Source organism: Epinephelus moara, chromosome 7 (genome assembly GCF_006386435.1).
Source record: "Epinephelus moara isolate mb chromosome 7, YSFRI_EMoa_1.0, whole genome shotgun sequence".
Taxonomy (NCBI): domain Eukaryota; kingdom Metazoa; phylum Chordata; class Actinopteri; order Perciformes; family Serranidae; genus Epinephelus; species Epinephelus moara.
This window is the reverse complement of record NC_065512.1, coordinates 37,101,342-37,173,430: the sequence shown is the minus strand read 5'-3', so window position 1 is coordinate 37,173,430 and position 72,089 is coordinate 37,101,342. Positions and strand designations below refer to the sequence as shown.

General features: G+C 40.3%; 3 protein-coding genes across 38 annotated transcripts in view; all 3 read right to left on the bottom strand.

The window, feature by feature from the left end:
- Positions 1-13,929: 13,929 nt before the first annotated feature.
- LOC126392726 (sterile alpha motif domain-containing protein 9-like) lies at positions 13,930-30,864 on the bottom strand. 2 transcript variants are annotated; one of them, XM_050048314.1, is made up of 4 exons: positions 30,653-30,864; positions 20,114-20,176; positions 19,960-20,025; positions 13,930-19,675 (listed from the first exon to the last, which is right to left on the bottom strand). In XM_050048314.1, the coding sequence occupies exons 3-4, from the start codon at positions 19,981-19,983 to the stop codon at positions 15,167-15,169; spliced, it is 4,533 nt and encodes a 1,510-aa protein (XP_049904271.1). In that variant the 5' UTR covers positions 19,984-20,025; positions 20,114-20,176; positions 30,653-30,864; the 3' UTR covers positions 13,930-15,166. The 2 variants fall into 2 exon arrangements, with proteins under 2 accessions (XP_049904271.1, XP_049904272.1); XM_050048315.1 differs by having other exon boundaries at positions 13,930-19,669.
- A 1,562-nt stretch (positions 30,865-32,426) lies between these two features.
- tfcp2l1 (transcription factor CP2-like 1) lies at positions 32,427-54,135 on the bottom strand. The gene is made up of 15 exons (XM_050048332.1): positions 53,959-54,135; positions 53,287-53,435; positions 50,168-50,241; positions 46,594-46,699; positions 44,662-44,768; positions 44,426-44,578; positions 41,219-41,329; positions 39,068-39,180; positions 38,530-38,581; positions 38,309-38,402; positions 38,054-38,144; positions 36,668-36,750; positions 35,228-35,370; positions 33,223-33,274; positions 32,427-33,097 (listed from the first exon to the last, which is right to left on the bottom strand). The coding sequence occupies exons 1-15, from the start codon at positions 54,015-54,017 to the stop codon at positions 33,060-33,062; spliced, it is 1,425 nt and encodes a 474-aa protein (XP_049904289.1). The 5' UTR covers positions 54,018-54,135; the 3' UTR covers positions 32,427-33,059.
- A 2,481-nt stretch (positions 54,136-56,616) lies between these two features.
- The window catches only part of clasp1a (cytoplasmic linker associated protein 1a), a 129,521-nt gene continuing 114,048 nt past the window's right edge, over positions 56,617-72,089 (bottom strand). For 26 of the 35 annotated variants that reach the window (XM_050049859.1, XM_050049872.1, XM_050049862.1 and 23 more), the window contains 10 exons: positions 71,765-71,914; positions 71,466-71,572; positions 68,938-69,085; positions 67,332-67,578; positions 65,763-65,819; positions 64,423-64,616; positions 64,073-64,201; positions 61,884-62,090; positions 61,311-61,427; positions 56,617-59,477 (listed from right to left, as the gene is read on the bottom strand). In XM_050049859.1, the coding sequence (XP_049905816.1) occupies positions 59,391-59,477; positions 61,311-61,427; positions 61,884-62,090; positions 64,073-64,201; positions 64,423-64,616; positions 65,763-65,819; positions 67,332-67,578; positions 68,938-69,085; positions 71,466-71,572; positions 71,765-71,914 (1,443 nt within the window). In that variant the 3' untranslated portion in view covers positions 56,617-59,390. The remainder of the gene's footprint in view (positions 59,478-61,310; positions 61,428-61,883; positions 62,091-64,072; positions 64,202-64,422; positions 64,617-65,762; positions 65,820-67,331; positions 67,579-68,937; positions 69,086-71,465; positions 71,573-71,764; positions 71,915-72,089) is intronic. The other 9 variants (XM_050049867.1, XM_050049891.1, XM_050049890.1 and 6 more) reach the window with 2 other exon arrangements.

Sequence of the window (72,089 nt, the reverse complement as noted above, 5' to 3'; positions counted from 1 at the left end):
TCAGAGGGACGTGACCCGTGTCGGAGTCAGGGTTACCTACTGCTCCAATAGAGCTTTGGCTCCGCTGCCGCTGCTGGCCTGAGGGCAGAACGTGCCCCTCTAAACTCTGGAAGTGTAAGAAGTATGATCAACCCGCACAGAGCCTAGGGGATGTCTGTGATGAAGGCCAGCATTGTGGCCTTCCTTGGGGGTGTAAGAGTCCAGGGTAAGTCCCTAACCCAGATCATGACCTCTCCTAGGTTATTCTCTATTGCCATCCAGATTGGAGGTCAGATGCTCCTTCGTGAGTAGGCCGTTGAGGAATTCCATCGTTTGATTGAAGTCAGGGGGATCTTCTGATTAAAGGCTTATGTGAGTGAGAGTGAGTGGATGACCTCGTCTCAGCTCTTGGTCAGCAGCGTTTAGAGCTTCTATTTTATGCTTTTTAGACGTTTCCTTTTCCTGTTGTAACTGGCACAAAGAATGTACACCCACTCATCTCCCTCACCCGCTGCACTCTCCCTTTGAAATGAATGGTGTAACACTACTCGCAAGTCACATTCTGATTGTTGAAGCATAATTCACTTTTTGTCCGGAGTAAAACCTAAAAAGAATTCTTCAATGTTCCTTCATGCATTAAAAAAAATAAAGATAGACCTGTTATTGTGGCAAAGAAAAATGTACTGGATAAAGACCACAGGCAGTATGGGCCACAGTTTTTGCTAATGTTCCTTTGGTTTGGCTCACTCACATATTTTCTGGGCCACATTGACCGAAGCACCTCCCCAACACTGTGAAAGCCTCTCATCGTAGCATTTTTGCCTCTTCTGCAGCAAACACACTAATAGGCCAAAGGAGGTTTCCCACCCTAAACCTGAACCCTTGACCTTGTTTAAGGGTTGGGAGACCTGGGCTGTAGCTAATGTTGCTACATAAAAGCCGTTGTGGATGGACTAGTATTTTAACATCCACAACACTATAATTATGTTGTGGGAATGCCAACTAGAACTACAGTTTGAATAGCTGAGCACAGCTGAGACATGGTGGAATGACTGGGCTTTAAAATGCCTTTGACAGTAGAATTTACCCTCACAGCCTTGCAAACAGACATTTAAGCGTGTTTGTTTTCCTTAATCATACATGCAAGGAATCCCTTAAAAGACTTCAGCACTGAGATAATCTTCATACCACCAATAATTGACGGAAAACAAAGTGCCATAAGGCATTTTAAAGAAACCAGTATGTAAGGCCCTTGGGTCAGTTACCTTTAATGGCTGCAAAAGTCCCAGCTGGTCACTTGAGTTTAACATGAGGCATCTCACAAGTATCATATATTCACCCCTCTTTTCCCCAGGGCTGGAGGCAGGAAAGGGGGTCTGATGCAGCAAAAAACACATCAGCACAGACAGAACACAGATTGTTTCCTTCTATACAATGCACAATGGTCGACTTGCCAATAAAGTTCCTCTTTTAGCACACACAGCAGGTCTGTGTAGAATGGTAAACCACTGTGGTGCTGTAGAGGGAAGGAACAAGTGTTGCATATATCCTGGACATAATGCCAGCACGTGGGATGTTGGCTATTTCAAGGGATCACTGCTTTCCTCTTCCATTCTCTGTCATCTTCTTGTATCATTTCAAACCACTAGAATTTGGCCAAAGTACATCTAAAAATGCATAGGAAGCAGCTCGTCACTGTCTGCTCAAAGGTCTTTAACTACTGCCTGATAGATGGTTCAGGATGATCTAATTTTACTTGGTTGGTAAACAAAGTCAAAGGCTCTCACTCACTAAGGATGGACATGTGCCAAATGTCTCTTTGAGTGCGTATTTCATGTCAGCTGATTAAAAACAGGTGTTTTTACATCACGTTTTAATATCAAAAACTAATTAAGATTTAATTTCTCATCAGGTGATGCAAACACCTTAAATATCCCATGTCACCACCAGGTCTTTCATCTAGTCAATGAACTGTGTTGATGTGTTTGTAGATAAGGCTGGCAATATTCTATATTTTTCTTTATGTAAAAAATCCAGTGGAAAGATGAAAACCCACAATAGATTGACCAACTAACAAGTATTGTGTGTATATCATCTGCCTGAAATATCTTATTCCCCTGTGCCATACAGCTCTACTGTCCAAAAACTATTGAAAATACACCAACAAGTGAAAGAATCAGTTCCTCTGTACCAGTTTGGTCTCCACCAACTCCCGAGCACCCCAGTGTCCAAAGGAAAATGTTGGCATTGTACATTTCTGCAAACCATGGATACCTTACATTTGTACATTGCATATGTATCATATTAGTCTCGCTCACAAGACCTTTCTCCAGAAAAGAAAGGTCTGGCTGGGCCGACTCTCACTGTGAGATTGGAGAAAAAAACGCCCCGGCTGCTTGTACTTCTTTCAACCAATCACAATCGTTCTGGGCGGTGCCACAGCAACGGTGTGCTTGCAAAAATATTGCCGGGGGGAAACAGGTTTTGGTGTAACACGCCCACAAAAATATCACCTACAGGACGCGAACCATGGAAGAAAAATGGCTACATCCCCGCAAGATCTAACACCGCAAAAGTTAGTAAAGGACGTGTTGAAAACGGTTGAAAACTGCTACACAACCGGAGGTGGTAGGGCGGGACTTCAGCGGGTGGCTCATTCCGCCCAATGAGAGGCTGATCTCTGCAGAAAACTTCCGCCCACTCAGACTAGTATCATATCAACTAACTTTGTCCCAAGGAGGTGGAGGAGATGGCGGATGGCATGTCACCTAAGCAAGACACCTGCCAAGCCACAGACCACTTTGTCAGACCAGTTAGTCATCAAACTTGGGTGATTTTTAGCAAACTGTTGCTGCATTTCCTGCTGGGAGAGTGCCACAAAGTATTTGGTTTTTTAACCAAGAAATCACAGCATTTCTGCTGGGATAGTGCCACGAAAAGCAGCTGTGTTTTACAAACACCATGCTGCATTTCCAGCTGTGATACTCTGCCCTGTTGGGCCTGACCTGACTTGCCAGGTTGGGCCCAGGCTGGCCTGTAATTTCTTAATATTTCCCCAGGCTTGAATTGTGTAGGGGTCTCGGCAGTTTCCCCGTTTTGTTTTGTTTTGTTTTGTTTTGTTTTGTTTTGTTTTTTAACTGGCAGCTCTCCTGTGTAAATGGCAGGACTTTCAATTGATGGAATCAAGAGGGAAAGAGAGGAAGGGGGGAGTGGGTTGGAACTGCCATGGATCACCATGTGCACATGAAGCACCAAGGGGCGCAGCCCGCTCTGCACCGTTGCACAAGACACAACAGACTTTTGAAATAACAGTAGAAAGAGAAGAGGTGGTGTTGGCAAACAAGTTAGCCCTTTGCTTGGTATAAATGTTTTAATATAAAATATATATATTATAATATATAAAATACAAGATTATTTCACAGTAGTATTTCTGGTTTTTATTTGGGTTCAGGTCAGGCTTAGACAGAAACTGTGTGGCTTCATATAGGGTCGGGCCTGATGTTTTTTGGGCCTGGTTAGAGCCCCAGCTGCAATTGTGCCCCCAAAACTGGGTATTTTAAGTCAAAATGATCTTTTCCTAATCATAACCACGTGTTTTCTCTGCCTAAATCTAAACGCACATTAACCCTGGCCTTGTTAAAACCTTAAGATTTGACGTATCTGCAACATAATAACTTAAATGTAACAGATCCGTGGTTTGCAGAAACGTACAAGACCATCATTTATTCTGGCAACTGTGTTGTCCGTAGAGAAAAATCTGTCTTTTTAGGTACTCAGTGCTCCACTATGTTCACCAGCTAGCCGCTGACTGTGTCTGTCTGCTGTTTGGTGATTGGCAGGTAGTGCACTGTGTGTTTATCAGAGTTTTCCAAACAAGAAAAGTAAAACAATCAGCCTCAAGATGCTTAAACACTCAGAGGAGCTGAGTTAGGTTCTAACTTTCTTTCAGTTCATCAGTGCAGGTGACCCCTTTCACACTGATGATAGAAACATACTGATGATTGCAGCTTTGCTTTTACGTCTTCAGGAAAAACCAATAGAGTTGGAGCTGAAAGCCACAGAGAGGACAAGAAGTCAGGAAGCATCAAGAGAGACACATATTGGTTTTGGTCTTTTTGTTAACTTTGTTGACAACAACAAAAAAGTCAGACTTTTTAACATATTGAAAGAATATTAAGCTCCTGATGATCCTATGGACAGTACCTGGGTCACTTGGAGGATTTTTCCTTCTGTCCCATTTTTGACATCGCCTTTGACAGTAATCCAGTTTTGTTCACATATTGACATCAATACAGTAGTTGGTCTATATGCAACAGATTGACATCTTAATCCTTTTGTCTTCTGCTGCAGTGGATCACTCACATTTTTGAAAGTCTCCTTCTTTTGTAGTCAACATTGCATGTGAAAATATTCTATTTGATAAAAATGTTACTGTCTGTCAAAGACGTAGCTAAACATCAGTGCCGCTGGGATTTGCACTTATTAAAAATGTCCATTGCTTCATGTGTCTTGAACACATCTCAGCTGATTATGATGAACAATGTAAACAAGATCACATGCTTAGCAGTTCTCAGTTTACACTGTTTTACAGATATGTAGCCATAGAAGTGTAAAAGACACACACACACATACACACACACACACACACACACACACACACACACACACACACACACAGGTAATGAAAAGTGCATCAGTAAACCTTGCTTATTGTGATACAGGGAGTTTGCATCTCTGGCATCATGTGCCCATTGGATACAGCGAAGCTTTACCAAATATTTGAAAAATTTAAGCTCCTGCTGCAATATGATGCTCTTGCATTATCTATGCATTATCTCTCTCCTCATGGCGACCAATGTAAAAAATGAAGTAAATATTTGGTGTGAAGAAATGCTTAATAAATAAAATAAAATAAAATAAAAACAAAATAAAGAAACAAATGTGTGTAATGAGTGTGATCAGACTGTGAGGAAAGGAAATGAATAGAGACCAATGGCTTCCTGGAGCTGTTCAGATTAGTATTGTTCTTAATCTGAAATTATTTATATTAATTTGATTGTGTGAGGAATGGTATGTAGAGTAACACCTTATTGTATATGTGACAATACATTTGAATATTTATAATAGTCGACTTACAATATAGCAGGTAACTTCAGCAACCTGCTGCTGTAATTCTGTTCTTTGAAAATATTGTACTGTGATGCCTTGCTGACTCTAATTATTACATCCATGCCCATACAGCTAACAGCATGGCAACATTGTTTGGGCCACCCCCTGTACAAACGTGGGTATCATGTGTAGTTAATTCTGTATGCATGGTTATTATGCACATAATGCAAAAGAGCATTTTTTTTTTATTTCCTCAGCTATTCACTCATTATATCAAATAAGAAAGCTGCTGTAGGATCTAGTCCTTTATAGACGAGTACCATACACATGTATTTTGTTTCTAGTTGCATCCTTGCCAAATGACTAAAGGAAAACCACTCACTACTTGGCTTTTAGTGTAACTCAGGTACAGTGCTAAAGTCCTCACTGATATCTTTGCTTTTAGCACTCTGAAGTGTCAAAACGTCCCATTTTAGGTGACAATGCATTATCACACATCTAATCTCTGGCTACATGGGTGGGGGTGACTAAGAGCATCATTTTGACTGACAACAGGATACTGCTAAATGCTCAAATACCAACACACAGCTGCATAGCTATTCATTACTAGTAATAGACTTGGATGTAGCTCTTAAGTAGAAATCATTTATGCAAATGTGTTAAGTCATCTTTTATAGTAAAGTCATCATGATCATTCTGCACATGCATATTCATAATATGTCCAGGAAACCAGCCATTGTATTCTGTGACAATTCAGGTCCCAACAGGTAATTTTGGTTGTGAAGTACAGTCGCCTGCTCCTTACTCTCTGGATTTATGATAATCAGTTGTAATCACTGTCCCACAAAATACTGTAGTCCTTAAAGTGTCAGCTGTGTGGAACACTTTTCTTCACTATTATAAACTGTATGCTTATTGCCATACTGACCATTGTTTTACCTAAAGTGTCTCAACATGAGTGAAAGACTGATTTTCAAATAACAATGTTTTGACAAGTGCATTTCCCACCCTGGCCTCACTACCTTCTTTCTGCTGTATGTGTCAGCACATACTGTATGTAGCATTTCACATCCCACCAGCCACAAGGAAGCTTTCACTTTTGTTAAAAAATAAGATTCAGACTTTGAATGAAACTTGGAGCCAAGACTTCAGGAGATGGTAGCAAACTATTTAATAATATTGGTTTCCATTTTTAAGCTGGGTGCCTTTTCTGCTATAAAGAAATTGTCCAATACTTTGGTTTATGGCTAAAAACCTGCAAAACTAATAATATTCCCATCAGCCCAAGGCACGGATATTCTTTATTATCCTGGGTCCAAACACAACACGCTTCCCGTGATCCTGTGGACACCACCATTGTTGTTGTTGCTTACCGGCTGGCATGTCAGTGTTGCCAGATCTTGGGAGAGAAACAAGCAACCAGGGCTATGGAAACAAGCCCAAAAGTAGAGACTGCAGTCCGACATACTATCATGCGTTTAAATAACTTATCATGCACGACTAACTGCACCACCACGCTTATAGCATGTGCTCTTGTACTATTTGCAAGCATTTAATTAGGTAATATATATACATTTGGAGCAAAATTCCACCCTGCAGTATAATCCATAAAGTGCTAGTAGCCACGCGCAGCTGAACTGAAATTATTAGTGTCTTTAGAGAGTTTGTGGTGACTAAGTTTACGATATTGTAACCCTAGCTCTCTTAGCACAGGTAGAGCCCCCTACTGGACTCTTGTGTAATACTACTCCTAAAATCCTATAGCCAGCAAATTAAGATTTGCCAAACTGAATATGCGCTGACCCCACAGCCAGCCACCATCCTACACCCTCTTCAGCGAGCAACATTGGAGTGACAGGGCCCCTGGGTAAAGGGCTCCACCTGTGCTAACACAACTAGCGTACAATATCATAACCTTTGTTTTATCTCACACAGTCTCTGCCCTCTAATGGGCTCTTTGGATACAATGGGTGGAGCCCAATGAGTGAATGCCCTTTCGAAACATAACATCGACTCAGCCACACTGATACTGACCGGCTAAAGGTTAGTGTGAAAATCACCATCGCTGAAGGGAAAAGGATGGCGGCCAGCTATGATGGGCCTCTTTATATACTGTGGGGTCCACACGTATTCAGGTAAGCAGGTCCTGACTGGCGGGTTCTTTAAGCAGACCTCAGTGTGTTCAGAATTAAAGGAGTAATATTATGCAAAAGAGTCCAGTAGAAGGCGGGGCTTGTATGAGATAGAACTGAAACGACAGACAGTAGAAAGAATACTAAATACAGTCTCTCTCTGTCATGTTTAGGTTCTTTGCCTGCAGTTTTGAGGAATGTCTCTGCACCTTGTCAGTCGGGATCTGTAGCTTGCAGTGTAAAAGTTTCAGTTTTCTTTTTCTCTCTGCCATTGTTCTGCCTACTGTGTTCTAAGGCAACATTCATACTTTGCCACATGGATAATTGCACTCATCTGCAAAACTTTACGGGCATGTTTGCACTGTAATATCATTGGCACAATATTTTTTATGAATCAAACCTCGAAACGGGGCAGATAGTGGTTGCAAGTGATGTGCAATTCATGGTGGTATCATCAGCTGCAATTCATTCTGTGTGAATTTGGGCCTAAATGCGACCTCATCTTGTTTTACAGCCACAAAAAAAGCCTCATGAGTGACAGGCAGATCTTGGTTTGACCCTTTTCCTCTAAGTACACTGTTTGACCAAAGTCTCAAAGGAGAGGAGGCTTTTGGTCCTAAGACAGTTATCCAGGGAAAAAATGCACAGGGGCTTAAAAAGGATGACAGTCGGGGCGGCTGTGGCTCAGAGGTAGAGCGGGTTGTCCACCAATCGAGATCAGCGGTTCGATCCCGGGCTCCTCCAGGCTGCATGTCGAAGTATCCTTGAGCAAGATGCTGAACACCAAATTGCTCCCGATGGCTGTTCCATCGGTGTGTGAGTGTGTTAAAACTGAGTAGCAGGTGGCACCTTGTATGGTAGCCTCGGTCACCAGTGTATGAATGTGTGTGTGAATGGGTGAATGTGACTCGTAGTGTAAAAAGCGCTTTGAGTGGTCACTAGATGACTACAAAGGCACTATACAAATGCAGGTCCATTTACCATTTTAGTGCATAAGAATGTAATGACTGTTATACACACACAAAACACAATATCTTTGTAAGGATATTTCTAGAAAATCGTGTGTAATTTCAAGAGGAATTTAACCAGATGTCTCACTTCCATGTAATGACCAACCTAAAAAAACACTTTGCATTCTTCTTATTTATCTGATTCTTTACCAAAAAAGAAAACAATCCTAACCAATAATCACCTTAATGAGTGTATTTTCCTCTGTCAGATTAGCCTTGTTTATAAATCCATGCTGCCACCAGGGTATGAAAGCCACTGACTGACAGTCTTGATGGAGACGTCATGTGAGCTGGCACCAGTACAGGGCCCCTGAGTGTAAAAGCTGTTCCCTGTGTTCAGAGTGAAAAAACCTGCTTTGTGCTGAATCAAAAAGCCCTCCCTGGTTTTCCTATTCTCCTCTGGCTGCATATCTCTGTGACAGCGGTTCCAGGAGCCAGACCCTCACCACCGCACTTTCCAACTCCAACCTCCCCCCCCACTTCACCCTCTCATTTCTGTCCATTAGCAATCCAGAGGGGGAGGTTTTGCTGAAAACAAACAACAACAAACAAAAGACCAAAGTGGGGCGAGGAGAGCGGAAGGGGGTGCAGAGGGAGAACTTCTGTGTAAAATAATTGCGAGGAACAATTTCAAACAGATGTCTGTTTGGACTTGGCCCTGGGCTTGTGTCCCCGTTAAATATAGTGATTTGATTGGAAAACAAGCAGTGTGAGATGGGCTGGCAGCCAGCCGGACCATTCGGGGGCTCTCTAATGACCCCCGAGGGTCGAGGGGTCGTCGGAGTAAAAGCAGATCAGAGAGGATGTGGGGCCGGCAGCCAGGACAGGGCCCATAAATCTAGCCCATTCTCAGAGGAAGCTATCTTTTTTCACTTCGCCATCAGAATTAAAATACAATCACAATCGTCACATTGTGCTCCCGCCAGTGTGCAAAGGTTATAATTCAAAGTTAGCAGACAGAGCTGGGAGGTTGGGTTGGGTGGTAGTGGACTTTTGGGAGGAAGGTCAACAGGGTCATGTATTTTAGGCTCTATGAGAACCACTGCTTAGGGGGTTGTGGGAAATTGTCCTACAGATCCATATATTAAATGCTTTGATGACTATGACCTAGCTGAAAAGCATAACATCCACAGAAACAAGTGTAACAGTGAAATTAATTTATACCAACAAGTCAGTGAAATGTTTATTCCAATTCTCTAAATCACAGTAATAGCAAAAAATATATCATGAATGGGACGCATTATTACAGTGGAACAACATTTGAGAAGGTGAAATCTCTGATGGCATAGCTGACCGTGAGTTTTTCTTCCAATTTTCAGCCGGCTCAGCTTTTCACAGATGTGTTAATGTGGGGTGGACAGCTGCACTTTATGGCAGAATGGCGCAAGATGATCAGGATCATTTTCATCCCCACTGAGCCCTGAAGGAACACACGTGCTTTTCAGTTTGTCAAAACTAAAAACTTCATCGGGCTGCCAAAGAAAGAGAGAGAGAGAGAGAGAGAGAGAGAGAGAGAGAGAGAGAGAGAGAGAGAGAAAATCATCATCATTTTTATTTCTTTCCCGCAACAAAGGGCTTAGTCAGACCTTACTGTGAGCTGAGATCTGTGTTACACAGCTCTGATACACTCTCTATAGAGGAAGTAGTGTGTCAAAATCACTCTGACACACACACACACACACACACACACACACACACACACACACACACACACACACACAGGCCACTTTTTTTTTTTTACAGCGTCTTCATGTGAAACTTTGAAGTATAACAAATATCTTGACTGAACATTCTCCCAAGTCAATGCTTGAACTCAAAGCACTTTCTAAAAGTATATATTAATAATAATAGTGCCACAAGCAGATTATGTAACATATTTAGATATTCAATTCAATACTTAACAGTACTGTTTTATGATAAATACCTCAACACGAAAATCAGCCAATATAAAAATAATGCATGAGAATGTGACAATTCTTTCACGTAAATGTAAGGCTGGCTTTTGTCAAAAATCCCAGAAGGTGACCTCGTTGAGTGTGCACTCCACATAGGCTGAGTCCTTGGCAGCCTAGGTTTGAATTCGACCCGCAGCCCTTTCCTGTGTGTCATCCCTTCTCTGTCTCTCCCCGCTTTCCTGTCACTCTCCAGCTGTTCTCTTATACAGGTAATAAAAAGACCTAAAAATATATTTAAAGAAATCCCACAGGTGAAATCAAAACCATCAATGTGTAATGTGTCTCTCAATACTTTACAACTTTCTTATTCAACTCCATTTCTTCCTAAAGTTGACAAACTGTAGTTTTTTGCAAACGCTACACAAACAGGAGGAAATAGTGCATTTGTTGGGGACTATTTTCAATGGTGGATTAATACACTTTTAGTGAGCTATGTGTTACTTATGGAACCAGGACCATGAATGTGGGATTAATTTAAAGTAAACCAGTGCCTGTGTTCATGGTAGTAGTAATAATAATAATAATAATAATAATAATGTGTTTTGATAGTTTGTGGACAACGATGGAGCTCTGCCGCTCTATCGGATACACACACAATACTTGTTAATATGATCTCTAAATTATTAACAACTGATTACTTTGAAAAAGTGAATCTAGTTGCATTGTGGGTAATGTAGGCTCAAGGCTTTGACAAGAAAAAAAAATGCATGGAAAAATGACAGTATCTCTGGTTCTGCTGCATTTATTTCTATCTTTTTTTTCCAAACTGTTCATCATGACTTTGATTAAGCTATGGGAGCGCAACGCTAAATCCTTTTTACTTTACTGTAATTTTTAAACTGACTGGATTTAATATTCCCAATCCTTTCACTTTTGTCGTACCTTTACCATGTTCTCCATTGAAGAGGTACCTTCTGAAGAGGCACAGCAGGATGACACAGTAACATGCTTGCTTTCACTCTCCAGCCCTTATATTATAAAGATGTAGAGGCTCAGTTCAGACAGGAATAAGTAGGCGTATAATGTTACACTCACTCACTTGGTCCTTGTTGACCCCTTGTGCTAAAGGTGCAGGTTTCACTTTTGTGTGGGTGGCAGCAAATCACAGTGACCCACTGTTTACTGAGCAAAGTCAATCACTAAATATCTCACAGTGAACAGTAACAGAAAGTAACAATTCAGTACACCTATGAGCATTTTAGGTGGCCATGCTACATCAAGGACACACTTATCACCAGAATGACCTTTGACTCCCAAAAGATGATCTTCTGTAGATTGCTTTCAGCCATGTGTTACTTAGGGCTAACATCTGACTCAGTCCATCTTGACTGACACGGGGAAGGGGCAATAACACTGTATACTAATGACCTATTAGCTTCGCCATTTTGTAAATCTGTTAAACTAAGGCTTACCAAGGCCTTCACAGATGAAACAGATACTTTTGATACTACTGCCTTAAAATACAGTCCTGTGATGTATATTATGGCATTCAATGTGACAAAGATATTAAAACTGAGCAAATGCTTTTTGAGTTGAGTTTTTGGAGTCGATAAGCTGTCTCTCCCCAAATGTAGACATCCAATCTCTTACAGATGTTTGTCACTTGTTGAGCCATCTGCCGCTTTGACATAGCGTGACACAGACTAGATCTGTCTCTTGAGGCTGGGGACCTGCGCTCAGAAGGGCTAGAAAGCAACATACATATTCAGCAACAGGCTTCACACCTCACTTATCATCATGACCCACATTGTAACGCAGCATCTGCAGCACCCTGCAGGAGATTGTGTATGCAAGTCTATACACAATAGAAATGGTGAAGTGAGATAGAGAAAAATGCTCTGTTGATTATTCAAATCTCACATGACTCCACAAGTCAGACTGCTCATCATCCAGGGAGGTGGGAGTTCAGCTGTTTGGTGACCCTGCGCCACAGGGAAGTACTGCCCTCCACCCCGAGTTCAATTCTAACCATTTATTGTCATTATGCACCATAAATGAGGAAATTCTGAAATTTACCAGCACCCTGTGACCAGCTTTTTCACATTTCAGCCTTCACCCTGTGCATAAATTTTGATTTTCCGTGCAACAAACTGTAACACTTGGGCTAGTTATCATTTGAAAAATTATGAGACCAGTACCAATACCAACACCCTTAAAGTGATACCTACTCCATAGAGTACTTCATTCAACACCTATCATACGTGATTAAAAGCATTCACTTATGTAAAATGCCACAGGCGTATAGCACAGCCATACCTTTAAAAGTTTTGGGGGCATCTTGGCACGCTGAACTGCCAACTCTGTCAGACACACCCGTCTCAACTTCACCACACCACAGATTGTATGGATTTTAACTGCTGCAGTAGTGGGCCAATCATATCACATTAAATCTATGAACTCTTGCAGTGACTGGCTGCAAGGAAAACCATACAAATACTCATTTTGGTCTAGATCTGAGTACAAAAAGGATCAAATGAAGGTATTGTTTGACTGGAGAAGTTACTATACGCCTTGGTACTGGGTTGTTTTGGTCAGTGCCTTAAAGGTACCAAGTGCTGATAACTAGTCCTATATAACACTCATATAATGATCATGTGCCATTTGTTTAAATAAGTCGCATAAAAAAATCTGTTTTCCTATTTTATTCACTTTAATGTAGTGATTCAGTTCATATTATCATTTCTGAGCTTGTTTTATCATTTCTGAGCTTGTGGCGCCCCCCTGTGTATGATACAGGAAAGGACAACCTTACCTGGACAAAATAGCTCAAAACATTGAAGCACTGTACTTATTGCAGATACAATTAATGTGCGTAAGTTTATTCTTTTTATAACTACATTAGTAACTCAGGCATGTAGATAGACTAAAACAGCTAAGTACAGTACACTACAATGCACCCAGGATACTGAGTTTTAGTAAAGTGATGTGGGGGGTGTTAAAGTGTTTGTCTACACTGTAAAACCCCAAGTTGTTTACTCAACATAAAGCCTTTTGAAAACATCTTGGACTCAAAACTTTTAGTTTACTACACTACAGTAACATGACAGTTTTGAGTACACCAGACACAAGATAAATGCATTACATGACCTTCATCTGACAGGAATTATATGTTGGCTAAATAACACTTTATTTGTTGTTTGAGCATTTAACTCTATGTACTATGAACATATACACATTGAGGACACATTTGACAACAACCTTGTATGAGTCGGTCAATCACCACACAGGCCGGAGGTCACTAACTGTGTATACAACTTAACTCACGGTGATAAAAGGCCTTTAAACAAAATATTAACTGTAACCCATTAGAACCACTGAGAAATACATAAACATCAGTCACTGTGTTATGGGTAACATGAGTGATTTATAACACATGTAAACACAGACTTCTTTGCTTATGGCCTTAAACACAGTGTCTCATGGCATGCTGGGAAACTCCACCCACTTAGCCCCAACATGCCACAATATGTTAAGCGCACAATGATTGGCCTTAAACTAATTAGGTGAATCTGCTTAATATATTTTGATCAAATTAACTCAAAACTCAAAGATTGTTGACTCAACATAAAAAAATATGTCAAGTTCACAAGGGATTAGTGTTTGTGTCAAGTGAACATGAAGTTTTTTCATCAGTTTGACAATCTGGGTCATTTGTTTACACTTTACATTAAAATCTTGTGTCATGGATGAGTTGGGGTTTACAGCATAGACAGTGATAGCTTGTGCACATGGTGCAGTAAATTATGAATAAACTCATACATGGTAATGTCAATGCATCTTTATTAGACAGGTATTGCAAAATTCAATGTTTGTCATTGATTTTTATGGAATGCAAAACAAGCTGTTACATAATCATCATATATCACATGGCAAAAGATAAAAACTATTGTATTTCAAACATGAAATCAGTTTATGGATAAAGACACAAAATTCAAAACAAACAAACAAACAAACAAAACAAAATCAGCATTACAATGTTCAGAATTTTTACACAAAATATTGGTTAAATGTAAGGGATCTTGTTATGTAAAACATTGCTCAAAGGTTATGCAAGGCAAATTAGGTACATCAGTAATAGAACATGCATAGTTAAAGATAATTACTGTAAAACATTGCAAATCCTTACATAGTTGCTTAAGTACACAATTTCTATTCAAAAGCAAATATCCTGATGCAGATTATTTCACATCATGGACATATTTACTCAGCTGATGCAGAACATGACAAAATGTAATAGTTGTATTCCTTTTTCAGATGTCAGATCATTTCATAATGTAAAAAAATTAATTTCCATAAAAAAGACTCATATTTACAATGACTTGTGAGCTACAGTAGACTTTTCAACATAAGACATTTTAAAGAGTTTGATTTTAAGGTTGACAAATGTTTTCCTTTACAAAACATTAATAATGTGAGGCACATAGCCAGGGATACACAAAAATGCAACAAAGCAAATTCATTAGTTATATAACTAAATCACTTTTCAAAGTATATCAGGGTATGTAACACAGATTAATCCACTATGATTAGCTAAAAGCTACAAAAAATTCCCAGCTCCAGGCATCAATATGATGTCAGAAAGATGTCTGACTCTTAGTCTGATGTATTTTGGTTAAAATGAAAATCAGGTTGACGATAATTTAAATGTCTAACAAGAATTAGAATTAGATGTTAACATCATGATGTTTCGCAGATGTTGGGTTTTGTTCTTCATTCCTCATAACTAAATGTTGGTACTCTACGTCAAAGATGATGTTGGCATGGGACATTTGTAAGACTGTGGATTTTGGTTACTTAACACAACTTTAAACTAACAAAATATCAATGTCATCTGTTTTCAGTATTCTATGTCAAATTGATGTTGGCATTAGACATTGCCCTGTCATTGAGTTTTGGTCACCTGACGTCACAAAGTTCAACCAAATATCAAGGTCTAACAATGCTGGTGGGCAGCTGGGTTAGAACAGACTGCTTTCAAAGTTTAGGTAACATCAAGCGCAAGAGGGCCTTTCATTGAGAAACCAATAAAGAACGACACATTTGACCCCTGGGCCAGCCCACTGAGCTGACTTCGAAACATTGGGGTGACTTCGAGCCTCAGGCCTGGGATACAAGTATCTGCCAGTATCAACTTATTCTTCACCTCGCCAGTGACTCTGCAAAGCTTCTCCCCCACCTTCTTGTCTTTCCATATTTTGCCATTTTCCCACATGGAGGCAAAATCTTTCTGTCCAGCCGTGCAGCACTTTTTGATTTCCCCTAAGTGTACCAGTCGTTCATAGCCCTGCTTCTTCCCCAGGAAGAAATGGACAATGGGTCTCTTGCCATTGCAAACTTCCTTCATCACTATGTGATAAGAGGCCCTCATCTGTGAGATATACCCCCCTAGCCTGCGATCTGCTGGACTGTTCTGCTGCGGCCACAACAGCACAACTGCAATGAAGTGCAGTGGCAAATTCTCACCCAATGGGATTTGCTCCTGCAGAACTCGGCAAAGGAGATTAATTAAGTCCTGGTACGGCTCAATGCAGGTTGATGCCAGTTTGATACAACTAAGCACAACATTGAAGTAGATGAAGTTGATCCTCTCCCTCATACTCGGCATATGTTCACAAACAAAAGCATACTGTTTGGCAATCTTCTCCATTATTTCAGGCTGGATGTCATTTGAGAGACAGTTCAGAATCCCAGAGTAGGTATCAGCTTTTTTCAGCTCCAGGAATTGTCTTGCCTCGTGTAGTTTCAGCATGTTGTACATGGTTTTATTCCTCAGAAGAGCTGCAGAGTCTGTCTTGCAGAAAAGCTTTACATACTGTTTGAAACATCTGAAAAGCTCATTTTGGGCAACCTGCTCACGACTGTCTTTCAATCCAGACCTGGAGCCCAAGTTCACATAAAAACTGTCAAGGAAGTCAAAGTTCACCTTCATCCTATATCTGAGGTTGTAAAGTACATCCTCATACTGTCTGAGAATTTTGTAGTAGTTTGTGTGTTTGTTGTGCCGTTTATCATTTCTCTGTACATCTTGAAGTTTCATTTCTCCAGAGAGAACCCCACTCATAATGTCATGGCGGACATTTTCAGAAGAAAATATGGGGGTCTTTGCCAGCACATCAATGACAAGAACTCCGACTTGAATTTCTCCCAGGCACCCTGCTGTATTAAAAGGGCAGTTGTCTGTTTTGTTTTGCAATCGCTGAATGGACTCCTTCTTTGCAAGGTTCTGTGTTTCCTTGAATGCATCTATTGCTGACTGAGACATTTTCAGAAACATGTCCAATTTTTCAGGACTAAGAGGTTCTTCTTTGTAGGTTGCAACTGCATTCTTCAGCTCATGCTTGATAACTTGTGCTGATGTGTCTGCAAAGTATGAGTTGTCTTTGGAAAGATCTCTTGCTCTCGTGGCCCAAACTCCTGCCTCTGAGAAATCCTTCTTTTTCAGGTAATAGTACCTGGCAAGTAACTGAGAGACAACTGCATCTTTCTCAAATCTTTTTGATGCATTTTGTAGCACCATTTCTTCCAGTCCTGGGGTGTCACTTGCAATGTCTTGAATTAGTGGAGAGAACTGAGATTCCTCCACTGAGTGATGTCTCTTCACCAAAATGTGGCGAACATCTTGTAGGAGTTTGTCTTTGCCTTGTGTGCTCTCATAAAGCTTGTCTGTGGTCAGCAGGCGATCAGTGATATCAGCTTTGCTCACATTGTGTGTTGTTGTAAGTTCCTGCAAACAGTGCCTTGCAATACTTGAATGGATCATTTTCACACCTTTGAAAACTACTTTACCCTCAACTGAGCAGGTGGTAACTAAAGTGGAAAATTTCCCAAATCCTTCTTCGACTTTGATGGTTCCACAAACTGGTTTTGGTTGAAGACCAAGAAATTCCTCACACAGAGAGACAGAGAGAGAGGCACCCTTGCAGTATACATTCAACAGAGCTAAAACAGCCAGGAGTTGTGCATGTTTCTGATTTATGTTGAAGCTCTTAAGGGTGTTGCGGGCTACACCCTGAACATACTCTGGCTTGAAGTTCTTCTTCATGATCATGAACCCGTAGAACGTGTCCGCATTCTTATGCGTTTTCTCTATTTCTACAAGTTTTTCCTCAAACAGTTTCTGCTCCATCTCAGACAGATCATTTCCAATGAATACTGTCTCCTCAGTTGATTCAGTCTGTTCAGAGGACTCTGACCTCATACAGTTCAGGAGAATGACCTGTGCAGATTTAGACCAAATCTCTTTCTTTGCACATTCTTTCTCAATGAGCTGCTGCAAGTCAAACACTTTTTCTTTATCGTCAAAGTCATCTATCATCAACAAAACAGGGACACTTGGTAATTGCTCTTCGTGGTCATACATTAAAAGTTTGACCACCTGGTCAGCAACTTCAGCAAAGTCAGCGTTACTGTCTTTGAGGACAGCACAACGGAATCTGTCCCGATGAGCCCATAAAGTATGCATGGCCAAAGTTGTCCCACCACATCCAGGTACATGCATGAGGTTGAACAACACGCAGGCTTTTCCCAGGGAACGCAAATCTGGTAGGACTGTGTTCATAATGAAGTCAAACTTGTCTCGTTTGATAAATGGTGTGGATCCAGGCTGCTCTGAGAAGTAGAAATTCCACCATGACACTTTTCCTCCTTTGTAGAAGTTCTCCTCTATGGCAATTTTGTCCTCGTTTCCTCCTTCGCATTGGTTCACACACAGGACCTCTAAGGTATTCAGGCTACGCTCCACCTTCTTCTCAAGAAGCACTTTGCTTCCCCCACCACAGGGCAGGAAACGGCTGGATCTACGGTTTTTTGACAGAAGACTAAGGACAGTGCCATTGACTTCAGCAAAACTGAGCTCATATATGCACCTATGAGAGATGTTGATTCCACACCGAGCCTCAATCAGGCCCATCCAGGAGGTAAATGCTTTTTCACTGTCGCATATACAAAGGATTTGCTCGATGCCTCTGAGCTCCTGGAAGAATGTGCTGAAAGTCTCAACAAGAGGGTCCATCTTCTCACTCACTGTTGACAAAAGTAAGAAAATGACAAGAAATCTCTTGTTTGGAAGCACATCTTTCCGACACAAGAAAGAAATCACGTCTCGAACGGAGGCTCCCTTGTCCATCAACCACTCGTCTATGTCTGAGGGTGCCTCATCCTCAATACCTCCATTGCACAACACCCAGCTGGTGTTGCGGGTTAATTTCAGTTTGTTTGCAATGTCCTCAACTCCCTCTGTGATTTTATACTTTGCTGGTAAATGTACACTCACTGTACTCTGCTGTTCAAAGTGATGCTGTAATCCATGTTTAGATGATTCTGGATCAAAGTCCAAAACTGCTGTTGGGTTGAGCTCTACAAGAAATCCCAGTGATTCAAACTGGGTTGAATGTGATTTGTTAGTTACTATCACATACGACTCAAAATGTGACTTATCTAATGAGAGGGTTCCACCAGTTATCATCTGACTTAATCTGGAGCCTTGGGTACTGCTTTTTATCACATTGAGGTGCTTCTCTTCAGCTTCTTTGCGGAGTTGTGATCGCTGTGCCATACTGCCAACAAACTGGTTGTACTCTTCCATAGGTTTGGCAAATGTGGTTGGTGCAAGGAGATTCCTGCTGCTACCACCATCTCTGACAAAGAATTGTTTTGATAGTTTTGCTTCCATTGTGACTGTTTCTTTACCCTTTGTTTTTTTCTTGGCTTTTTTTGTGTCCATGTTGAAAGTGTGGTAGATGTTTTCTTCACACATTGTAGAGTCAGGGACTATGTCCACTTCTATCACATATTTGTCCGATGAGGTCATATTCTTATTGAGAACGCCAACAAATCGTGGAGGTTTGATGCAATTTTGAGCAGTCTGCTTGTGTTTATACTCAAAATAACCATCAATGGCAGATTTTAGTTCCTTTGCATAAGCCTCTCTGTCCTTAACAACCACTCCCAACACCTGACCATGCTTGAATTCTGGCTCATCTCCTATTCCAAAATGAATGGTGCCATTGGTGCGGCTGTTCATGCAGGCAGCTGCAAAGCGAATAGTCTCTTCTGTGAACTTGATCATTTCAGTTTCATCTGTTGTATTGATGAAAGCTTTATACTCGTGACAGGGTTCAATTAAATCTGACGGACCCGATTCTGTAATATCAAGAATACTGCTCTCCATGTATCTATAGGTATCATGGTACCTACAAAATGGATAAGGTTTGCATGGTCTTCCAGGCTGATTTGTAGAGCTTGCTGGCTCCTCTTTCTTTAATTTTACTACCTCATCTCTGGCATGAATGATAAGTTTTGCTGGTCCAAAAGTCACACCTATTTGTTTTAAGTCTTCTTTATCTAAAAGCAAAAGACTGGCTCCATTAATGTCTTGCTGAAACAGTGTCTCTGCAACTCCGTCATCCACATCATCCAACTTGAGAGCCCATTCTCTCACTTGATGTTTACTCCAATTCTTGATGTCAGGTGACAGATCCTCCTCCTGACTCTAAAATAAAAAGTGCTGTTATTTTTTCCTCATTTTCAACTCAAATTACTGAACATATTTTTATTGATCATATGTGGCTTTAAAGAATGAGGTGTAATAATGCACAATGACTTGAGGTGGTTTAATATGTAAGAAGTGAACAAATTTTACAAAACTGTGTTGGTTTGATAACTTAATGCATGTGAATCTAATGTAAATAATTTTTCATTGTAGTTGGCAGTTTGATGGATTATGGTACAGGAGCACCTTCTTCTGAAATGCAGATTGTTTCAACTGCGATTTACCTTCATTTCTCCTTCCTCTGCCATGGTCTGCCTTGCTTCCTTCTTCACACACGTAGATCACTCATGCTACAAAAATAATTCAAACAGAGCATTTTTGTGATGGAGCACTAGACAATGTACTGGAAGCACAAAATGTTATAAATTTCAGCCTTACCTTTGTTTGGTCCTGATCATCCATGATAGCAGGCTCACTTTTCACAAATCTTGACAACTAATGCTGCAAAATAAAGTATAAAGATGAATATACTGATTGTTTAAGCATATTTAGGACTAGGTATTAAACCTCAATTCTTTGATCAACCAAACTGTAGGTCTGAGTACCAAAAACTCAGCATATCGCTACAGACCTCCATGGTGGTAAAAACTTTGCACAGTCAGTAACTAACATTAATCGTTACTCTATTCCAGGGGTCTTCAGTGTTTTTCGGGCCAAGGACCCCTTAGCTGAAAGAAAGACAGAGCATGGATCCCATATCATACATAATCTATAAAATCAAGTTGCATATTAAACTTGGCCTACAATAACATGTAGAGCAGCCTACAGTGTCATGTATAAACATCCCTCTTCATGGTGCACACAATACTAAGCTATTAAAATAATAATTATTAGCAGATTCATAGATTTAAACATCATGTTTGTTTCTTGAACGGTATTTCAGTCTCTTGCTTGAAAAGCAAAACAACCCATTGTGCCTCACAAGAATGTCTATATTTGATATACCCCTATAACCTAATAGTATGTCACTGTTAGCTATCTAGTTCCCTGCACTATTATGGACAGAAGCTGTATGTGAATTTGCTTTCCCTAAGGTGGCATGACCCACCCTACTTTACCTCTGACAGGCTAGAGTCCATTGCCTTTCTTGGTTGGATTGGTTACATTTAGGCATGAGGGGTGAGATTGGTAAGGGTTAGGGTAAGAATATCAGGGTAAGCCAATCAGAGGCAGAGTAAGGGAGAGTAGCGTGGGTCATGCCTTGCTATCCTGTGAAAAGCAAATTTGTGTGCAGCACAGTGATTTAGTATTAACTAGCTAACATGAATGCACAAGGATTCACAGGTAAGAGTCAGCTTATTATCATTGTTGCATACTGTCAACTAAATGTTTTTGGGGTTTTTTTACAAATAGGCCAATTTATCTATGCTAATAATATGTTAGATTCATGTCAGTGTCTATTTTTAATGAAAACTATGTTAGTTTTAATCTTTGAAAAAATAAAAATGTGTGCGAGTTTAAGGGGCCTGCTCCACAAAGCACCTTAAGTTTGGTCCTTAAGTGTGACACTTGAGGTTTAGTTTTTCCTTAGCTGAGGAAATTACTTAACTGTGTTGCACAGAATCTCTTCAAAGGTTTCCTTAGTCAAGGAAAGACGTTAAGGCATTTACTGTACTAGAAAAGCATTTACAGCAGAAAATTTCTACTGTTCCCTTGGAGACCATTTGTTTGCTTAAATGTGTGCTTGTGATAGCCCAGGCTACCTGTTGTCACACCTAAGTATTGTGTTTCACAAAGTGATTGTAAAAAAAAAAAAAAAAAAAAAAAAAAAAAAGCAGAAGATAAGAAGACAAAAACCAAACTGGTCAGAGGAAGTAAAAATCATACTTCTGTAGGAAGTCAATAAAAGAAAGAACATACTGAAAAGTAAATTTGATCCAAAATAACAGCAAACACGAAGCAACGAATGTGGGAGGAAAGTCCTGTGAGGAGGTCTGTCCAAGAAATACAAAAAAATATGACAATTTGTCTGTTCTGGCCAAAAAGGAGATCACTAATTACAGGGCGGAATCCAACAAAACTGGTAAGAATTATATTTGAGTTAAAGTTAACTTACAGCTTATCTGAAGTAAGATTAACCATTGGTTAGACTAAGTGCTATATGGCTGATGGTTAAAGAAGTCTCCGTACAGAAGTCGTTCATAAGAAAGATGACATCCTCTTCTAACATGTCTAGCCTATTTAACTATTGTTGTTTTTAATACATTAAGATATTGAAGCTACAGATATAAAATAGATTATAATGGTAATGTTATATCCCTGATAGCCAACATGAAGCAGGTTAATGAGCTCTCATTAAAGACTGTACCATTAATGTGCTATAGAACAAAATATAATTTTTCTAGGTGGGGGTCCACCTCCAAAACCTCTTTCAAATGAGGCAGTGATGGTAGCGGACATCATCGGTCGCAACTCACCTACTGTGCTGTGGTCATTTGGAAAGGTAACACTCATCAGTTTAAGCCTAATTTATGACACTAGGCCTACTCTTCATAAAATTACTGTATAGTTAACCACCAAACCTTCTCCAATGAGCCAGATGAGCAAATGAGGGATGAGAGTGATGTGTGGCAAGCACATCAACTGTCAGACTTCACAGCCCACTGAACCCTCCAAGGACAACAAAAGTGTCAAAGTAAGGGGTTATTGTTATTTTTTCCTCTCAATTAAATTTCCACATAATCTCAATGCTGTAAAATAAAGATTAATTTTTACTCGATTGAAGTATTCAATTAAATCTGTTATTGTCATGCAGTAAAAGTTCACATTTTTTTTAAAACTTTTCTAATTCTATCTTGTGTGACCATTTTGTATGCCACAAAAAATGCATTATTACTTTGTCTCCTCTTTGTTCATTACAGAGACAACAAAGATGCATCAGTTCTGGCAATTTTAAAGGAAGTTTTGCTTCTCCAAAAGAAGTTACAACTTCAAATTGAGAACTTGGCAGTAGAAAAAAAACAACAATTTGGAATAGAATATTTTATAACAATATAAAATAACCTAGTTTTCTACAGAAACAAGAGCCTTGCTACTGATCATGCTGACTTGCCGACAGAGCTTCCTGTATCACAAAGTTTTTTTGTTTAATTTTTGTTTGCATGGGCTGGGCAATATATTGATATTATATCAATATCGTGATATGAGACTAGATATTCTGTTATAAAGCTAGCCCTAAAGCCCAAAAAAGCCATTTTGCATATGTAATGGTACATCTAGGAGGTTTAGGGGTAAACCTTACATTTTAAAACACATAATTAAAACACACACCATCTGCTTCAACACCTGGACTCCCCCCGCAACTACACCAGACTACTACTCGTTGATTTCAGTTCTGCCTTTAATACAATACAGCGCCACCAGATGATCCAGAAACTACAGTGCCTCCACGTTCCATCTCCACTAATACACTGGATCCACAGCTTCCTCTCCAACAGACCCCAGGCAGTGAGGGTCGGCCAGTCCCTGTCCTCCACCATCACGCTCAATACTGGTGCTCCGCAGGGGTGCGTGCTCAGCCCGTTCCTCTACACCCTCTACACGAATGACTGTCAGAGTCCATCCCCCACCACACTAAATTTAAATATGCAGATGACACGGCCATTCTTGCATTGCTGAACAATAACGACTCCTTGGCTGCCTACCAACATTCCATTTCCCATTTCAGCACATGGTGCAACAATAACTATCTCCACCTCAACATCTCCAAAACCAAAGAACTGATTATCAGCCCTCCCAAAACCCTGACCCCCCTCCCCAGTCTCTTCATCAACGGGGAGAAGGTGGAGTCTTCCAAATATCTCGGCATCATACTGGACAAAAACCTCAGCTTCAATCAGCACACCACAGACATTTACAAATGCTGCCAACAGAGACTCACAGCTATACGTAAACTCCGACACCTGTCTGTTCAACCCCAACTCCTCCTCCTTCTGCATTGTTGAGCCGGTTCTGTTGTATGGTGCCATCTGCTTCTTCCCCATGCTCACGGTTGTTAATAGAAACAAACTCTTGAAAGTAAGCCATCTGGCAAGCAAAATCATTGGCTTAACTACTCCTAACCTATCTGACAGTGTCACCTCATCTCTGACCCGTAAAGCCCTTAGAATCACACAGGACCCTGACCATCCACTCCACCAATACTTCATTCCCTCCCCTCCGGCCATAGGTACAGGCTACCTCTGTGCAAAAAAGCCAAGTTCAATAAGAGTTTCATTCCTGCAGCTATACGTGCCCTAAATGTATGAATAACATCTGTCTGACAACTGGACTGACTCAACCCTTTCTTTGAGTCTTTTAAGACATGTGAATGAAATGAACTTGACTGTACTTTCATCTGCATGAATCACTACCAGTCTTGTCTCTTGACAATTATGAATTCCAAATTATCACAAATGCATGCATTAGCTTTCTTCTTTTGTCCTTCCCGCAAGATGACCAATAACATATGTGACAAAAGAACATTTTCAGCATCTCTTTTTTACCCTTTTCTGTGACAGTCACTTCATTTAAAACAGTTTCGGAACAGAACTCTGCCACTTAACACAGTTTATTATTTAACTACTTCACATACTCTCCATATCTGTCTGGTGGCTTCATAAGTCTGCCAATGGAGGTCATGCATGCCAGAATCACCGGCACAGTAGCTGGAGGTGGATCAGGCAGTGGATCAGGTATCCCTCTTTCTCAGGTGTGGCTGACGCACTGAGCAGGGGGGCTCAGGTGATCACGGTTCCATCTGAGCATCCCTCCGTCTGTCTGGACCAAAGACGACCTCGGTGAGTCACACTGTTTAAGGACAGTAGCTAACTTTGTCCATCCTCTCTCGCAGTCCAGCTTCACAGCAGCACTGAGTCCAGGCTGGAGTTCTGGTAGGGGTCTGACATCATGCATGTTGTAGGCACTCCTGTAGCCTTGTTTTGCTCTTTCATCAGTCTGTCTCACATGCTACACATCTGGCCATACAGGCTGAAGCTTGGTCTCTAAGTTTAGAACTGTGGTGCAGATCTGCTTACCGAGCATGAGCTGTACTGGGCTCACATCTGTAGCGGGGTTGCTCGGTAGATCATGAGGGCTAAAAAGGGATCATCCTGTCTCAGGATCCATTTGGCTGTTTGCACAGCTCTCTCTGCCTCTCCATTGGCTTGAGGATGGTGGGGGCTGGTGGTAATATGCCTGAAATCATACTCCTGAGAAAATGGAGTGAAAGCTTTCCCAGAGCACTGGGGACCACTATATATGATCAGTTCATTTGGGCAACCCCATCTGGCAAAGATATTTTTCAATTTAGCTCTCATGGTCTCACCTGACACATCTTTGAGGTAGGCTATCTCGATGTAACATGATAAATAGTGTACAACTTCCAATTAGTTCTGTTTTTTTCAGTTCGCATATGTCAGCTGCTGATCTGCTACTTTCCCCTGGGCGATTGGGTGGTAGAGTACAAATCAGGGGTTCTCTTTTCTGAGTGGGTTTGAACTATTGGCAGTTTACAAGTGCTGTTTCCTGAATGTCTCTGCTTATTCTTGGCAACCATACACTACACATAGCTCTTTCTCTGTACTTCACAATGCCTTGGTGCCCGTCATGAATGAGTTGCAAAATCTCAGGCCTCATCTATTGTGGCACTGAGCCCACTATTCAGTCATTGTGCAACACTGACAATGTGAAAGAATGTCTTAAAGTGTAGTAGGCTTTTACCTTGTCTGGCACCTTAACTGCATATTTGGGCCATCCTGACAGCACACGGTGTCAAACCATCTGCAGTCCTGCACCCTGTAGAGTCTGTTGCTTGACCAAGCCTAGTTTGGTGGGTGAGATGGGCCATGACCTGTGAACTGCTTCATAATAGGCATCTATTTAACTTGTTAGTTCCATGATTTCTTGTGTCATAGCTGGCTGGGGATTTCTCGAAAGGATGTCTGCTTTACAAGCCATGGCACATACAGCTGTGGGGTTGTAGATATTTGGGGAATTTTTCACAAGCCCAGACTGCTGCGAAACACTCCTTCTCAAGTTGAGCATACTGTTGTTTGGCATCTGTGAGTGTTCTGGAACAAAAGCTAACAGGTTTTGGCTGACCATTGTGGTTCTGTAGCAGGACTCCACCTTAACCATAACTACTAGTGTCTGTACTTACAATGGTTGGCTTATTCCCATCATAGAATGCTAGTATGGGAGACTTTGTGATGAGTGGTTTCACCATATTGAAGGCTTCCTCCTGAGCTACAGTCCAAGTCCATGTTACATCATTTTTAAGTAGGTTGTTGAGGGGTTTAGTATTGTCAGACAGGTGTGGCTGATATCTGCGTAAGTAATGGATCATTCCAAAGATCCTTCTCAGGTCGGCTACATGGCTCAACCTCAGTGACGGCTTTGACCATAGCCTCATCTGGTCAGAGGCCATGTTCATCAATGCAATGTCCAAGATAGTTTAGCTGTTGCTGATGTAGGGAACATTTTTCGTGGTTTAACTGTAAACCCATTTTCTTGAGAGTGTCTAAGGTTCTCTGAAGTCTCACTTGATGCTCCTCTGGTGTGTCAGAGTAGATGAGAATATCATCCATGTAAATAGCTACACCTTTATGGTCGTTCAGAAGCTCTGTCATTTCATGCTGAAAGATTTCAGGGGCACTTGTGAATCCAAATGGCAGTCTATTAAAGTAGTACCTACAAAAGGGAGTTATGAATGTTGTTAGTTTGGCGCTCTCATTGTCTAGCAGTATCTGCCAGAAACCACTGGCTGCGTCTTAAAGGGAAAACACCTTGGCGTCGGCGAGTTTGGGCAGGATGTCATCAATAGTGGGCAGGACATATATTTCCATTTTCACAGCTTTGTTCAACATTTTTATATCAATACATACTCGTGGTTGGTGTTTGTTTTTCTTAAGTAGAGGGACAATAGGAGCAAATTACTCCGTCGGCTCTTCAGTTGGCTGTATCACAACAGTGTTCACCATGCGGTCCAACTCCTTTTTCACTTTTGGGTGCATGGGCACTGACACACAGGTTTCTACCGTTTTTTTTCCCCATTAAAGGTTTTTTTTGGGGGAGTTTTTCCTTATCCGCTGCGAGGGTCATAAGGACAGAGGGATGTCGTATGCTGTAAAGCCCTGTGAGGCAAATTGTGATTTGTGATATTGGGCTTTATAAATAAAATTGATTGATTGATTGATTGACATGCCTGGTGGCTGACACACTGTAAGGAACTGCATCCTCTTCAAGAGTCATTTTGATGGCCTTTATTTTCAGCTTGCCAACTTTAGCAAGGCAGGAGTCTTTCAGCTGTACAATAGTTTTAATCCCCTCTATGCGGTACCGAATCCTTTTCTGTTTACCTTATTGTAGTAGCTACAAAGTGGCCAATACAGTTAAGTTTACCACCTGGGCTGTCTAGTTTGTTCACTGTTTTCCTTAGTTTCTAACGCGGTGGCACGTGTACGCAGGTTAACTCGTATCACAGCTACCCCTGATGGTGTGTCGTGGTTGTGCCACTGCTCTGGTCCTGCCAGATGCCTCCTCCTACTGCTGCTGTTATCATTAGTCATACTTCTACTGTTATTATACACATATGACTATTGTCACATACATATACTATCATATATTTATATATGCTTGCAACTAGGGGTGTGCGATATGGACAAAATTAATATCTCGATATTTTGAGGGATTTTGAAGATAACGATAGACGATATTCTTTTAAATATGTGTTTTTAACAGCCTGAGTTATAGCTCATTAATTGTTTCTCATGGATGATATTAATGGAAAAATGTTCTTAACATTTCTTACTGCTTTTTTACCTGCTCGCTCTGTTTGACTCTGGTGACGGCCTTTTGTAGCGTCAATTCCGGGTCCATTTGCAACTGTTCAGATAGGTGTTTGTCCCGCAGACTCACCACAAGCCTGTCCCTCACCATCTCATCATGTAGAGCCCCGTAACCGCAGTGCTCCGCCAGGCAGTGCAGCGCCATAATGAAACTGTCGGCCGTCTCGCCCGTTTCTTGATGCCGCTGATTAAACTTTGCTCTCTCAAAGATCACATTCCTGCGATTCTCTTCTGATTGCGTCTCCAATCCAGAAGCAATGTGGAATCTGTCGAAGTGTTTAATCCATTTAGGCCAGTCTTCAGCCTTGAAGGTGAACTTTTCCGGCGGAGAGTCTTGAAACTGTGCCATGTTGCCGCTTCGCTCAGCTAACTGTGGCTAGGCTAGGTAGCTCCGTAGACGGTCTTCCGGTACTGCAAACTTTCCCGACCAAAAACTAGACACTTTCGTGTGTCACTATATGCAGACTAAGTCACTAGTACTGTCGCTTTTCCGACTTTACTTCTGACACCATGTTCAGTTATTTATTTGTATACCCGCAAACCACTCATGAATCACGCAGGCTTCAGGTACTTGAGCAACCCTTTAATTTTTCCCCTGCAGCACAATACAGCGTGACCTTAGTTCCCACCTAACAGGCTGGGACCTATCACTACGGTTGACCCACGTCTTCCGAAGCTGCTGGAGCATCCGTGGGCGGTGTTGCCATGTTGTCTCGCTAATGTTTGTTTAGCAGCAGGCTAACCTGCCCGGAAGGTGCCAGTGAGAGATCATGTGACCACCTAGGTGTACTGCGGCATGCTGCTGCATGCAAGTTACGTAACTCTTGTTCAGTGAACGTGTGGGGTTTCAACCTGGTTTCAACGTGTGTTTTCAGTTGTTTTTGTTAAGTCATTTGCATACTCGATAACGTAAATTTGCATATCGTTAAAACAACAATGACGATATTATCGTTAACGATATATATCGCCCACCCCTGGCGCCACTCTGGGAATTATTCTGGCCATGAGAATTCGAAACCTTCAGGAGGTGGGAACATCGCCATCTTCAGACAACTTCTGACATCATGAAGTGTTATGTAGAAATATATTCAGGAGGCGACGACTGTCTTCTGTTAACTTTATTAAAACAACTCATACATAGCACTGGACTGACTTGACTAGGCTGCACATGCATTAAACCTGGAGCATACACGGCAACAACAGGCCAGCCAAAAAACCCTCACTCCCTGCAATGGTGTCACTTACGTATCCTTAGGCCTTAGACTTAGACTGCATGAAATACAACCATTACATTACAGGACTCACCTCTCAATGCCCTGGCCTGCTATCCTCAAACTGTCCACAAGATGTCCTCATACTTTGTTGCCAGAACTTGACAGACTTGTTTGACCTGTTACCATCAACAATAAACCGATATGTAACTTTTCTGAACTACCCGTCTGCCCCGACTGCCTGTGTTTGGGTCCTGTTCCAATTGTTCCACTCACTCAAGCCATGTCAGCACACCTGGAACACTTAAGTGAAACAAAACCACGTCTACTATTAGTTACAACTACGCTCTGCTTGTTATCACAAGTCATACGCCAAGGCAGAGGCCTACCGTCTCCCAGTATATAGTGCTGACATTTAACCCGACTGGAACTATAAATAATAGAATATATAAAAACCCAACCCAACCCTGAACAAGTCTGGAATTAATCAGCATTATGTAATCATAAACAGGTGTGGAAGGACCGGTTTGGTCTAGTGTTTTGTGTTTTGTTTTATAACTCCTGTGCCGACAGTGTTTGTGATATGAGCCCTAGTGTCCAAGAGATATAAGACTGACTCCACTACCTTTACTCTAAGCGTTGTTGAATGCAATAATTACACTACAGTAATGAATAACAAACTGTTTCACATCAACTCTAATCCACAAACTGCATTTTTCTATTTTTAATTAATTCCCTATTTAATCTGGTTTCTTTATAATATATTTCTAATGTGTAACAGTGCAGTGAGATGCACCCAGTGTTGGGGCGTAACTAGTTACATGTAGTGAAATTACAAAATAAATGTAATTGTAATCAGTTACAGGGCAAAACATATGTAATAAATTACAATTACTAATCATAATGTTGGTGATTACAAATACATAACAAATACATTTGTTTTTGTAAAGAAGTTAAAATGCAAAATATATGATTTTGTTACTTTGAATTTTTTCGCTGTGCAGTAATGCCTTCTTTCAGCATAGGCTATTTCCATACATCTTTCAGCTTTATAGCCGTTTAAAACAGAAAAGAAAAGTAATCAAAAAGTAATCAAAGTTACATTACTTTGATAAAGTAATACATTTTTTATTACTTTTTAACAGGCTCACTACTAATCTGTAACCTATTATATTTCAAAACTAACCTTCCCAACACTAGATGAACCCTTGGGTTACATTACATGACAAAATGATGATTTCATCACTGCTCTCTGTTGCCAAGTGTGGTTAGAACAAAACCAGGAAGAAGCTGCAATTACAAAACTGCATATTTCACAATTACATGGCCTTTTTTAGCCAACATAGTTATCAGAATATAGTTTTACACAGTGGTGTAGTGGAGGGTGTACTCAGGTATACGGGGTATACCCACGTCTTTTTCTATCCAGTTACAGTATATCCACCCATCAGCTCAAGAGCCAGAGAGTATGAGAGTAGGAGATTATGCCCACTTCCTCATCAGTAACCTACCTAGCTGTACACCAACCTCATCAATTACCCCTACAGCACTGGTTTTATAATTGATAGGGGCTGTTTTTATGGGTGTGACAGGAATCAATGCAATGTCAAATTGGAAACAAGATGTTATATTCTACTATTCGACAGCACATAAACACAACCTGCAAGTCGAATGCAGGAACTAGACATCCACCCACCTGGGTTAACATAATCTACATCACAAAGCGGAGAAAGTAATTTTTTCCCCATTGAATAATTAATTTGATTATTAGCCTAATTAATAATTTAATTAATCAAATATATTTGAAAATAATTTACTTAGAGCCTGTCAGACTACATCTTCACACGGCCCACAGAAATGGAAGAATACAGACAACTTACCATTCAAATTCAAAGTAGACTCTCCATCGTCTGCTGTCCTCGCCTTTAGTTTTCAGATAGGGGTCGAACAGGGGCAGGTTCACGGTCAGAGAGCCGAGACATGAGAGCCGACTGATGCGGAAGACTGTCAGGCTTTGCTGGTCGGTCAGTTCGGAGGAAACGAAACCCAAGCTGCAACCCTGCCAGTCCTGCCGCTGCACCCTCCCACTGCGTAACGGACTAGATACTTTTCATAGTAATAGGGTGCACTTCATCACGCTAACGTATCTCCTCGCCTACTTCCTCGCATCTTAGTCCCGCCCCCGGAGATGACAGCGGAGGGAGCGAGCTGCCAATAGAGAAATCCGGTTCCACAGCATCCTTCGTTAGCATGTGCTGCACAGCTGAACTATTAATAACTACTACAAAGATGAACTATGTTTCATAGATAGATAAGAACATCTCTTATTAGCATATAAGAGTTTTACATATAAAAGACCCTTTTAAATAAATAGTTCAACATAGCTGAGTATTTGTATTATTAATTTAGTTGTTGATTTTAGTCATCATTAATATTCCTTTTAAATCTTCTGATTTATGTAGGGATCAGTGTTATCTGTTTAGGCTGATTATTTACTTGCATTTCGGTTATCTGATCATCAATAGACCACAAAGCTGTGTAAGAGTGTGTCCTATTTTCTAAAGTGTTAGATTTATCACACACAAGGTGATGGTGCATGATATTGCATTCATGTAACTGTGTTCTGTCATATCATATGTAGATCCCTTCATGACACTTCAACAAACATGACGCTGTGACTCTTGGAGAGCCACTTGATCAGAGACTTTCATGTGGGATACACCCGTGTTTCCTTGCTCTAAGAGCATCCAGGACGTCCTTGCTGCTCGTCTCCTTTAGGTGTATTTAAGGAATTGAAAGGTCCTTCATGATGGCAGGGGGGGAAACAATTTCCAGGTAACAAGAGGACAGAACTGCTATAAGGAAGCGCATCTACTCATAATTCAGAAGCTTGTGCCTGTGACAGCGCGAAATGTAAACATAAATGCCATCCTCTTTGGCAAAGCTGTAACATCAGCTCTCTCAGTGGTGCTAGGTGTGCTAACATGCAAACTTCCTGCACAGTGATACAGTTGGTGGGTGTAGTTCAGTGGAAGGAAAATAGTTCCTACATGAAACTGCTCACAACAAGGTCTGTGGATTATCTTGAGTAACCTGGTCATGATTTCTGGAAAGAGACATTACTGTTGAGTTTTTCAGATGTAATTTGTTGGTGCTTTGAGCACCACAAGCTGAGGGGCATCTAGTTCCATACTGGAGAAAAGCCCGACATTTCTACAGCCAATATCTCAAACACTCGGCAACTCACACCAATACAATCTAGACTGATAAATAACACAAAGGGTAAGAGGATAAATATCTATTTGTTTTATTTTGGGTTGAACTGTCCCTTTAAATATACTGCAATGCAGCACCTTTTGTTGCTTTGTAGATGTTTGTGCAAAATCACAAGCACAAATGCCAGCAGATCATCAGTAGCTCAAGGGAAGTTAAAATTACATTTATAACAGGCCTCAGCTCATGCTCTCTAAACTTAACTTGACTTTTAAATATTACTTTATGATTCTGGGGTGGAGTATCCGAGATAAACATGCTTTATATCAGCTTTTACATAAAGCAATATAAAATTTGATTAGGCCATATTTGTTCGAAGTTTGACTCTCTGTCTTACCAGTCAGTTTCATATACCTGAACAAAATCAGTGGAACAACAGAAAATAGTGCAAAATACTTTATTTTGAGTGAACTACACTTGTCATAGAGCCATGACAGTCAAAATCATCCTCCAAACTGCAACACAGAGTCTCTGTTTAAACATACAGTAGCCTATGTGCACACACCTCACTTTTACCAAATTTCAAATTAAAACTCGTCAAGAATATGGATTGTATAGCATATTCAACAGACTACATGACAGCACTTCATGTTTGGAACAAGTAGGGGCATTGCATTACATTAAAACAACAGTTTTGTTCATTTGTGTTTTCTATTTGACAGCATGATGATGAATGGCATTATTCTGCTTTATGATTATAAGTCATTTACTTGCATTAACAGGTGTTTAAGCCAAAGATGTACACACACATATGCAGGAGTAATAAAGCAGTGTTAACCTGTAATTACAAGGTATATCAAGTATGAATCAGTAACTTCACAACAATACAAATAAAACAGGAAAATTAAAGAAAACTAAACAGGACCACAAACTCAACAGTAAACTGAAAGTTTAACAGCCTTTTACTGTACTGTAAATCTTGGTTACATATTGTAATCTAGGAGGACTTATATACAAGGTGTACTATGCCACTGATTCTCAGAGGAAACACTGAACCTCCTGAGTACCGGCTGATCATTTCAACACAACGTGGTAGCCATCTGTGTTTTCGTCTGGGTAACAGAAAACAATCAAGTGAAAGATCAGTCAAAAATACCAATTACCAAGCTAAACAGGATGGATAGTGAATTTTTAATAGTGACTTGTGAAATTAAAGGTTAACTATAAAAATAAATACCTCTTATAGTGCTGAGGATGAAACTTGTTTCCTCCCCAAAGTTCTGCACCATCTGAAATGAGCAGATTGACTGATGTAAACACAGATCATTTGCATTTCCAAAACGCTGCATATCAAAATAAGAAATCTCCAACTGGCGGTTATTATAATGTATAATTACCAAATCCTCGCTAATAAGCATGCTTTTACAGGTGTCAGAATTGGTATTTGCTAGTCTAGAAATTGCAGTGGTAAATAGTCAGCTCTAAAGAGAAGCTTTCTCACTGTAGATTGCACTTGATTTTGTTCCTGTATTTCTAGTTCAGTGATTCTCCATGCTATTGTTTCGGTGAGCTTTGACTGCTTTTGTTTTCTCCTATAGGTTTCTGATCCTGGTATAGACTGTTGAGAGTGAAGACAACATGGACAAAGTTCAAGAAAGGCTCAGTAGTCTGGGCCCAGTTGTTCAGAAGTAACCTGATCACATTTTGGCTGTCAGTTGGATCAGATGTTAAAAATGGATTGTTGAAAAGAAGAAAAGGATTCTGAAATGAGATTCGATTACATAATTCAGTGTTGGTTTTGATCTGGATCAAAGCTTCAGTATGTGTTCAAATGTTTTTACATTCGCGATATGTTTAATGAAAAAAAATCAGGATTATCCTGATCCCAGAAGACAGTTGGATTCAGGCTGGATTTCAGGAGCAAAATGTAAAAAAAACTTGGACTCAAATTTGTTAAATATATATACATTTATTTATATTTTGCTTCTGATTTGTTTAATATTTACTTTGATTGAATAGATTAGGTTGATATTAGGCTACCTATTAAGCCTTTCAGTACAGTAAAGTAGAATAAAAAGATGCTGTCCCTATAAAATAATCTCCCAAATAGCTGTCAATATCAAACCAAAAGTATTTAAAGTTACAATCTTGAAGATCTCCATTTCTGTGTCTTTGACGGAACCTATGGCAATAAGTGGTAATTGCAGTGTGTTTGTTGGCAGACTGCCCACATTGTGATGTGTGGTCCCATTTAGAGCAGTGGTTATTCAGATTTGGTAATCCTAAAAAGTCTGTAGCTGGATCAGGGAGACCTAATCCAATGTTGCTTTGAAAAACCAGTACAAAAGTAAGATGGATTAGCTGATCCTGGAAACAGCAAAACATGAGACTTCCAAATCAGGATTATTCTGATCCAGATTTTTGCACCAGATGCTGCTTTTCAGTACAATGGCCAAGCACCAGTCTCAAATCAGTAATTAGCCCAAGTGAGACGGAAGCTACCTGGATGTAATGCCACTTATATAAGTATGTGTATCTACATTACAGTGTGAGTAAAGCGTGTAAACACAGTTACTTCTGTATGAATAAAGAGTTTAAACACAGTTACCATGGGGAATATAACTAATGGGGTTCTATGTGAAATTCAGAGTGTACCAGTTTTCTGGACATGGTTCTTAATTTTGTGGTGGCTAGAAGCTAATGTTACTAACTCCATAAACAGCGCTAAATAACAGCAACAGTGCTGACAGAGCCAGAGGTGTTAACCAGAGGGAACCAAAGGGGGAAACCAACGTATAAGAGCAGTGCAGAGAGGTGGTGATGAGCTAGCATGTGAGGCAAGACCAGTTTACCACAACAAACCACAGAGAAGCTTGGATTACACCACACACAGAGGGAACGTGACTTAATTCTCTGCTCAAGATGCCATTACTTCACTTTATCTTTACATAGCAAATAGTGGTTTGCAGCTATATTAATGCTCTGAATGTCACATACAGAACCTTTTACGGACAATTTAACCACATCAGGTATAACACATATGTCAAGTGAATGGGTGAAATACAACTTGAACTATAAATTAAAGCCTACACCATAAGTAACAGCACAGTCATCAGCCCCTTGTGTCAACTATAAATCCAGGTTAGCAGCACTCACCACGCCTGAGCTCTTAAATAGTTCTCAATGGTAAATGGTTCAAAGGCATGAAGAGTTAATGGTTGATAGAGAAGATGTAAGGATACCTCATCAGAGACTAAGATGTGGATCCCTGTGGGTTTTTGTCTGTAGATGTGTGTAATTTGCTGTGGACTGATGCTGTAGAGCAGAGCGATCTTCTCAGAGAGGTCCAACAGTGTCAGCTCCTCCAGGTACAGAGCATGGTAAACTGACGGGAAGACAAAGAAGACAGGACGGAACGCATGAACAAGCTTCATGTACAATTCCATGACTACATTATTCATTTTCAAAAGGTTTTCCACCTAAATTTTATTGATATTCAAAAAAATATTTTAAGATATAATAATAAGACATTTCCTGTTTCTTTTATAAAAATAATGAGCCAAATCTGCTGAAACTGTCACTACATCCATACAGTAGAACATGAGACAGATAATCTGTGAAAAAATATCATGTTCCTCGTCGCCCTCATGGTGCCTCTATTGACATTTGCTGGAATCTACAGTGACTGAAGAGAAACAACCAATCAGAGCTGAGGAGTTTCTGTCAAACTGTCACAGTAGGCAGGGCTGATCAAATATAAATCAAGATTCTGTTACTGCACTGCCTGTTTCTCACCTAGATGTTTTCAGAAACATATTTTAGTGTACTGTTTAGCTATAAATTGAGAAAGTTTGTGACCTTGCCCCACACTGAAAACAGTATAGCTAAAACTAGGTGTTGGATAATAAACTGGACGACTTCCACCCCGCATCTGTTTCTAACAGGATATCAGAAACTGTAACATCCTTTAATTCACCAAAACTTGGCTAAATCCTGGACAGCACCATTCAACCTGGTGACTCTTTTTCTATATGTCCACCTGACAGAGCAGAGGACTCTGGCCAGAGACTTAGAGGAGGCACTTGTTTTACAGTGAATAAGGACTGGTGTGTCTGTCGGAATGTGAGGTGCTGTCCCATTTCTGCTGTGGATCACTGCTATACACTGGTGAGAGGCAGCTGCAGAGTGGCACTGGCATTGTTCGGGAGGAGCGACCGTGCAGCCCTCTTGTTGGGTCGGGATGTGTGGGCAGTTTAATCACTCCACAACCAGAAATCATGGACTTTTATGGACAACTGGACAATTACAAAGCAGCAGCCAACAATGCATGAAGATCAAAAAGGACTAAACTACAGTGCACAATTTAAGGAGCTCATGGGATCACATGTCACTGAAGTTGTACCTTGTATTGTTCTATATGACAGAGAATTGATTGATTGATTGGTTGATTGGTTGATTGATTGATTGATTGATTGATTGATTGATTGATTGATTGATTGATTGATTGATTATTCTGGTTGTTTCTGTTTCCTTGTGGTAGATTCTTGCAAATGCCGTTAGAAGCATTACAAGGAGGAAATAAGACAAAGTTATTTTCATAAAAGTTACCAACTACAGCTTTAAAGACCATTCAATTATATTCAACATAAGAATATAAGAATCATATTACAAAATGTACTTACTGTCTCCACCCCCTGGCTTGATGAGAGGTTGATGTCTGGCCTGCTGCTGACACACATAGATGGTAAGACGCGGCTGTACACACCTGGAAAAATGTGAGCAGAAACTGTATCACTACTACTACATAGAACATGACATAGTGGAAAAATGACCCTCTTGACTACCTAAAATCGGAATTGTGGGACTTAAATAAAGTGTTGGGAAGGTTTTGTCAAAGTTGTCATACACAAATCTGTAATTTTTTTATTTTTTTTTTCTTGTCTGTAACCTTAGTTTTTTTGTGGGGAAGAAAGGGTAATTTCACCTCTGATAACATTAAATGACATAAAAACATATGAGAAGTGTACACAGAAAATGTTCCTTGAGTAGACATTACTTTTTTTGTAAATCGTTTTAAGAGCGTATTAACTGTAGATTTAAAAATATATTACCGAAAAAAAAGCAATCCCCCTAACACTGCTTACAGACCTGACAACCTTGACCATAGAGTGTTTCAGGGATGACGTTTTTTGTAGGCAAATGCGGAGGTTAGCGTCACCCTGGTCTCCTCGTCAAAAATCCCATGAGATTTTTCCTTTGGATTTTGGGTTATTGCAGAAAATAAGCTCTGTGTCAAACCAACATTTATGATAATTACGCATTTTGTTTAGCAAGATAATCACATTTTAATGTGATTTTAATCACACATTAAACATTAGGCTATAAACAAGCCACACTATGGTCACGCAACACATGTAACATCAATACCTGATGCCTGAAGTATTTGTGATATTGTTTGTGGTACCAAATTATTACAGAATTAACCCAATACACAAACAGATGGCTTCGATCTGACAACAGTAGTGGTCATGAAAAATAAACATGTATATTTGCACAATACTTCACGGTAGTCAGCTAACAATTCACAAGTTTGAAATGTGTTAATGGTCGTGCCCCTCCGCTTTAGAGGCAACATTGTGACCAGAGAGAGAGATGTTGAACTTTTCAAATGATCATTAGTAAGTTTGTGCTCATAAATCACTCCTTAAACCTGTCAAACACTGCTGGAAAAATGACAGTTTTTAAGTGTGCAGAAATTATTTGTAGTTGTAGAAAAAAAATTGACTGAATAAAATTTCATCCAACCTATCACCTTGATTCTAATTGCTGATACATGAATTAGCCTAACTGAATTAGTTTAAAGATTAAAAAACACATAGAAAACATAATGACTAGAAGTTGACTGAAATCTCATTTGAATTTTTGTTGACTTAAACTGTGTAGCTTTAAGATCACTGAATCGTGACTAAAACTAATAAGCATTTTCTTCTTAAGAATAAGACTACGACTAAATCTAGAATAGCTTTCAGAATTATTGCTGGTGCTCAGAGCATATTTTAATGTCTCACCTTCCTTTCATTGTGTTAAAAAGTCGAATACCATCTGCTGGACCGCAGATCTGGATCAGATCCTCCCTGCTCATCCTCAACAGATCAGCACCTGCAACAACAACAGCAGATATGTTCTGCTTCCTTCCTGCTCAAAAATGTTCAGTGAATTCCTCCATTTTTTAACTACAATTGAGTCAGTCAGCTGTGTGTCTGCTCTCTCCTGCTTTATAACTGTTCCATGAATCAAAATGTGCTGTGATATTTTTCTGTTACCTGAGAAGCTGCAGAAGAGCCTTGAGAAAGGTGAGAACCTGTGTCGGTGCAGCCACTGCTGAGTGTCCTGTGGCGTGGACGATGGCAGAAGGTGCTACATGTCAAAAAGAAGAAGAGCCCTTGAAATGAGTATAGCAGCACAGCATCCACTGTCTCCAAATAATGGCCTAAAGGAAATAAAAGAGCAACATTAACACACAACACTGCTCTCTGTTACTTACATCAGAGCAGCCGGGTATGAGCAGCTCCCCTTGCTGGTTTGGAGAACAGTTGCTATAGAAACGTCCACATGAGGAAGAAAGAACAACCTGGGGTGATCAGTTGAGTGTTTTGTTTGTACTGCTCTGAAACACATCTGCCCATTTACTAATAAATAAACTAATAATAAACTGTCTATTTTTACTTATTATAGAGCACAGTTTGTTGAAGTTCAGGAGTTTGTAGAAGTTGATCCTGGTGAGCACCCATAGAGGGAGCTATTACTACTGTTTATATTGCACCACTGCTACAGTGTTTATCGCCAGGCCTTGAAAGAGAATTTCGTTTTCACTGCACTTTAATCTCTGAATTTGCAAACAAAGGTACTGAAACCCAGTCAAAGTAAATAATACATTTTTACAATGTAGTCTTAAGGTATCACACCAAAAATCAACACAACATTGTCCACCTTGACAATGATGTCAAATTTTCCTACATAGCTCTACTAAACACAATAAGTTAGGTCAATGCAAATAGAAAAAAAAGTGACATCTGACTCACCCATCTGTGAAACTACAGGAAGTTGGTGGGCTGTGGTAAACTGGTGATGGAATGCTGCTACTGCTGCTGCTGCTGTGGTTGGTGAGATTCAGGGCATCAGGCCAAGGGGAACACTTGAGAGAGAGAGAAAGAAAGAGAAGATGAAAGATGTTCTCTGATTATTATACCTGGCATGATAAATATATCTCAGCAAAAAAAGACCACAGAAGTAAAACATTTCTAAAAATAAATGGTAAAAAGTGGCACTCACTGTCTTTTTACAAAAAAGGGCTGTCTATGCAGTAAAGACAGAAATACTTTTGAAATAGGTCCTAAATGACCACAGAAAACAGAGGAAAAGAGCTGTGGCATTAACTTCTACTCAAGAGGTAGAAAACATACAACTACCAGAATGCACTGCACCACACCACACCAATGCTGCGTTTCGTTTACCTCAGAATCAGAGCTGGGAATGATGTCAAACAAAGTCAAGTTCATTCCAGTACCACTACCAAGATGTTAGCAATCCCAGTTCAAGGCAGGTTAGCGATTGTTAGCATTACCAGTTGATAACAATGTATAATGATATATTTTGTGCATACAAAAACCGTAGCAACTTGTCCACACATAAAGTTGGACAGTACTGTGTGTATGACTGTTCTAGTGAGACACAAACAAGACAGAAATGCTAATAAACAGTATAATACTACAGCTTTCAATACTGTTGATGCGCGGAGCAGCCACATTGGATTTTGAGGTCCGGGTTGGTTGCTCCAACTTTCTGAGTTGAAAATATGACTTCTGGAGGTGTTCCAGTTGAAATTTCTGAGTAGGAACTTGAAAATTCCGATTTTCCCGGGTACACCCTGGACAGGTCACCAGACTATGGCAGGGTTGACACATAGAGACAGACAACCATTCACACTCACATTCACACCTATGGACAATTTAGAATCACCAATTAAACCAATCCCCAGTCTGTATGCCTTTGCACTGTGGGAGGAAGCCGGAGTACCCGGAGAGAACCCACGCTGACACGGGGAGAACATGCAAACTCCACACAGAAGGGCTCCCACACCCGGGAATGAACCGGGAACCGACAGTGCTAACCACCACACCACCGTGCCGCCCTATCTTTATTTCATTCTTATTTATATTAATTTATTTTTACTTAGATTTTTTTGTGTCACAATTGCCATCTGTCTATGTAATTTTATTTTTATCTTTGTTTACTGAAATATTTTTATTTGTATTAATTAATTGTATTAGTTATTTTTAGTCATAAATATTGTTAATTTGTTTGTTAATTTGTCATCATTATTATTATTATTATTATTTTTTAAACATTTATTACATCATTTTTATTATTCCTATTACATCTCTCTATCCTTCCATGTATAGAGGTTTTCCCTTTTGTATATTTCCTTTTCTGGAAATGGGCACTGAAACTTAGACCCTGATTCATATATGCTCTGAAAATTTAAATAAACAAAACTTTAAAAATTAATAATAGTAATTATAATACAATAATAGTTGGGCCTATAATGTAACACAAAAATAAATAAATATTTGAAGTTATTTTTTTTAGATAATACATCTGCACTCTTACTAAAGTCAATTTTTAAGGACTTTCATTTAAATGAAATGTTTACATTGTGATATTACTACTTTTACTTCAATAAAGGATCGAAATACTTCTTCCAGCAGTAGTTTACAGTAATGTTTCAGCTCCAACCAGGTTTGTTATTCATCCAGATGAATGATAAAGATTAACAAAGAGACAAGATTAACACCTAAGCACAAACTGCTGAGTCACTTGACAGTCAAACACTGAAGTGATGCACCCAATCATTGACAGAGCTCAGCCCCCAGAGCAAGCATACTTTTAAACAGAGCAACTCAAAAAGAGTAGAGCAACATATTAACATACAGTGATGTGCTGGTTTAAAATGTAATGTGGAAGTGAAATTAGAGGAGGTAAATAAATTCACTGGCAGGTGAAACACATAAAGAATAAACTGGTTGTTTGGCTCCAGTGTTGATGAGATGAGATAAATATCCAGATAGAATAAGAATTTACCACTGTGGGATCAATGAAGTTACACCATTACAATACTACTGACAGAACGTAAACAAAGGGTCCAGAGAAAGACAGAGAAAGGTATGCCTCACCTCTTTTAGCAGGGTATTCTCATGGGACACTTGATACTTCTCTCTGTCTTGCAGGGCCTTTTTATCAATCTTTTCCCTGTCTGTCTTCAGTTTGCGATCAGCTCCTTTAGGCTTAAAAAAACAACAACATTTAAAGTTAAATACAGAAACATGCCATAGCCTCCTGAGACCCCAGCTTTTGTTTGGCATGCTTTTTTTAATTTCTCCAAGCTGTTTGGGATGAGGAGGACCTGATAAGTATGAAAACTAAGTATTGTCTTTGAACAGTAAGTAGTTTTTTGGGGGGAAAAAAGGATCTCCTTATATAGGGACAATGGGTTTATTTTTAGTAGTCACAAGTATGTAATAAAATATAAAACCGATTATTTCAGTGCCAGAACATTGTTGTGCAACAACAAAATTGCTAACAATTAAACATTTGTTTAATGTTTTGTAACTCTATGGGTTAGGGGTAACTGCTCAAGTATAAAACTGTTGAAAACCTTTAATGTCGATGCCTGAACAGGCTGTGCAAAAACAAAATTGCAAAAAAAATGTAAGATATCTAAAAGCCTTGAGATTTGTTTGTTTTGTAACTCTGTATGATTTTTTTCTCTTGCTCTATATTCCCAGCTAGCAATGTCCTTTTTGTCCGTAGGAACACACTCTGTCACACTTAGGGCCTGTGTCCACATAGCGCCCTTTCTGGCAGAAAGGCGCTGGAAGGGCGCTGCGGAGCGCTGGGATGAAGCGTCTGTGCGCCCCCCAAAAGAAAACGCTCACGAGGGTTTTCGTTTCTATGACAACAATATCTTGACAATTCCTGTAGCCGCGCAGTTTTGCAGCATCGCCTCTTTGTTTTTTATCTATAGTTTGACATTTCTTTCACGATGAGCACCAACCGGAAGATGCTTGCGCTCATATTGTGTGCGCTTTTACGCACGCGGGTGTAGGTGATCACGGATCTTTGATGTGGGAAAGATGTAGCCAGATGTATTACCTGTTTTAGGTACGTGGTTGTCCGTCTGTCCGTAGCACGAGTCATGTGCGCCACTTCACCACCGACCAGTGCGTAAAAGCGCAAACAGTCCCTCAGCCGGCAGGGAGAGAGCAGCCATCGCGAGCTGCTCTCTCCCTGCCTGCAAGGCTGTCCCTCCTTGAGGCAATGAATGAGGAAATAATCGCCCCGGCGATATAACGAAATAATAAGTCGTTATCATGAGATAACAATGCACACACACAAAAAAAATACATGGCCGTTCTCATCTTCCGTATGATACATATACTGTGTTAATCTTTTAATGCTACAGCTGGTGAAGTCATCATCATGTTTTATTAGTAGGATTTGTGTTAATGTACTTAGTAACTTTGTCACCACTGTATGGGTTAGAATTGATTACATGTGTGTTGCTGTAAAATCTCTCAATTTATATAGGCCTATTGCTGGAAAAATAATTAATTTAACTAAGCTATTATATATATATATATATAGATAGATAGATAGATAGATAGATAGATAGATAGATAGATAGATAGATAGATAGATAAAATCTGTTAGGGTAATGTCTGTGTGACATGTCATACAACTCCGGATAGACGGACACGGCCGGCACCAGCTTCTCCTCCATTTTTTGCGACAATACAATAATGCAGTCCCAATGTCCTGAAACAAGTACTTCCTAATCAGCAGTTACCAGTTAGTAGTTACTATGGCTAAATTAGTCAAGTTTGTATGCCATATTAATCTATAAATGTTATTAAAGCAGCTGTGCGGAACTTTTTACCATTTATAAAAGTGTCCCTAGTTCGTATCACCCCCCCTTGAAGATCCGCATACTTATTTGAACCCAACAGCCTTTCTCTATATGGCTATTTAGCGTAGCCTCGGTCAGGTCAGACACAGCGGAAGTCAACAAACCAGAATACGGCACCTGAGGCGGAAGTAAGTCTGCACGCCCGCAGCAGCCCGCAGCCATTAAACCACAGAAGAAGCACGCCCGCAGCAGCCCGCAGCCATTAAACCACAGAAGAAGAAGGAGTCGTGTTTACAGGTAGGATTTAAGAAAGAAACTAAATGACATGTAGTAGGGAGTAGTCTCTTGTACAGTAGGTGGTGGTATGCACCTGGAAGTTGTTTGCGATCCACCAATAAATTGAGAGAAGAAGAAGAGCCGTGTTTACAGAGAGTGTTCTTCCAGTAACCAGTACACAACGGGCATTGCTGAACACATAACAGTTTTACCAGATGTATCTATAAGGACTTGGTTGTACTTTCGATGTCATGGCGGATAAAGAAGGAGCACCATCTAAAAGAAAAAGAACAGAAGAAGGCTAAACGGGACAGTGATAGGGCTCGAGCCCAAACGCGTGTAAACCTCGGTCGGGCATTCACCAAGTGGAGAGAGCTGAGAGATTTGAAAGGTTTTAAAACTGATCCCGAGTTGGCCCTTTTCCTAATCGACAGGTATGTAATTTTTGTTTTTATTTAGAGAATATACCGCAACTTGTTAGACGTTGTTTCACTTCAATATATGACGACATGGAAGTTATAAGCAAGCTAAATGTAACGTTAGCTGATGTGAACCGCTTTTGTCTAGTAACGTTACAACAAACGCCACAAAATTATCTGTGACTGTGACCATGAACACAAATATACAGCAGGCAGTTGTCCTCAGTTTATAAGAAATTCAGAGCTACACCAGAACATTTATGATTTTCCTCTCGCTCTTCAAAACAAATGCAAGCGGTAATTGCCGGTTGCAGTCGAGATTTTACGACACCAGGCTGTGGGTGTCATACCGCTTCGACCAAAGGGGGCACTATAATCAACGAAAACGTAAAGTTCCGCACAGCTGCTTTAAGCATAAATGAAAACGTTTCAACCATAAAATATGATCAGGTTTTGCACCTTGTCTACTATTGTGTCGGGATCAGCTGAAGACTGACTTAGCAAAGATGGCCACCATCTTGTTTTTATGTGGATTAGTGTATTGTGCTTTTGCTACCATTAGATGGCACAAAAATTTTCCACAAATGAGGACAACAGGTCTAAATTAAGCAGATGAAGTTTAAGGTGTTGCAATCCCAAAATGTAATGTCCCTATATGAGGACGCAGGGTCACAGGAGAACAGATAAATGAAGTTATATTGATGGACCAATGATTATTAGAGTAGAGCATAACTTGGTACAGCACAAATATGTTGAGAATGAGCAGGCCACTTTCATACCTTGAAGACTTTGACCTGGCAGCTGGAAGAATGGACATGCTCCATGTACTCCCCGTGTCCATTGGTGGTGAAAGTGTCTATCTGAATACGAAAGGGAACTCCTTTCTCCCCACCGTGCTTTCTGGGGGTAAACTCAGTGCTGATGCAGTTGACCTGACAAATGAGGGTTTGACAGTTGTTAGTTTGTCATGTGTGTTAATAACTCCCCAAGACATTTGGCCAGAGTCTATGTGTACCTGGATGAAAACAGAAGCATTCTTGACAGGATCCCAAAGAAACTCAATAGTGTTGAGATGCAAATGGTGGGAACGGGGCTCCAGTATCCCCACTGACAGCGGGATATCTGCAAATAAGGAGTCAGTTTACAACTGCAAGCTTCTAAACACATATTTTCACAATCAGCTTTTTGCTCCAAGTGATGACATCCCAATAGAACACACCATTTTCTGTTATTTTACCTTGGAGATTTCTATCTCTGCTGTTTTATCTGTGCTCTTCTTACTGGTGTAAAGCTGGCAGGTCTTGGGTAGAAAAGGGTGATGTCACACACTTCAATGCATCAACCAGAATTTAGCAATATTTGAGTCCAAATGTCTGTTTGAATCAAATCAACAGGTTCTCATTAGCCATGTTAGCAGCATGGCTCTGTGGTCTGTCAGTCAGTCCACCACTTTGGTCCTGACTGAAATATCAAAACAATTGTTGCCATAACATTGAGTTCAAAAACAGTACAAAAGACACGCACATCCCAATGTCCAGTAGAGTGGGACCAAATAAACCTCTGTCAAAGTAGAAAAAAAAATAAGTCCTCACACCAAGCAGCTCCTGTTTAGAAGGATTTTGATCCTTCTAAACAGGAGGATCTGTTAGTGTACGGACTTATTTTTTTCCTTTGCCAAAAAATTAGTTTAGACATTCATGCTACCCAGAGAGGGGACCATCAGCTTACTGATGGTCATCAAGCTGCTAGCATGGCTGTAGCATCTTTGTCTTGTTAAGTGACTACCTCATGAATGATAGGATTTTTGTTTAAAGCTCTGGCTTTAATTGACTCATCCATTCATTCAGTCATATACTTATTGAGGTCTTTTGGAGTGCAGGGGGCGCTCCTGAAGACCTTCTTTGACACTGTGGTGGCATCAGCCATCTTTTACGGAGTGGTCTGCTGGGGCAGCAGCGTCTTGGCTGCAGATAGGAAGAGACTGGACAAGCTGATCAAGAAGGCCAGCTCTGTCCTGGGATGCTCTCTGGACTCTGTGCAGGTGGTGGGAGAAAGGAGGATGACAGCCAAGCTGTCATCTCTGAGGACTAATGACTCCCATCCTCTGCAGGAGGAGATAAAAGCTCTGGAGAGCTCCTTCAGCAATAGACTGATTCACCCAAAGTGTGTGAAGGAACGCTATCGCAGGTCCTTCCTGCCTGCTGCTGTCAGGCTACATAACCAGCACTGCTCACAGTAAACTGCACCATGGACACTTTATAGACACTATGGACACTTTATAAACACCACTATAAGCATTGTTGTCCCCCATGTTGTTGTTTATTTGCACATACAATATTCACTTTGCACTAAATATGTTCACTTTAATATATATCCACTGCTCATTATGATTATTATTATTATTATTATTATTACTATTTATTGCCGTTTCTTGTATTTTTTGTACTTTTTTTGCATGCCTAGTTTTTTAAAGTTTTTACATATTGAAATCTTTAATCTGACTCTTTCCCCTTGACTGCTGTAACACTGGAATTTCTCAGTTGTGGGTTCAATAAAGGTGTATCTTATCTTACCTTATCTTATCTTATTAATCTATTCATAGATTTATTGTTGTGGAGAAATACTTGGGACATTGACTGAAAACATACAGTATATGGAGCAGGCCCCAGGTAAGTGCAACTTTGAAGCCAATTGCACACGGAGGCCAAACTGCTCCATTATATGAAGGCCAATAAATGGCCTTAACTGTAGTTCAGAACAGCATTCATCTTGTAGTTTGGTCAGTGAGTCTGCACTACACTGGCAGAGTACACAGATAAACTCCTTGCCCATGGGCCTTTTGATGCCAGCGTTTCTTATTTTTGATATACATCATCAAAACTGGGTCATTAGTAATCTTTGTCCAATCAGTGAGCTTTGCTGTATCAGGTTGGTACAGTCAACTCACCTATATCCAGTATTCGGTCTCCAGGTCTGTTCCACCTCCATCCCTCCATCTGCTGGTGCTCCATATACTGCAGCCGACGGTCATGAAACACCACTCGCACAATGCTCTGTGAACAGGCAGGATCAGGCATTTAGGCCAGAGTACATCTAACAGCTTGAGCAGGGCAGCTTGCACACAGCCCAACAGCTAGACTGCTGGGCAAAGTGCAAAAAGGCTCCCCTCATTTATTCATTAACACATACTGAGGCAGTTTCAATAGGCAAGGATAAAGATGTGAACATTTCAATTCAATTTCTACCCATCATACACTAGACATCAAACTTAAAAAGAGCAACACGTATATTTGGGAGGAAACTGACCCACAGCCAATGAGCTACATGTGATACCTGTGACATGTAGCACCAGCAGTGACTTTCCACCCAAACATCAGGGCTCCCACACTCACTTGGACAACAAATTTAAGGGTCCTATGAAATGGACACATAAGCTAACTGGAAAAGTTGCTAGTTCCTGGAAAACAGTGCCTCTTCAATGGACGCATGACTGAACGTAACTGAAAACACCATTTGTGAAAATCATAACAACTTTTTCAACAACCTTTTTCCACCTTAATCAAACCAAACATTCTTTAACTCCACATTAAGCCCATTGACTGACCTGTTTAAACAGGAAATATTGATACCATTTTACGGTACTTTTTTTGTTTGTTTGTTCGTTTGTTTGTTTGTTTTTTGGCGTCTTATTTGGTGATGTAAGTAGACAAAATTTGGGGGTGGGACATGGTCAGAATCAGATGTCACTGACACCCTATGATTTGTCAGGGAGAAGAATTGTTCCTCCAACTTCACAAACTTCAGATACTTTTCAAGTCATGTGGGAACCCTGAACAAAGACAATCCACATCTTCATTCTGTCAGCTGCATGTATTGCAGAGCAAGTAGCTGTTGTTACAAGCTTATTGACCCACTTTGTGTTGGCTATGAATTTATCTTATCACAAAAAATACATAAATAAAAAAAAATAATAATAATATAGTCCTTGCTCATAGATTAGGATTTCATATTAAGGGGCACTCGTCACTGTATATCAACAACTCACCTCGTGTCACCTTGAATTTGGGAAGAAAACTTTGCTTGCCTCTATGGTGAACAAAGAATCCTAAAACAGCGTACATTCTTGATAAATTGAAGTCAAAAAGCGACTGTGATTAACGGAAGTAAAACTACATTAAAACATGTTTCTGGGGCATTGGTAGCATAGAGGATAGTGCCGGCGCCCCATGTATAGAGGTGATGCCTCGCTGCAGCGGCTGCGAGTTTGACTCTGGCTTGCAACCCTTTGCTGCATGTCTTCCCCCCACTCTTTCTCTCTCCCCAATTTCACACACTATCCTGTCCATTAAAGGCAAAACACCCAAAAAAAAAAAATCTTTAAAAAAACATGTTTCCAAACTCTCACACAACTCGTGGAGTATAATCCAAATCTCATTTATTCAGTCGTATGCTCAGTACCTCCCACAACTATATTATTTGTAACACTATAGTGTTATACATAGTTAACATTTTTGATGTAATAAATGAGTATTGGATTACGCTGCACGAGTTGTGTAAAACAGTTTGTAAACACATGTTTTGACACAGTTTTGCTGTTGCTAGATGTGACCCCCCCATGACTTCCATTAATTAAGAATTTTCTAAGTTTTTGGATTCTTCGTTCAACATGGAGGTATGTGAGAAAAACAAACATTTCTTCACAAATCCAAAGTAACACATAATTGATTTACAATTGTAAATATGGGAGGTAAAGTATTCTTTTAAATTAAAAAGACCCTCCTATGCAACACATTCTCCCGCCGATCTCGTCACATATCGACATTTGTCACATTTTCACATTGAGATTTGATGTGCAAGGTACCCTGGGTGCATTGGTTGTTGACCCTCTGGGACACTGTGCCAACTTCAGCCTGTTGCATGCATTGTCTGTTTTCACAATACACTTTAGTTTTTACAGGAAATGTACAGTTTGCATACAGTCTCTTTAAAAATAAACACAGTACGTCTGTACAACACCGCGAATCAACATATTTTCCAACAATCGCACATGGTTACATTAAGCAAACAACACGTGGTAGGGTTAAGGCAACAAAATCATGTTTTTGGGTTTAAGAAAAGAAAAATGGGTTTGACTTTATATTCAAACGGAAAGCAAACACTGGCCTCCTGTGTGAAGGTCGGTAGCTGTTGGATCCATTCACCACCCTTCCACCCACCCTAGTGGGAGTTTTCACCCCTTTGACTTTCGTTGTTGTCTCGCCACGTTTACCCCTGATGCTGTCAGGTGCCATTAAACAATGAGGGCTGTGTATCATGTCAATGTGTAAGGGCGTTTTTTACTGTCTGTGTCTGACGCCAGAAGTCATTGACCAAGCACCGGGTTTCGTCAACTTTGGAGTGAGACCGGGTTGCCTTATGATGTAATGAAAGTAACCCTGATGATGTCATCAGGAGAGCCACAGTTTTCAACAGAAAGCCTGCATAACAAACTGAGGCTGTGGGTTGGAGGGGCATTAAGGAGGCAGTGGAGGTCAGGACACTATCCAGTTGCAGTATGGGAAATGTAGCATCCCTTATTTGTGACCCATTCTGTTGTAAGTCTCCTGAAAACATGAAAATGCACTACTTAAACACTGGAGTACCACTTTAACAGCAAGCTTTATAAATCCTGCCAGGACATGAAATAAATTTTACGTAACAGATTAAAATTGACAACCTGTAAAAACATGTAACATTGGGATATTTATGGAGGGAGGCTCAGGCATGACTGAGCACCAGAAGTCAAAAAGCCCTGGACCTAGCATGTCATTTGTTTGCATAGACGCCACCTGTCCCATTCTTGTGTCTCTAGGATGCTACTGTTAAAATTACAGTCCCGAGCAATGGCGGCCTGACGACGGAGACATGTCAAGTGGATGCACTCACACAGAAATGAAAAAAAATGACCTCCTCTTACTTTTAAGTGAGTGTGTAGACAAACGTCTTTGCAATAAATGGAGTCACTTTCAACTCACATCTGAAATTTAGTCAGTTGTGTGTGTTACAGAAACCTGTGTATTAAAATGAAAGCGGCATGACAAAAAATTTTGGGCTGCTAATGGATTTTATTCAGAAAGCCATGGCATCAAGAAAATACCACTTTTTTCCATTAAAGAAACATTTCCAGAAATAATATACAAAGAAAAATGCCCATGGCTTTATGAAAAAAATCCCCGAAATGCAGGAAAAAGCAGATTGGTATGTCCAGAGGAATCATACAGAGTGTGTGTATGGTAAAAATGTGAAGTTGAGATGAGTTGTGTGTTTATAAGGGTTTTTTTGTGAAATCTAGGAAAGAGGAAAGGTAAGTTTGGGTGATAGTACCAAGCTCTCCAAGGTTGACACCCCACCCCTGAAGTGGAAGGGAGGGTTGAGGGACCTGTGACAAACCAGGAAATGGATACATCAAAACAGATAGGAGAAGAAAGGGGAAGAAGAGGTCATGTGAAAGTCAAAAAACAGACACAATACCTTACACCTACCTTAACACATTTGCTGCTTATATCTGTATACTCCACTAGTTTTCTGTTAAGCATACGGATTTCGTAGGACTGACCTACATTTTAAAACATTAAAAAAAAACACCTGATTAAAATTGAAAAATGGGAAATCAGTCAATCAGAAAAGAGGGGCAGTGGAGATAGAAATTGAATCAAATTAGAAACCTTTTAAGGCAAATATAAAGGCCAGCCACTAGAAAACTTTTACATATCTCCATCCTGATCAAATGTGATACATTAAGTTTGATATTACAAGAACATAGTCAGAGATGGACACTATAAGACTGACTATCAATGCTTTTTCAGCGTAGTAATGAAACTAAGCTATGGACTGTGATGGCAATTAACTTATAATCAATACATGCCATCTATACATGGCAATGTAATTGTTGCATGTTACAGCAAGCTCACTTTAATTGTGTTTTTACTCCAACCAAATGATTGTACAGCAGATAAGCAGGGCAAACTTGTAGATAAATAAAGGTAAATACAACACAAATGAATAAATGTCACTTTTCAAGAGACAGAAACAATAAGAAGGTTCCAGTGGCAGAGAAGGATATGAAGTAGAAGGACAAGTACAACTTAGAAAAAAGAAAGACAAGAAGAAAAGAAGAGGGTGAATTAGATCAGAAGATAGAAGTCAGACAAATTAAGCCACATGTAGGAGCTCATGTTGCACACATAAATTGAAAACGTATGTTATGATTTAATGCCTTTCAAATCTTAACTACCATGATTTCAGTAGGTAAGTCATTCAAAATACTGAAAGACCTTTTGTATACAGTATGTAGTTATGTTTACAGTATATATGTATGTATTAACAACTGTCAATTAAAAACATAAATTCTATGGAGGCAAAACAAAGCCATAATAATTGGAATTTTATGAGCAGCTGAATCACCTTTTTATGAAATGTAACAACTACTGAACACTTAAACTGTAGTTAAAATTGATATGTCATTGAATTTATAGCATTGTGACATTTTACTGAAATCCATATGTCTGCATTTATGTGATTTGAATTCACTGCTTTGAAGTTCCATAATTTCAAAATTTCAAATAAAAAAAAAATAATTTCAAGATTTCAAGGATTCACAAAGTCAATCACTAAGGTTGCCGTAAATTTGATTAGTAATTTTAAAACACCACTGCTTCTGAGGGTAATCAGCTGAGCCTTGATGAAATTGATCAGACCTCCGTCCTATCAGTGTACAACACAGTCACATTATCAAGAAAGAAGAGTTCAGGTGGGTGACTGGAAACCTCGGCACTGGGTTTCTGAAATTGTATCATTTGCAACAACCTTCAAAGAGGTGAATTCAGACCACATGAATCCAGATAGACGGTTTTCAAAGTAAAATATTTATATAATCAAATATTTAAATTTCAATATGCTTCAGTATTGAAGGGATACTCTGTTAATTTTCAACCAGGTTTGTGTCACCGCTGTGTGGGGAGTGTGTGCAGATGAATGGTGTTTGGCCTCCATATGTGCCGGCAGTGCTGGGAATTCTCAACATGTGCCATGAGCAAACATTCGCTGCATTTCAAATCATCAATGACGTGTTTCTGGTGGATTTCGGCTGGTGGACAAGCAGGGAGCTCCCTGAGCTGGTAGCACAGGGTGCACCTTAATACCATTCATCTGCACCCATACCGCAGTGACCCAGATGTGGTCAAAAATCGGCAAAGTATCCCTTTAAGTATTCAGCAGTGGTTAATTTAGATCTGCTACAATTGATTGATTGACTGAATGATCGACCAGTTGATGTATTTCTAAACAGGAGTCTGCAGTCTTCAGAATTTTTCAGGCCAAGGACCCCTAAGCTGAACGAGAGATAGAGCAGGGACCCCCTACAACATATTCTGTGTAAAGTTGCACTTGAGGTAATTCTTGGAATATTTGGGGGTTTTCTCTTGTTGCGCTCACCTGTAGCTGGTAAGTCAGCAGCAACTTGGCTAGGTGCGTTAGCCTCATGCTCTGTACTTTCACTAACGGTTTCTGAGGTGGACAGTGTGTCAGGGTCCCTTGTTCAAGAAGTTACAAAACAATCCATTGTGGCTCACTAAAAATTACAGTACAGTTGTAATGATATAATAGCCCATTGGCAAATATGTTTCAATAGTATGTAACTGCTGGCTTACTAGTTAACCTCACCATTATGGATATGTGCCGCACAGTGGTGTTAGCTAGCTCACATGATTGCATGAGGATTCATGGGTAACAGTTAGTCTATCATTAATGTTGTGTACTGTAAATGTATGTGATTAGGCTGATTTATGTAATATGCTAATATGTTGAATTCATGTTAATATGTATTTTCAGACATATTCTAATTAAAAATAAATTCAAAACTTGAATTATAATTATAATTATAATAATTATATATCAAACAATAATTGCAGTAACTCTGAGAACCAGCCTGGGGGTCTTGGCACCCCTGTTGAAGACCCAGGGCTTAGTCAGATAATACAGGCAAATTGAATACATCATCATGGTCTATGAGAAATTGTGAATGGTGTTTCAATTTTTTTAATACATCATTAATAAAAAGATTAATTGAGAAAATAACTGTCAGATTAATTGATAATGAAAATCATCATTAATTGGACATCCAGTGAAATTCCACAATTAGGTACATAAATAGAATTATTATGGCCTTTCTTTGCGTCCATGGAAGAAGACAATTTAGACTTAAAGTTCTGATGTCATCAAAACATCAAATTCAGATCTGTAAGAGCATTAGTTAAGGAATTCTCTGCAGGTAACTTAAATTGGGTCCATTCATTATTCTACCGTGGAATAATGATGATTAAACAGCCCCAGATTTGTTATCTTGATGCCTCTGCACATAAGTTTATCCCACCTGGTTTTTGCCTTTGTATGTTAGTTGCAGGGTCCAAACTAATAATTCAAGTAAACATGGCTTCATTTACCAGGATTCAGCCTGTCCCTGAGCTATAAAGGATTTAAAATCCTGCATCAGCATTAATCTCACCCCTGCCCTGCTGCTGCTGCTGCTGAGGTTACATGTGACAAAATGAGCTCCAGTCCATTTAGTCAACGTGGACATTCAACTAGCAGGACAGATAGCTACCTTGGTTGAGATAAGTGAGACTCTCCTCCTGCTGTTTCACAGCCGGCGAGGTGGCTGCACACAGAATGTACTGGAATGGGGTCCTCTTGGCATCATTTTCTGCCATAAGCCTTGCTTCTTCGTTTTTTAAGAAAGGTGCCAAAGCCTCTCTGAAAGACAGCAAAAGGAAAGAAGAGGGGCTGAGTGTGGGAACGTCCTTTCTGTCTTTTATCTAATTATTCAATCAGGGGAACAAAGGTGCAAAAGATTGTTGTTACAAAATACAGTGTTACTCATGTAGATCTAAGTCCTTTTAAATGTACCAATTTTAAAAAAGAGAGGAGAAAAAAAAGTAGTCTATATGATCTATATTTGTAGTCTAATTGTGGGTTTTTTAATACAATGTTCCTTTAAATAAACCCACTGCAATGCATTTTAAAATTTGAATTTCACATGGCAATATAATGTTAATAATAAATAAATATAAATATAATGTGCTCCTAAATGCAGAATCACTGCAAAAGTGTACATTTTAAAAACAAATTGTATGCCATATGAACACCTCTACTTCTCTTAACACCTCTACTTTGCACTGACACTTCCATTTAACCTGTTGTAGAAATAACTTTCCCCCGTTGCAAGCACCTGAATTCCACAGCTTTCTAAAGCTTCTTAACATGGCTTGTGCTTTACCTAATATAACTAGCAGAGTGCTGGTGGTAGGACTCAGGCTGGGAGTGGCAGAAAAGCATATTTTCCAGTGCGGTGTCTTCTTGTATCCCAGGACCACGGGGAGGACGTGTAGAGAGACGGTGCTAGCTGTGCGCCTGCTGGCTTCCTCAGGTTTCAGCTCAGAGAGGTTTGGAGCCAAACCTCATCGCCTGACTCTTATATTGTCCCAGTGATGTCATCAGGACTCCCACTTTTTTTTTTTACCATACCTTGGATGACCTTTTAGAGGCGGAGCGTGCAGGCACACCTCCCACTACCAATGTTTAGTTGGGTTGATACATTAATAGCAGCTTCACCTGACCAGCTGTTGACACTACCAATGTGGCCCTAAAGCTAGACTTCAAACTCACTTAAGCTAATGATGTTTAGAGGCACATTTTGGAAAACAAACATGAGGACAGCCCCAGGTAACAAAGAAGGGCAAGTAGACTTAAAATGAATTGGCGTAAACATAACTATTTTACATGTCTGTGTGAGTACAGGTCTGAGAACTAATTACTAATAGTAATGATGCCAATGATGATAGAGGGACCACTGTGGATGCATATTGAAACACGTATCTGGCAAAACCGTGCTTTATACCGGACTGTTTAATGCCAACATGCATGTTTAATGTTAACATGTGCTATCAAACTAATAGAGGGGAATACATTGGGTACAAATCCCTGCAGCTGCTGTCCCAGTCTCTTCAGAGCTCCTCATAAGGGCCAGAGATTAGGAGCAGGTCATCTGAGAGTCTGCTCAGGTTAATGTTTATACAGAGCAGCTAAGCACACCTCAGCGCTCGGACGCATGTGCTTGTAAATGGATGGACAACTGGGCAGTAACTGCTGCCAGAGCCCCCTGTGGAAGTCACAGAACAAGGTTCAACCTGCAAGGGGAAGAAAAGGGGAGAAACATACAGGCTTGAATGACTCTTTAAAAGGAAACACCACGTAAATGAAGAACTCATAATTGTTATTATCATGGTCAAGGATAGTTCAATCAATATTTGTGAATATTAGCTAAGTAAGCCTCAAACTTGTGATGTCATAGGGTATAAAGTCTGGAGCTACTCTATAGACAATGAATGGGAGTTTGATTTTATGGAATCGCAGAATGTTTGCTTTCTTGTTTATACCCAATAGTTTAATTCTATTGTAGTGATCTCAGTGTCACCTAGAAGAATCTTTTAACATTGTCTGTGAAGCAGCTCCAGACTTTATACCCTATGACATTACAAATTTGAGTTTTAGCACTCAGAGTTTCTGGATTGCCATTGATAGGGATGCCACTTTCAGTTATTTTGCTTTCAATAGTCTGAAACCCATTAACTGGTAAGTAATTTTTAAGAAAAAATGAGAGTGATTACAAGAGGTGCTTTCCTTGTAGTGCAGCACTCGTTGGCTTTGTTGACAGATAGCCAGCCAGCTGCAATGTGGAAACATGGTGTCCATGTCCCACCCTCCGGTCTCCACTGGTTAGGTAGCCTTGGCTGCTCTACACTGCGCACCACCCTGGTGAGACGGGAGCTAGCTAGCTAGCTGTGCCATTTATGCAGGAATTACCGCTGGTAGCGCTGGCTCAACCAAGCGGCAACCTCCAGGGCTGAACAATGAAGCCAAAAACTACATTTCTTTGAACAGCCACTTAAGACAGGCCTCCGGAAGCTAGTCAATCCCCATAGACCCTCATGTTAAAGTGCCCAATTTTACAGCACAAATATGTTTATAGCCTGGTGCCAAAAACAGTTTTGGTCTCTATAGCTAATCTGAACTTCCATGACAACTGCACGGGGGGTGAATTTCATATAACTCACCCGTTTTACTAAGGCTTAAAATTATGCATAATTAAGGGCAGGCTGCTTTGAGTGACAGGCTTTCTGCCGACAGTGTCAGCTTCTCAGTCAGATCCATCCCTCGCTCCTCCACAGCTCCAGCCCCTCGTCCAAATATAGTCACTTCTGGCCAAAAAAACAAGATGGCGACAGCTGAAATACTGAACTTGAGGCTTCAATACAGGAGTTCACAAAGCAGTGGGTGATGACATGGAAGCAACGACCATTATTTTTTACAGTCTATGGTTCCAACCCATGATAGCGGGATGGCATTGCCCCTGGTAGCCCTTGCGAGTAAGCTGCTTCATTTTCATTCTGAGTCGCACTACCCCCTCAGCACTGTTAACTATGTTAGCACCACTAGCTTTGCTGTCACTGATAACGGTGCTAACCATGCTAACAGAACTAACAGTAATACATACTACAGATAACAACATTAAAAGCTGTTTTACGTAACAGGGCAGGACCTGAAAGAAAACAGAAGGATGGGCACAATGTTTCTACAGCAATGCCACTGGGTTGCGATGGCACTACCAGCAGTGAGCGACGCCACTAGCTAGCTTCAAACTGACCCAGGTCATGCGGAGTGCAACTGAGGAGTAGGAAAATTAACCCACAGACCAACATGCGTAACCAGTCAAAAGTAGTCTTGGTGGTTAACTGATTAATGGTTAACTTTCCCCAGTCTTAGACCATGGGAATAGCATGTATGAATTTTGAAAATGGGTGTAGGCCCCCTTTAAATTTAGATAAGATTAAACTACATGTCGTGACGAATAACCAAAAGATTTTCAGTTCAGATCAGTTCTTAGTCTGTTTATTTCTAGAGCAAACAATTTCTTTACATTGTTGCAAACCTATCACAGGTGGAAGTTAACAAAAGAAACCCTTCTGTACAGTTTAATCATGAGAGAACAAAATAAAATAAGATCAAATAAAATATATAAATACAGGTATACATGACTGATTGAGACAAAAGAAAGACAGTGTACTGTAGAACATGCATAGTGAACAGTTTGCAAGGAATACCATGTAGTCTGTTTCTAGGACCAGTAATGTGATAACATATGCTAGTGGCCGGTAGTTTGCTGATTGGTGAACTCACACCATGTGTAGATTTGTTTTAATTGGCTGAAAAACAACACGAGGCTGATCAACGGTCTGAAACTGTTGAGGGAATTTAGGAGAAAGAAAAGTCAGGTAGAGTGCAGACAGGCATATTACAGAGTGTACAGGGCTGCATGTTGCTGAAGTCAGTTTCAGTACCAATACTTAAAAAGCTAATTATAACACATATTAAGTCTGTACATTCATTTACTTAAATAACCACAACTCTCAGTGGATTCCCTGAATGAAAACACTACTCAACGAAAAGTCCAAGAGTCCAAAATTGTCCATCCAAGGACTCAGGCTGTCCCCAGGTGATATCAGGAATACTTCCATTTCCTTATTATTATGAGTCATTTGCCAGGAGTTAGCAAATGAGATAACGGAATTTAAAAGGCATGAGACTGATCTCTTCCTACAGTAGATTAATTGTACCACGATCATCTAAATCATATCCAGCAATAAAAAAATCTGATCAAATAGGGGAGACTTTTCAAAATCAGGGATCCATGGCTGGAGTCATATCTCTTAGGGTTAAACTTCAGGAACCCAACAACTTAAAGAGAGATCTCAGTGCAAGATCCAAAATTTTAAAGCTTCTTGATACCTCAAATCTAACACTTGGAAAAAAAAAAGCAAAAAAAAAACCCCAACAATAAATCACAGCCGTGTCCAGAGGTATGATTTCTCAGTACCTCGCCTGGATACTTCTACCAGCTTAAATCTACATTTTGTACCTTTTACATATGTGTGTGACTAATGTGACTACCTCTTCTGCTGAAACATTAAATCAGAGATGAGTAATCAGGTGATGTCACAAGTGCACTTTAACAGCCAAAAACCTGGGCCCTTCAAAACAGCAAGTTGGCATGTGCTGCAGGATACATGCAAGCTATTTTTGCTAACGTGCAAAAAAGTGATAGTCAACCTGTTCACTTTTCTTTTTTTTTCTCCATTGACATAATGTAAAACCTTGCGAAGCAGTGGTCAAAAAGTGTATGTACAAAATACCTTTAACTGTGGATTTATTGCAGAAGCTGTGGTTACGTGAAGGGGAACTGAAGGAGATCAGAGGAAACAACAAATACTGTATTTGCATTGTCACAGGTCAAGAACACTGCCGCGGGTCTGTTTTCCTGGTGATTCACATTTTTTTTTTTTTTTTTTTTTTTTATCAGAGCCAAGAGTTACAGTGCTGTACATCCCATCCACTCTCTGCAGTCCCAGTCGACTAACATTAGTGTGCGAAGTGAATAAGGCCTGGTAATGTCTTTCTGACTGTCTGGGATTGCTTGGATCTCTCCTGACTCCAAGCAGGGAAAATGTGGAATATTTACAAAGGACTTCCTCTTCAAACAGAGTCACTCTACTGAGCAGCAACCTCAGAGTTTTACAGGTAAGATGCCACAGACTGGCAACCAACAGGCAACCATTTCTGAAAGTATACTTAAAAACAAACAAACAAACAAACAACAAAAACAGTTTTTGAACTTAATGCAGAAAGTTGAGTGAGAAAATGCAGGCAACACAATTGAACTTTTCATATTTTTCTACTGTCTGCTGATTGTTAATTTCAAGACAAATTCAACTTTATTGTGCAGTCTACCACCGATTTCTTCTTCCGTACCTGAAAATAAAAATCTGCACAAAATTTTAAGGATTGTCAATTCTGTCGCTGAAAATGTATCTTTTGGCACCTTGTTACCTTTTTAAATGTAACAATTGTTTTCGTAAGGGGGGATTCAATTGATTAAGCCACTTTTAGTTACAGATTAGCATAAAAAAGACAACAATCGATGCATGGACTTCTGCGAGCCACAATCATGATCAATAAACTTAAAACATGAACTAAAAATTCTCATACAGTACTTCCTTTTTTTCTGTCACTTTGTTCCTTTACACATTTCTTTCTTTTTTTTCTAACAATATTTGGTTTTATGCTTCCCAAACCACAATTCAACCCAAAACCTATGAGCTTGTTACCATCACTGGGCCAGCCAAATGACATATCATCCCAAACTGTACTCAATCTGACAGAAATTTCTCCCTCTGATCATGAATACTTCACGGCATCATGTACGAACTCTTTAATCTACCAAATCTGAGGGCTTAAGGAGAAACACGCAAAGATAGAAGGCGGTGTGGAGGTCGTGGGAACCGAGGAGGAACAGAAAGTGCATTTCCTAGATCCAAAAACTCAGAATGTGTTGATTTCCTCCCCACCGGTTTAAACCCAATCCACATTTACATTCATAAGTTTCTAGAGCAAAAGGTGGGGAGGAGGAACTAAATGACAACGGTTGCTGACAGGATCTCCTTTAAACTGGAGAAAAGCGTGGTGGTGCTCAAGTTGTGATGTGGAGGAGGAGGGGAAGCTCAGAGACGGAGAAGTCTGAAAGAAGCACAGCTTTGCCCTGGAAATCCTCCAACAGCGCCCATCCACAGGGTTTTCAAATGAAACCTCCCTCCATTAACTGTGAGAGGAGACGTCCGAGGAGCTGCTGCTATTGCTGTTGGTCGTCTGGGCTCGCTTGATGTACAGGTTCAGTAACTTCATCTGCAAACAACAAAGACAAGATATGTTGATCTTTTCCTAAGCACAGTGCCATTACATTTTGAAGGAGTATCACATCTGACATCCCTTTCAGGTATTAATATACTTCTTTAGGAGCCCTTCATTTTGAAGAAGCAAGACTTCTTGATCATGTTGTTTGAAACTCAATGCCAAAAGGTAAAAATGTAGGTCAGTGGTACCCAAACGGGTGTGGTGTCATGACATTATTTTGATGGCCCACTATTCCTTATCCCCAGTAGTCCAAACAATGTCATATTTGACCAAATGTCTCACCTTCTGTTTCTGAGATATGACGTTGAATAATGTCCAGTAAAGCGATTTTGCAGAACATTATGATGTCACAGTGAGGCTGACCTTTGTCTTTTTGGATATAAAATGTTATCACACCATCATTATATCCTATTAAACATCGGTTTGAAAATTTGTTATAATTAGTGAATGAATTTCTGTGTCAAAGCCAAAAACATGTTTTTTGAGGACACAGTGACCTTAAGCTTTGAGCTTTGAGATTGAGATCTACAGTAAGTAACGGTGTGCTGCAAATATGTTACAGTGACAGTTAACTGCTACAAGAAAAATGAAAATGGAAAAGCACAACTAAAACTAATTAATTAGGGAGAACTGCAATGTAAGTCATAAGCAATTGTTTTCATTAATAATGACTAAGGGTGCCTTCAACGCTGCATGCTTATAATTAGCACAAGTATCAGATATTTAGTAATGATCAGCACTGTCTATGGCACCTCCTTAGCAGAGGCTTCTAAGTGACTGAACTGATGGCAGCCATCATAAGACCTGATGTTCGTGCCATAAGTCCTTCCTTCATGCTGCCTTTGCATTTATTTTTACACAGATCCAAACAACGGCGGGATCATCTACTCTTGTGTGTGATTTGACATAGCATGCCAACAATGTGGAAGCAAACCAGCGTGATGTGTAACACATTAGTGTTGGCCACTAGTGTGAAATTTAACATGAGTCGGCAGTGCCTCATAAACAATAACAATGGCATTAACGTGTCAGTTACAATCATTTACTGTCCCTGTTATATGGGTTAGCTACTAACTGCTATCAGCTACTTTTTAAATCTCCCATGGTAGGTTGCATGCATAATATGTCGTCAAAATATCACACCCGTGCCACCCATGGTCCAATCCTGCTGGCTGTCCCTTTTCAGTGCTGTTACTTCTCCCTGATACCAGCTTAAAGGTGAGACAACTCTGCCCCTCATTCTGCCATTGCACCTTTTATACAGAATGACAAGGCGGCATAATGGTGTAAAATTCCCGCCTTGAAGAGGCAGTGTAAAAAGGGCTATTGACTGTATGTTCAGTTGGATAGTTTTGAATGTGTACATTCCTAAATCAGTAAAAATTTTCCTTTACATCCTGGCTGGACCTCACAGCATGTAATGAGAGGAAAAAGTTGCTTTCTTCCGGGATTATTTGGATCCAGTCAAAGTTATTGTAACTACATCTCAAGGTACAACTTGAGAATGTGACGGTGCTTCCTCAGGTACGCTCAGTCGATAACCAGCTGTCCAAATTATAAAAGGGGAGGGTCCTTCCATTCAGGTGAACCTGACCCTCAGATCTCAACCCTTACATAACCCAAGGACACATGCTGTAGTGAAAGTAGGGCAAATATGACCCCGTGCTTTATAATTGGACAACCGGTTAAAACCTGCTGAGAAATAACAACATGGGAAGACGATAAGGCTCTGCATCTGTTCAAGAGATGTTGGTAAAAATGTGTGTGTGTGTGTGTGTGTGTGTGTTTAAATGTGTTCATGCAAAGCATTGGCACAGTCATTACCTTGCTGCCTGTGAGCTGTGCCAGGTGGGGTTTGAGATCTTCACCAATCACAGAATAGATAGCCACCAGACAGAACACGCTGGCCTTGCGAACGCTGCTCTCTGTGTTGTCATAGCCCTGTGGAGAAACAAAGCGGCATCAGGCACCACACGCGCACACACATACACACAAATGAGGGGTCAGCAGGAACATGGGAGGAGTCGCACAGAGTGCAGAGTACACGCAAACATTTCCAGGGACAAATAAGGCAAATAGTGCCCAGTGTCCAAATATGAACATTGACCAAATATGCCTTTTTGGAGTTGACAAGGATGTTTCTGCTCTGCTGTCCCCAAAACGCTCTGGCTTTCATGTTATTTGACCATACAAATTAGGAATTAGGTTTATTTCATTCCTTTTTATTGAATGAGTGTGACTGAAAGAAAGACAGAGACATTTTTTGAACAATTAACAGAATTAAATCAAAACTAATGTAATCCATAAAAATGTGTAAATATAACAATCCACATTTATCTTTCCTTCAAAACTCTTGCTGTGTCTTAAATGCAATAAGCAGTTAGTTCAGATGCAGACCTGTAGGAGCCCGGGGATGATGTCAGGCAGCAGCTGCAGTAAGGAGTCCTTGGCGATGCGTTCAATGACTTTGGTTTGCATCTTGATGGCAGCTAGGTTGATTGGGTAGTCGGCTGTCTGCACAATAGGGCACAGCACCTTAATGCACTGCTCTGGGTGAATGGAGCCGGCCAGGGTGGATGCTGCCTCCTCAGCTGCACGCACCACCTAAAAGCACATGAACAAATACTACACATTAATATCAGTAATGTTGAGAAAAGAGAATGACATTATGTATCAGTTTTTGTATTGTACCACTGGGTAGAAACTGGTGCCTTACAGGGATATTAGCAAGTAGGCATCTTCCATCACAGATATTTCCTTGTATAAAACTTTAACAGACCTAAATATCTAAAGACTTTCTCTACTGGAAAATCCCACATCTGCAGAATAGAGTATTCTGTAATAACTCACTTTTTTATCAAAAGTATTGAGAACCCTTGGAAGAATAATTTTTTATTCTGTATGGTGTATTTTTGATGGTTAAGTTTAATTTTTTGAGCCCTGATTTTACATCCCACACTGTGGATGATTATTGATCAGGAGGTTTCATCAAAGGGTAGTCTCAGTGTTTATTTTGTGTATTCTATGTTCAATGTGTTATCAACATTTGATCTTTGTTTGCCCACTCTCTGTGCCCGCTGACCGCCTGGCAGGAGGGTTACCTGAGTTATCCTGCGTCACCCCCAAGCTTTTGCCTTTGTTTAATTTAGTTAAAGGTCAAATGCAGAGGTTATTTTTTTCTATCAATAACCAGATTGTCTGAATGACGAGGGCACTAGAGAGCCCTTTAAAACCAAATATTATTCACTGTTTGAACTCTAGGCTTGCCATATGTTGGCATGTGCATAGTGCTACACACACTATGAAATGTTTTAAAATATGTATTTTTTTAGACAGTTTGAAAGTTCAACCATCCTTAGCGTGGAAACACAGTTATTGGTGGTTTATGATGTTGTAGAGGAAAATGTAAGTTTACATCTCAGTACCATCAAAAAGAACGTGACCGAGTATAACTGTGTTAGAGAGGCTGTGATCCCCTCTTTTTAAAGCTGCACAAATACATATCAGTCACTCCAAGATTTCATGATATTGCAATCACAACAAATTCAGTCAATCCTTGTGAATTCTGTGCAACCTTGCAATTTTGTCCAATCATCACAACTTTCCCACATATTGGACCATTTAAAACAGGTCAAATCTCTTTTCATTGTAGAACTGCAAATTGATTCACTTCAGCCCCCCCTCTCTCTGTTTATTATAAGACTGCTGCAGTTGGACCAGAGCTCTGCACGTGGGACAGATCTCACACACACACAGTGACAGGGCTAACTGTTACTATCACAAAGCTAACGTTACCCAACAGTTACTAACAGGACTAACAGCAGAGTCAAACCATTTCGGCGCAAAATTAATGGCTCGGTGTTGGATGTTAACTGCTGCTGTGGGGCTTGTGCCTAAGCGGCAAAATATGACGAGTAATGATGAGATCCGGTTGTGCTGTGCTAACCAGGCGTAGAGACAAGGAGCAGAGCCTCTCACGGGGACAGTACTTCAGCGCTGCATCGAACAGCAGCCAGGTTGCTGCCAACCACCCCCACACCATCACAAATAGATTCTTATTCTGCGGGAAATATTCATAATAATACGTTCAGAATCTGAGACAGCATCACAACTATTTTTTTGCAATTTTCACTTGCCCCCACAACTTCATTGCAAAAAACAGCTATAAAAATAACAACATACATCACAATTTCTTAGAAAAAAGAGGCAGTGAAAAGGGTCCCGAAATTAGACATTTTACTGTAGGCTGCAATGAGGATCCCAAAAACAGCCCGTGAAGTCCTGGAGGGACTGATATATATTTTTTTTAATATTAACAATGGATCAAATGCATAATCTGAAAGGGGTCAGATACAGTATTTCCCTCAGGGTATGGTGAAGACCAAAACAGAACTAAAAGGAGATTGAATATCGGACTTGGATTCATCAGGTTGACACAAATACTGACGTTGCTCTGTATCTGCTGGATGTATAAAACAGGCAACAGTTTACTTAAACACTAAATAGAAATAATATGTCAGTTTTGCAATTTCAGATTGTTAATGCAGGTTTATCTGTTGTCCAGTGGTTATGTGGGAGCTGTGTACCTCCTTATGGGAGTCTTTGTGAGCCTCCAGGGTCTTCATGATGGTTAGCTCAGCGTAGTTTTTGAAGCGGGCCGGCTGGTTCCTCAGAATTTCTTTGAGCACACGCAGGGCCAGGGCTCGGATGGTGTGCTGGGGGAAACATGGCATGGGCAATTACTTAAAAGTAAAAAAAATATCCTTACCGGAGATCCACAGGTGTGTACATTCACTGAATTTCGAGTGTGATTCAAACTAATGCCTGGTAAACTCAGTGGCACTCAACATCCTCTGCACACAAATATTCACATAGTTTTACTGTATGACAATTAGTAAACCTCTGTAGTTACATGCAGAACCATCAAATAACATACATCTTTATCACCCAGTGTCTCCAGCAGAAGGAGGAGGATGGTTTTAAAGTGCTCATCCCACACAGCCAGGCTGTCTTCTCGTGTGATCTTCAGCAGATCCACCAAGGCGCCTTTACGCTCCTCAGAACGCTCATTGTGATTGGACAATTCCTTGAGCAGGTCGGCTACCATGTCTGAGTGGTCCTGACCGACTGCTTGCCAAAGAGAGGATGACAGTAATTAGTTACACATTAAATTGCACATCAGAGATACAGCTACTAAAATCTTGCCACAGCTAAAAAAACAAAAACAAAAACAATCCAAACTTTAGTGTCATTTAAACCAGCATCAGCCTTTAATTAATTTATCAAGACTAGAAAGAAAAAAATGTAACCACTGCTGCGAGATAATTAGCATTCTCTCATTTTAAACTTTACTGTAAAACAAATCCTGTTTTTAAAATACATGTTTTCACTTGTTAGGAGAAACTTTCTCATTTAAGACTGAATATAAACTGTGAGATGACATGTCAAGATGTCGCTGTGATACTGTGATGCATTTGGTGTGGGAAATACATCTCTGAATGCACGGCCAAGTTAAAAACTAGATAAGCAATGAGAGCCTAAAATCCTGGCACTATGGGCCTAAATGTTACATTTTAGAAATTTTTCAAAACGTGACCATTCAAAAATAGTTTTTGACATTTAAGGGTAGACAGTGGAAGGATGGGTATAAAACCTAATTCAAATGTGTATTTTATTTTGACAATAATTGTTCATGTCAGGTTTGACAAAATGTACTTGTGCCCTTTATCACTGGTCTAGAGCTCTGATTTTCTGCCTGAGGCTGATTGGGCCTGACGTCAGTCGCCTGGTACGGGTTGGGCCGAGCTGTAATTTCAGGCTTGATTTTTTGGCCCAATCAGAGCTCCACACTCGTTTATAGGTGTTAGTGTTATTAAGCTAATGTCATGTATTGTGTTGCTGCTCGTGTCTGCAAGAGATATACAATTGATGAGAATATAATGTATTTCAATACTGTATGCCATATGCTGGACTGCTGAAGCAGTATTAGACATACTAACACAACCATCCAAACATTCAGTTCATTCCAGAGAATTCCACAACCATTAGTACAAGCATCAAGCTGCCAGCTAGTTGTGCATTAACAGCAGGACAAGTTAGTGAACACACAGGTATTAGGTGGAGTTAAAAGACCATGATAAGATGGTAATGGGAATTGAAAGAGCTGATTGAGTAATGCAAACACACACAAAGGGTGAGTGGAGTGAATGTACAGTCAGTAAATCAGTCACACAGTCATAAAGTCCGTCAGTCAGTTTCTCAGACAGTCATGTTTACCAGGAGCAAAGACCTTGGGGAGCGTCATCTTGTTTTCACCACTTTCCTGACGTCGGCCTGGAGAGGATGAGGGGAGGTGGGGGTAGGGGAGGGATGAAGGTGGAGATGGGGAGGTGAGGGACATGGGGGGGGGGGGCAGAGCAAAGGATGTGATGACGACAACATCAACTGACACACAAACTGCTGCTCCTCTGTTGCAACACAAGCCAAACTCACACACACCTGTGCTTGTGGTAAACAAGTTTCACCTCTTTGTCTTAACAATTAGCCAACTAACCAAGCGACAAGTCAGAGCTGGCTACAAATAATTATTATACTTTTGGTGGTTGAGGTCATTTCTTGTTTCAGGTCTCAACACAGCCTAACAGCAGTAACCTTACAGAGTGTCTTCCTTTTTGTTGTCAAAACAACACGACATATTACACAATGGGAGAATGGTGGACAACAGATAGGTTGGCAGGATGATAAAGGAGAAGTCAAGACTGCTGGCTGGTAAATCTTTTCCACAGATGCATGAGGTGAGCACAACTCCTCATTCCAATGACATTTTTTCACCGTTATTATCAGAACTATGAAAGGCATAAAACAGCAACAAACTAGAATTAATGCCTTGTGGTTGTTTGCCTCCACAGACTAGTGAAGTTGTTACAGTTACATCCATGCCTGCGAATACATGGATGCCCCCTCCTGCTCCCGCCCCCCGGCAGAAGATCTATACGACCAAATGTCTCCCCTTCTGTTCCTGAGGTATGATGGTGAGTAATGGCTAGAGAAATGTTTTAGGCAGAACATTATGAGGTCACAGTGAAGTTCAACTTTGACTTTTGGATATAAAATATCATCACTTCACCATTTTATCCTATTAGACATTTGTGTTAAATTTTGTTATAATTACATATGAATTCTTGAGTTATGGCCGAAAACATATTTTGTGAGGTCACAGTGACCTTTGACCACCAAGTTCTAATCAGTTGATTCTTGAGTCCAAGTGGACGTTTGTGCCAAATTTGAGGAAACTCCCTCAAGGTGTTCTTGAGATATCGCATTAATGACAATAAGGCGGATGCAAGGTCAGCGTGACCTTTCAATTCATTGTTGAGTCTAAGTGGACATTTGTGCCAAATTTGAAAAAAATTCCCACAAGGCATTCTTAAGATATCGTGTTCACAAGAATGGGATGTACATACGTAAGCAATGACAGACATCCCGAAAAAAATAATGCCTTCAGCCACAGCTATCGCCAGTGTGGAGGCATAAAAATTACATTCTCATCAAAATGAAACACACACATTAATAAAATGTCTTTTTTTTCTTCACTTATGTCTCAGAAATCTCAACAGTATGAAACACTGTGACCCTTGTTGTAAGCATATACTGAATAATTCTTATCGAAACACTTTAGTGGTACACGGGAAGACTTTTCAATAGAGAATGTAACAACATATCTTAGTGTTGTGTGCTTCAATATCAAACGTACCACTTTTGTTTCATCCAAGAAGTCTGCTGCAATAATGACCTCTTCAAACACCACCCACCACCCTTAACTGCTTAATTATCACATGAACTCACAGTCGCGGAACTGCTCCACGTCATCATCAAAGACGGCCTCCTTCAGGGCGCTCTTGTCATATGTGCAGATGGTTTCTCCGTAACCATAGGGAGCGAACTCACGGCTCCGTGGCCCAGAGAACGATCGAGGTGATGGCGTGTTCAGTAGCGAGGTCTTGTTGTCTAAGGCGGTGCGACCCCCTTCCACCACGTCTAAACCAAGGCGGGCGTCAGAGCCGGGAGAGGACGCTACACCCTCTCTTCCTGCCTGTAAGACAGAAGGATAGGTGGGAGGAGGAAGAATATGAGACAGGATTATCAAAATTGTTTGTCCTTGGGAGCACCTGCAGTGCTCAAATCACTTGATTTGCTATTACACAACAGGAGCTCTGTGCTGAGACTGCTGCTTGAGAAACTCCATACAGAAGCCCAGTACCAGCTGTCGACCTCCCAGTGATTCCCCTACCTCTCTCATACCTGTATCCTGCTGGCCTGACTCCAAACTTCTAATATGGATTTAGTAACTGCAGCAAAGATTGTGATGCTTCAGCAGTCTCAGTTAGCCAAAAAGAATAAAATAAAATAAAACAGAACAGGCCAATTCAATATGATGAGCTCCTTTTTTTTATCCCATGCAGCTGCAACACTTCAATGTTGGATTCATATTTCTCCATGTTTTTGTGTCTAAGTCACTAATGGGAAACATAATTTTTGATTATGGTCTTGTATTGACCAAGACTGCCGCAGTGACTATAAAGGCAGGCCGCAATGTAACAATGCAGGGATACTTGCGCAGTCAATTTATGTACTCTCAAATCTCCTTTTTTTGCCACTGAGAGGCTCAGGTTGGTATTTCAAGTGTTTGACAGTACTGCGATAACATATATTGCACTATATTGCGATTTGTTACCTTTTTCAACTGCAAAATGAAGAAAAATGTTGTTGACATCTTTTTTTATCTAATAACATAACGTTTTCAGTGTGTTCATGTCACTTAAATCATTTTTATTGCAGCAACATGTGTCTAGTGGACTGAAAACGCAATTGATTTTATTTTTCTGGTAGGCTCCCAAAAGTTTAATTTGTGTTTGCAATATTACTGATTAATACCAGAGACAGCCCTGAAATCGCTGTCGCCAATCCCACAAGACTCCATTTAAATTAAAAGTAATTTTATCGTCGTAAAACATTCTTCATTCAAAGTCAACAGAATTACAATAAAAGTCACGGAAGCTGTCTTGGTTTGTCTTTCCACTGCTTCACTAACTCCGGTTGAGATAAACCCTTAATTCACCCACTTAGATATGAAATATGCTGACTCTATACATGCCAAAATTAGTTTATTTAAATGGAGTCTGGTGAATTTGGCGATGGTAATTTCAGGGCTGTTTCTGGTGAAACAAAAAAGGATCTAGCACTATATCCAAAAGGTCTATCTCTGTAGGGATCCTTACCATACTGTCCTTAGAGCTTATAATTACTCACTCACATTCTCTCACATTGCTGCCGGCTGCAGCAGTCTCACTCAATACTGGAGCAGTTTCAAAAATTGTTGTTCCCATTATTCATTTAGACACAAAAACAAGGGAAATAGAATAGAGTCCAGATTGAAAAATACTAAACTTACAGCATCATCCCTCTTGCCCTCCTGTCTGATTGGCTCATTCAAGTCCTCCTGGCTCCGGTAGCTGAAGCTCTGGATGGCCTCGGTGACGCCTCGCAGCGAGCTGTAGATCTCTTCAGAGTTCATGTTTTCTGTGTCATACTCCATCATGCTACCACACACACAAACACAGAGAGAAATACACAGGAGATTTATATGAAATGTATGTCTGAAGAGGCAGGCTTTTGTGTTGCCAACATGCAAAGTGCTTAAATGTTGCTTTTGACATTCAAACTGGTTAGTTATTAGAAAGGGAAAGGTCAGGTGTAAGTAAACCTTCGTGTTATTGTATATTTTTAATTGGACAAACAACACAGCATTAACCAAACCTTAGAAGCAATGTAAAATGATCTTATCATTTGATTTGTGATGATGGAGTAATATGCATTTAGTCAGACATTGAAAGATATGCTCAACTGTTTTTTGAAAAAGAAATTTTGAAATAGGAAAAGGATCAGGGTCTGGCTTCTTTGATGGAATAATTGCCTTTGTGTCTTAGCCCACCTCATTACCTGGGTGAGTATGCTCTGCGCAGGACCCTTAGGGAGGGGGCAGCAGGGGTGGAGTGGGGTGGAGGAGGAGGAGGAGGGGCAGGGGGATGCTTTGACAGTCCGTCGACACCCCAACCCCATAACCGACTGTTGCCACAGTGCAGCCGGGAGGGAAGGATGGACAGACAGGAGTGAGAGAGTGGGGCAAGGCGGATGGAAATCAAGAACAAGTGGAGACCACAAGACGAGACAAGAGAAAGGAGGAGAAAGAGAAACACGAGTGTGCAGGAGGAGAAAGAGAAAAGACAAAAAGAAACTAGTCTGAGCTTTAAGGTTAAATGAAAGTGTTAATTTAAAGAAGAGATTTGAAAAGTAGCAGAATCCCACAAAGTCAGCTTAAACTAAAATTTTTCCCCATCACGAATGAGGGGCCATTTTTCACGTTTTAGCCAGAATGATCTCAACATGAAGTGCACTTCAGGTTCAAATAAAGGTATTACCAGGAAAATCAATAGCTCCTTTACAAGTGTTTATGGGTTTCTGCTTGCAGGTAAAAAAGACTGTACAGTGCCTCAGGTGAATGAGCTGCTCAGTCAGATAGAATTGAACTGTATTTTAGGGAACTGCTATAATCAGTCACTGGCTGTATTAGGTCTTTTCAGATGTAAAGCAATTCACGCATCAAGTAAATCCTTTTTAATGAAAGGCGAGTGGGCAGATATGAAGGCACAGGCAACAAGCAGGCACAAACCAGGGCTATTTAAATTAGTCTGGGACATGCCCTATGACTCCATGGGAGATATGGGGTATTACACAATGCTGATATACAATACAACATTTTCAAATAAAAAGCATTTGTTTATGGTCCTTAAGTAAGGGCCTTTTTTAATAATTGCAGTGTTATGATTCTCAACCATTTATTTTTTGTAGTATAGGCTAAAATATATTCCGACTCAAGGCTGACTGTGGACGCCTCAGTGAAATGAATCAATCCTCCCCATGTTCTACGATAGTTCCCCAGCTATTGAGCAGTTTAGCAGGTGCAGAACAGATTTAACTGTGAATGTGCACTGTGCACTTCTCCTTTTTTTAACCTCCTTGGGGCAATCCCTTGAAAAGTCATGTGCTCTTTTCACGCACATGCTCGCTCACAGCCAGAATGGAACTGTCTTGAACTGTTTACTACCCATCACACAGTGCAAATCGATGGACGAGAGACTGATCCTCACCCTTTGTGAAATCCCTGAAATATGCAACTGTTTTCTAAACAGTTATCATGACAGTAAAGGAGGGCTTTTGCATGGCAGAGCAGCAGAAAAAGACTGGATGCATCAGGAAACATTATCTATCGTTTTAACTTAAGCTGGGCTATGTTACAAACATGCTAATTTAATTAACTTTAGCTATAAACAATAACAGCCTGTGGCTGGCATCAGAGACTGGGATGCCACTGTGTGTCAACAAATTGATCTGTGATACGGGATATTTGATAGCATAGCACTCCTGGTGTTGAGTCACAGAGTGCTTGTCTGCCTGTCTATTCACATGCGAGCCAGCAGATTCAAGCGGGTAAGGAGGTGGAATATTGCTTACCATCTGAAAAGATCTTTCCACTAGCACAGGGGAAAGTGAAAGGCAAAAATAAAAATGTTCTCCTCTGTTTTTTATTTTATGTTAGCCCTTATGAGGCCCTGTATAAGATAACATCAAAGAGCCTGATTATCACTTTATCACAGCACCAACTGTTTCAAAGGCAATAATATTTTATCAATCAGCTGAGTGCATAAGAGGTGTTCTGTAAGTTGTATTTGATCTGTACAAGAAGAAAAAAAGGTTTTCTAACCTCTCTGAGAAGCTCACAGTACCATGCTTCTACCAACCCGCCTGTTAGGTTGTGTGTTAGTCTGACTACAAATGAGCGATCAGGACAGCAGCAGTATCCATATGGTTAAACCACAGCCATGCACTACTACAGGATGTGTGTTATAAATAATAGTTTACCTTGGAGACAGTCCTCCGTGGGAGCAGTTTGTTGGAGAGGTGAGGGGGCTGGTTCTGCTGGGGGTGTGGCGTGTTGGCGTCCGGCCGATGGTGTTGCTCGGAGACCCCTGGAACACAGTAAACAATGATGAAGCCTAAATGTGGCAACTCTGCTGTCTGATGGTGCTGCTGGTCTACAAACGCCTAACATGGTGTTTACTACTGTATGGTCACCTTTTGAGGATTAGTGCACAGTTTTTCATCTGAGTTGGGCTTTTGTTTGAATGCCATCAAATACTACAGTGTTTCGTTTGACTTACAACACTGCTGCTGGTATTGCTGGAGTTCTTCAGGTGGTTGTGCAGCAGTTTGGTGGCTCCATCTTGGAAGGTTTTGGGGAGAGCTCCCAGCAGCATGGTGAACTCTGGGGTGTTGAGCTCAAACAAAGCGATCAGCACCACCTGGGCTGCCTGGAGGCAGTGTAGTACAACAGGTTAGCATGGAGGACACAACAGCTTTGAGGGTCAGATGGTTTCCTTGGTTCCACAAGTACCCTGACCATGTATTTCCAACAGGAATTTCTTCACAGGGAGTCAGAGGAGCTGTACTGACATCTTAAATGATTAAAAAACTCCAGATCATACA

Bases quoted from the DNA above. Each gene is read 5' to 3' on its own strand.
- LOC126392726 (XM_050048314.1), bottom strand. From the start codon at position 19,983: ATGGCAGAGGAAGGAGAAATGAAG. The intron at 19,676-19,959 runs GTAAATCGCAGT...TTTTTATTTTAG, and splicing joins CAGAGGAAGGAGAAATGAAG to AGTCAGGAGGAGGATCTGTC.
- tfcp2l1 (XM_050048332.1), bottom strand. From the start codon at position 54,017: ATGCTTTTCTGCCACTCCCAGCCTGAGTCCTACCACCAGCACTCTGCT. The intron at 44,579-44,661 runs GTACACATAGAC...CTCATTTGTCAG, and splicing joins ATGCTTCTGTTTTCATCCAG to GTCAACTGCATCAGCACTGA. The intron at 33,275-35,227 runs GTATCCTTACAT...TGCTCATTTCAG, and splicing joins ACATCTTAGTCTCTGATGAG to ATGGTGCAGAACTTTGGGGA.